Consider the following 72,089-nt stretch of genomic DNA (forward strand, 5'->3'; position numbering starts at 1 on the left):
GTCTGGTTTCAAAATCTAGACAGAAAGTTATTTTATATAGAATATCAGAGGCATGAGTCCTTTTTCTTTCAGCTTCAAAGTTGCTGTTCAGAAGTCTGATATCATTATGATTGCCTGTTTCCTCTGAATCTCACTTTCCTGAAGTTTTACTGTATTGTGCTTCGCCATGAAAAGCTTTCTCCATTTTGGTAGATACTGATTTCTCCTTTTAATCTATCAATCCAGACACTTAAGCCCTAGGTGTTTTCTTAATTCTTCTTGTATAATTGTCTTTATTTCAACTTCTTTGTGCTTTACTGGGACTCTATTATTTGCCTGTCTGAACTTTAGAGTTCTACTTATAAATTATACTTAAAAGTTATACTTATTCTTATCTTTTTCCCATTTTGCTTTTTGGTTATACCTTTTGGAAGATTCCCTCATCTTATATTTCTATCTTTTTATTTTATTTTGTCTCTGCTACTGTATTTTTAATTTCTAAGAGTTCTATTATTTGAATGCCTTAGGAGAGGATAAGATTGTTGGATGGCATCACTGATTCAATGGACATGAACTTTGGGTGAATTCTGAGTCAGTGAGGGACAGGGAAGCCTGGTGTGCTGCACTCTGCAAAGTCGGTTTCTTTGCTTTGCAAAGAGTTGGACACAACCAAGGGACTGAACAACAACAATTCCCTTTTTAATATAACATTTTCAGTGTTCTCATTTTATGGATATCTTGCATACTTTTATCACTTTAAGGCTGTTTCTTATAGGGTGTCTCTCATCCCTTGCACTGCTCTGGTTCTTCTGTATTGCTTTTCTCTTTGTCCTAGGAATTTCTAGTTAGTGGCACCAATTTCCTGATCCTTGTGATTCAGTTCAGTTCAGTTCAGTTCAGTCGCTCAGTCGTGTCTGACTCTTTGCAACCCCATGAATTGCAGCATGCCAGGCCTCCCTGTCCATCACCAACTCCTGGAGTTTACTCAAACTCATGCCCATCGAGTCGGTGATGCCATCCAGCCATCTCATCCTCTGTCGTCCCCCTCTCCTCCTGCCCCCAATCCCTCCCAGCATCAGGGTCTTTTCCAATGAGTCAGCTCTTCCCATGAGGTGGCCAAAGTATCAGAGTTTCAGCTTCAGCATCAGTCCTTCCAATGAACACCCAGGACTGATCTCCATTAGGATGGACTGGTTGGATCTCCTTGGCAGTCCAAGGGACTCTCAAGAGTCTTCTCCAACACCACAGTTCAAAAGCACCAATTTTTCGGCGCTCAGCTTTCTTCACAGTCCAACTCTCACATCCATACATGACCACTGGAAAAACCACAGCCTTGACCAGATGGACCTTTGTTGGCAAAGTAATGTCTCTGCTTTTTAATATGCTGTCTAGGTTGGTCATAAGTTTTCTTCCAAGGAGTAAGCGTCTTTTAATTTCATGGCTGCAGTCACCATCTGCAGTGATTTTGGAGCCCCCAAAAATAAAGACAGCCACTGTTTCCACTGTCTTCCCATTTATTTCCTGTGAAGTGATGGGACCAGATGCCTTGTGACTAGAGTCCTAGAAATAGATTAGAAGCTTTGCATGCAATTTCATGTCTTACTGACTGGTGGAATTTCCTGTAATATCTTTAGGAATCTTATTGCTTTTATTGTCACTACTTCTGCTGAATTTTTTTTTTTCTTTCTTGAACCATGAAATTCCAAAGAGATGAACCCCTTAGTGAGGGAGGGCCATTGGCTAAAGTTGCGGAAAAAGTATTTTATGGGTTCTCACTGCTCACTCTGTAGGCTTTCCAGGAATTCCGATTTCCGTATGGTCTCCCACCCTTGACTGTATCTGGTATCTCTGGTTCCAAGTCTCTCTAGAGAATAAATTTCAGTTTTCTGTTGGGTCAGGACAATGTTAGGACCCAGCTTTTCTCATTTAATTTTAGAGGAAATGTAAAGGTTTAAATGGTTCTTATGAAAATTTTCAACTCAACTTGGTACCATTTGTCTGTTCTCTAATTCAGCCTTCAGAAAAGCATGGTGCCTCTACCTCACAGGTTTTCCCTGGACTCCAGAGTGTGAAGTCATGAGCATCTTGACTCCACACCCTTGTATCTTGCAGACATTATCTTTTTTCCTCTTCTAGTCTTCGTTTTCTGCTTCATATCTTTCTTTTTTTTTTCTTTTGCATCTCAATTCTGTTGTCCCCATTTTTAATTTTTCTTTTGTAGAGTTATACATTTAAAGATCCCTACACTGAATTTTTGTGGAATTGTATGAAGAAATGAGAGTTAATTCTGTATGATTCACCTAAATTCAGCTCCTTTCTTTTTATCCCAGTGCCATAATCTTAGATCACACAGTAATCACTTCTTGCTGGAATAATAAAATTGAGTCCTGACTAACTGGTTTTCTTCCTTAAAGTTCTTTTTTTCGACTAGCATGTCTGAATAACTGTAACCAAAGACAGTTCTGAGATAGCACTCTGATTGTATCACTTGTCTGCTCAGAAAACTAGATTTTTCAAATGTCAAAAAAAGTGATTTTCCAACTGATAGTTTACAGTGACCTCCGAAGAAGTTTTAGCTTCAGGACCAGGGACCAATCTTGATCACTCAAGAGCTTCTGTGTAGCAGAGTTTTATTAAAGGTATAAAAAGGGACAGAGAACGATTCTGACATAGACATGAGAAGGGGGACAGAGAGTGTCCCCCTCACTAGTCTAAGCAAGGGAGTTATATACTTTTTAAATTGGTTATTACAATAAATCAAAAGAATGTCTCAAGGTTGTAAAGATCTTACTAGACCCACTCCTACAATTTACATTTTAAGATAACAGGATTAGTCAAAAGGTTTTTAAGAAGGAGAAACAGTCCTTAAGCAGGATACATTGTTGTTATATAATCCTTCAGTTCAGTTCAGTCACTTAATCATGTCCAACTCTTTGTGATCTCATGGACTGCAGTAGGCCAGGCCTCTGTGTCCATCACCAACTCCCAGAGTTTACTCAAACTCATCTCCATTGAGTCAGTGATGCCATCCAATCATCTCATCCTCTGTCATCCCCTTCTCCTCCTGCCCCCAGTCCCTCCTAGTATCAGGGTCTTTTCCAATGAGTCAGCTCTTTGCATCAGTTGGCCAAAGTATTGGAGTTTCAGCTTCAGCATCAGTCCTTCCAATGAACACCCAGGACTGATCTCCTTTAGGATGGACTGGTTGGATCTCCTTGGAGTCCAAGGGACTCTCAAGAGTCTTCTCCAACACCACAGTTCAAAAGCATCAATTCTTCGGTGCTCAGCTTTTCTTTCTATATAATCCTTAGTACAGAGTTTAAACTGAGTTGCTTGTTGTGTAACCATCAGTTCCCGGCTTAAAGAAAAAAACGTTTCATGTGACTAAGACTAAGGAATGTAGAAAAAAAAAAGAGAGACAGTTGTCATTTCCTCTTCCTTGAGAATTCCAGATGCCTATCTCCTCCTCGAGAAGCCCAAACCCATCTCTCTTCCTTGGGGACCTTGGACATCTTATCAAATTGCCTAGGAGCTGACTCTCTCACAACACATACATGAAAGTGCAATTGTTAAAGGCTCAGCTGTGTCCAACTCTTTGTGATCCCATAGACTGCATCGTGCCAGGCTTCTCTGTCCATGGGATTTCCCAGGTAAGACTTCTAGAGTGGATTGCCATTTCCTTCTCCAGGGGATCTTCTAGGTCTCTTGCACTGCAGGCAGATTCTTTACAATCTGAATCATCAGGGAGGCTTATCTTCTACCATGCTTCTATATAAACATTTTCCACATGTAAATAACTTTACTTTTTGTCTTTGAAAAATGTACATCTCTTGCCCCACTGTTTCAAGAAAAACCTATCTTTCCTCTTCCTTTAATGTCACTTATGCTTCTCATTTCCTCCAAGAAGTCTTCTCTGATTCTACCAGCAGAAAAAAATCTTTATGCCAGTTTTATGCTCTATTCCTTTTAGTACAGCATATGTTAACAGTTTTCATAATTTTATCTTTCTCTATTAGACTCTAAATTGCCTCAACAACAAAGATCAGAACATATTTATTATGTATATCCCTTTAAGTAAATATTGAGCACCTACTGTGTGACACATCCTATACTGAATGTCCTTCAGTCTTTCTTTTAGCAAAGACAGACAAAGGTATGTAGGCAGTAGTTTCAGAAAGAGGGGAGGCTGAGAATGGGATCCCCATGGCCAGCTGGATTTCAGAAGTTAGACTTGAGTTTCTAGAGGGTGAATGAAGATGTCTCATTAGAAGTCTTACAGAAAGGGAAAATGAGATAAGGATCCAATTCTATGTGTGGTATCCGCAAGAAGGTTATGAATAAGGACATGTTCTTCTTGTTAATCAAGTAATGAGGGGTCAGAGCTGCACCACAGCCAGAATGGCTTGAGAGAGTTAGTGATGTTGAATATCTTTTCATGTGCCTATTTGTTATCTATTTGGAGAATGGTCTATTTAGACCTAGTCATTTTTTATTGTTTTTATCATTATTATTTTTTAATATTGAGCTGTATGAGCCCTTTTATACTTTGGTTGCATTCTTTGCAAATATTTTCTCCTATTCTGCAAAATGTATTTTTGTTTTGTTTATGGTTTCCTTTGCTGTGCAAAATATTTTAAGTTTAATTAGGTCCCATTTGTTTATTTTTGTTTTTATTTCCATTATGAGATGGATCCAAAAATATTTTGCTGTGATTTATACCAAAGAGTGCTCTGCTCATGTCTTCCTTTAGGAATTTTATAGTGTCTCGTCTTACATTTAGGTCTTTAATCCATTTTGAATTTATTTTTGTGTATGGCATTAGATAATATTCTAATTTCAATGAGATATCACTTCACACACTGTTCAGAATAACCATCATCAAAAAGTCTACAAATAATAAATGCTAGAGAGAGTCTGGAGCAAAGGGAACCCTCCTACTCTATTGGAGGGAATGTAAATTGTTGCAATCACTATGGAGAACAGTATGAAGAGTACTTGAAAAACTAAAAATAGAGCTACCATACAATCTTGCAATCATATTCCTGGGCATATATCTGAAGAAAACCACAAATCTGTAAAGATACACAAATCCTAATGTTCATAGGGTCTCTCTGGTGGCTCAGACATAAAGAATCAGCATGCAGTGCAAGAGACCCAGATTCCAATTCTGGGTCAGGAAGTTCCCCTGGATAAGGAAATGGCTACCCACTCCAGTATTCTTGACTGGAAAATCCCATGGACAAAGACAGACAGGCTACAGTCCATGGGGTCTCAAAGAGTCAGACATGACTGAGCAACTAAGCATGCATGCATACACATCTTAATGTTCATAGAAGCACTATTTAAAATAGCCAGAGAATGGAAGCAACTGAAGTGTCCATTGACAGAGGAATAAAGAAGATGTCATACACATATAGAATGAAATATTATTCATTAACTATGTGAAAGAATGAAATACTGCCACTTGCAGCAACATGGGTGGGCCTGGAGAATATCATATGAAGTGAAGTAAGTCAGACAGAGAAGGACAAATATCACATGATATCATTTATAAGTGGAATCTTTTACAAATGATACAAATGAACTTATTCACAAACAGAAACAGACTCACAGGCATAGAAAACAAATTTATGGTTACCAAAGGGAAAAAGAGAGGAGGGATAAATTAGGAGTTTAGGATTAACATATATACACTGCTATATATAAAACAGATAAGCTACAAAATCCTACTGTAGAGTGTAGGAACTATACTCAGTATTTTGCAAACTATAAAGGAAAAGAATCTGAAAAAGAATAGATATATCTAAATCCCTTTGCTGTTCACCTGAAAAAAACACAACATTGTAAATCAATTATACTTCAGTACAAAAAGAATGACTTGATATAGAATTGAGTTTCTGAATGGAATTTTATATTCTTTGTCTCAGGTGGGGTGGGTCCCCACGTGCTCTAGCATTTGCAGCATGGAGCTGCTGTGAATTAATGAAACACTTGGAGCTGTGAAAGACGAGAGTCCTCTAAATTTCACAGAAAATTTTTGACTCCAGGATGTGAATATCACCGTCATGCCAAGGAAGAGTTCTTTCTAAATTCTTCCCCTAATGATTTTCAAGGGAAAATTTCACATGACTCAGAAGGTTATTTTTCTTCTTGTTACCTTTTAAATTAAATATAAATCTTCCAGCCTTTGTTCCTTTTTCCTAATCATAATAGTCTTGCTTTATTTATTTTAATTATGAAGAGCTTTAGATTTTTCTTATTAGACCTCATGCTGTCTATGATTTTGTAAGGTTGTAGCCTTTTATGATGGAGAAGGCAATGGCACCCCACTCCAGTACTCTTGCCTAGAAAATCCCATGGACCGAGGAGCCTGGTGGGCTGCAGTCCACGGGGTCACGAAGAGTCAGACATGACTGAGCGACTTCACTTTCACTTTTCACTTTCATGTATTGGAGAAGGAAATGGCAACCCACTCCAATGTTCTTGCCTGGAGAATTCTAGGGACGGGGAAGCCTGGTGGGCTTTTGTCTATTGGGTCACACAGAGTCGGGCACAACTGAAGCGACTTAGCAGCAGCAGCAGCCTTTTATGAAAAACTCTACCCATCTAGAAATTTTTGGAGTGTACGGACCATATTTAGTCATACTTAATATTGCAATTAGCATATTGGAAATGCTAAACTGAAGAACAGTGGGGAAATAGTACTTTTAGCATCTAAATATATGGGTTTGTGTATCAACAATTCTATATGACTTTGGCCAACTCCTTAAATTCTTATGGTCTCGATCTCAGTTTTCTCCTTTGTTAATGCAACGTAGTTTTTTTTGTTTTTTTTTTTGGCAAATAGATGATTGTGAGAATTAAATAAGATGTATGTGAAAATACTTTGTGACCACTAAAGCACTTTAACTACAGAGATCTTAGGTATTAATGAAAATGAATAAATGTAAGAAGGCCCTCTGGCTGACTCCTGTAAGCTATTTTCCTTCTCTAACTGTACAGAAGACATTTTCCTGCTTTATTAATGATGATGTCATATGAGACAATGATTAAGAAGGTTTAAAGACTATCCTTTCCACAGAATTTCCTATTATCTCCCTGACAATATGCCTAAATACTCTTATTTTCAATTTTGCCTAAGTTTTGAGTCTTCAGTAGGCACCTGTTACCATAAAAGAGCATCACGGAGGAGGTGAGTTAATAATGCATGAACAGCCATTTATATACTTCTATAGAATAATACAGCAGCAGAGAGTATCACTTAAGGAAAAAAGTCCTAAGAAAGATAGGAGAATAAAAAGATCTTTGCATCTCCAGAGTAAAAATGCATTGTGACTCTGGCAATAAAGAAAAAGTGGTATTTTAAACACATACATTGCTTTTACTCACCGCTTTGCTTACTTTCCTTCCCAACTTCAATTTAATGGGTAACTAGGCATTCTCCCTCTCATGATAGTTTTATTGCATTGATTGCCCTAGATTTATACACGTTAAAGTCCCTTTGAACACGTGGGAAGAATGGCTACATGCTGCCTGTGAATCCTTGGCAAGCCTCGGAAGGACTATTTGTGTTAATAGTAGATCTTTTCCTAGTTTTGTCCTGTAATAATGTGCAGTAATGGTTAAACCATTTCTTAATGACTTAAACAAAGAAAAGTTTACCAAAATTGACCAAGTCGAAATAAACATGGATGAATTTCATGCTTCTATTTAATTCACTATTTATGCTACGTAATTTACTACTTTTGAAAGATATGGAAAAGTCCCCAGCTTTCAATACTTTCTGAGAGGTGCAAGGAACAAAATCGTAGTCATTCTTAGATTCTGACCTGCTCCCTTGCTCACTCTGTTAATAAGCACTCCCTGAAGGAATCATGTAGTATATATTCTCTTTAGCATGTAGTTAACTTTAATACACAAGTCAATTCTCATTTATTAAACACTGGTTAAATGCAAAACACTCTGCTTGGAACAATCTGTTTGGACAAATGTGTGGATGTGTATGGGAAGTGGGTATGGGTAGGAGAATGTGTAGATTTCTTTTTAAAAAATTTTTTGAGTGCATACCATGTGCTTGACATTTTACTCAGTACCTAGGCTATAAAGTGAAAAAGAAAATCTCTTCTCTCACGCAGCTCGCATTATAGTGGAGAGACAGACAATAATCAAGAAAGTAAGTACAGTAGGATGGGTGGTGTGAATGCTATCAGTATAAAGAAAGCAGGCAAGGATTGCTCAGAGAGAGGTTTGCAACCCCTAATACAGTGGACAAGGAATGCTGCTCTGAGAAGGTGACATAGGATTAAGATCCTAAGAGGTGAAGGAACATGAGGACATGTGAAGGAAGACCATTGCAGGCAGAGTGGACAACAGGGCAAAGGCCCTGAGGTCAGAGCATGTCCTCGATTCATAGTTTAGCAAAAGGGCCAATGCAGCTGAAGGAGAGCTGGAGAGAAGAAGAATAACAGAAATGACATCAAAAAGAAAAGAAGAGAGCATATGTTGTACCTCCTTTAGACCAGCAGCCCCCAGCATTTTGGGCACCAGTGATGGGTTTCCTGGAAGGCTAATTTTCCAAGGGCAGGGTCGGTGGGGTGATGGTTCAGGCAGTGATGAGAGTGATGGAGAGTGGTAGATGAAGTCTACCACATCAGTCTCTGCTTACCTCCTGCTGTGGGGTCCAGCGCTTAACAGGCAGCAGACAAGTACCAATCCGCAACTTGGGGGTTGAGGACCCTTGCCTTAGATGACAGCAACTATAACTTTCATTCACCCGATAAGGAAATTCATTGGAAGTTTTAAGCAGAAGAGTTACATAATATGATTAATTTTTCATAAGAGAAATAAAACGAGAGCTTGTGGATGCTTTTTTTCCCATTGATTCACTGAAATGTTTTTTCAAGGCTCAAGAAGAAAAAGGTATAGAAGGATAGGATTACTTAAGCAGCTCTAAAAAATTCAGTCAAGACTTGATTTGGCTCTCAAGGTGAAGGTGGTGAGGCATGGTTAAATTTTGTAATAGGTAAGGACACATCTTACTGGATTTCTGGAGGAAATAGATGTAGAGTGTGAAAGAGGGATATTAAGAGTAACTCCAGGCTTTGGGTTCTGAGCAACTGTAAGAAAGGTGTTTCCATCAACAGCGAGGAAGAAGAAATGGGTGTCTCAAGCTTTAGGAGGAAGATCCAAGGAACAGTTTGAGGGTGATGGAATGGTGATTGGACTTCCCAGTGCCTGTAGGGTAGGAGGTTGGAGGAGTGAAGCTGGGGTCGAGGAGAGAGGTCTGAGCTAGAATTCTATTAGAAATACAGTATTTGGGGATTGTATATTTATGTGATATTTAAGAGTGGATGATATAACCAAAGGAAGGGGCATACTTTTGTCTATTTCTTTCATTTAAGGCTTTCCAACGTCAAGAGTTTGGGGAAGTAGAGAAAGTAGGAGGAGAGACTGTGATAGAGAAATCAGTGTGGGGGAGGAAGAGGCCTGTGGTATCCAGGGAGAGAGGTGGGGTCATCAGGGAAAATGCAGACTGAGTATGGAGCCTGGGTTGAGCAATGAAGAGCACTTGGTAGCATTTTCAAGAGCAATATTGATGGATAGGATAAAAGTCTTATTGTCATGAGTTCAGGAGAGGACAAGAGATGAATGAAGAAGGTAGAAGAAGTAAAAGCATGTTTTTATGCTGATGAAAATCATCCAAAAGAAGGGAAACATCATGAAGCAAGGAGAGGAGAATGGTGGGAGCCACATCCTTGAGTTAGTTTGGGATCCAGGATCTCACACACAAGTAGGATTTAGCATTCACAAGGAGTGTGTAAATCTCAGCTGTCAAAATAGGGTAGGGGGGATGGAGGGTTAGACACACCCAGGTGAAATTAGTTGGGAAAATATGGAGGTGAGAGCTTAGGGGAATTGTCTTCTGTTTGCTTCTGTTTTCCTAGCATCATGGAATTTAAAATTACAGTAAGTCCCCTACATGTGAACCTTCAAGCTGCAAACTTTCAAAGACGTGAATGTGCATTCCGTCAAAGTCAGGCATGAGTGAAACTGCAGCTTGTCCTCTATCTCTTATTGCTGATGATGTGTCTGTTCTAGCATCTCCCACCTCCTCTCCCTCCTCCAGTCAGTAACTTTTCTCATCTGTTTACTCAGTGCCAGCCCCATATGCTAGCTCTTGTACTGTGCGTGCATGCATGCTAAGTTGCTTCAGCTGTTTCTAACTCTTTGCAGCCCACCAGGTTCCTGTCTCCATGGGGATTCTCCAGACAAGAATACTCGAGTGGATTGCCATGACCTCCTCCCAGGGATCTTCCAGACCCAGGGATTGAACCTGCATCTCTTACATCTCCTGCATTGGCAGCTGGGTTCGTTACCCCTCGCGCCACCTGGGAAGCTCCTGTTGTTCTGTGTTGTTGTTGTTCAGTCACCCAGTTTTGTCCAGATCTTTGTGACCCCATGGACCACAGGGCTTCCCATCTCTCACCGTCTCCTGGAGTTTGTCCAAGTTCATGATCATTCCATCACTGATGCCATTCAGTTCTCTCATCCTCTGAGACCCTCTTCTCCTTCTGCCCTCGATCTTTCCCATCATCATGAGTCATCTGTTTGCATCAGATGACCAAAATACTGGAGTTTTAACCTCACATTACAGTATGACAAAGATCTGTTTAGCCAAGGTTATCGTCTCCCCATCATAGTGGTCACACATGGTTGTGAGAGCTGTATTGTAAAGGAGGCAGAACACAAAGAATCGATGTCTTCAAACTGTGGTGCTGGAGAAGACTATTGAAAGTCCCTTGGACGGGACCAATGAAGTTGTCTTGCACGCGTTCTCAGTCCAATACCGATTCTTTATATGGGATTCTGACTATCACCCATCAAACTCACATTCAGAGAACTGAAACAAGAGGATTTTTGAAATGAGTCAATAGACCATGTGGTGAGAGGAAATGGGACAGAAAAGTATTGAGCAGAAGCCACGGGACAAAATAAACCATAGACGGCCAGGTATCCTAAAACAGCAGGAGAGCAGAGATGTTGGAAGTAGCTTGTTGAAAGAAATGTAAGAGCAGTGGATTTGGAGCTGCTGAATCACCAAAATGGTGAAACACTAGACTCTCCAGCCATATCTGCAACATGACTGTGGGTTCATAGCTGCGCAGACACCTCACTGGTGGCTCCAAGCAGCTCAAGGTAGACACCCAACAGCTCAGGATAATTTCAGAGACACTGAGGAGGGTCTCACTCCCCACCTGACTCTGGGCGTCTGCCTCACTCTGTCTCCCAAGTGCAGGCGCCACCAACCACCAGCTTCCTGCATCTAAACCCATGGACTTACTCCTCCTTCCTCTTTCTCCATCCCATCCACCCACCAGTGCTCACTGGACAGAAGAGTGAAACAGACCCCTTCTCCTCTTCTCCACTGATGGTCCTTTAAGCCACATGAATTCCCCACCAGACCCAACAATGGGGTTCTCTGCTTCTATTGTTACCCCACACCATTCTGATTCTTTCTCCCTTTGGCAGCCATGTGATCTTAATGAAAAAGTAAGTTTCATTTTTTTTTTTTTACTCATTAAAAATAGCTCCAAGCTTTTTTTAATCACATAGAGTAAAACCAATCACATAGAATAAAATCCTGACTCTTTGCTGTCACAGCAGAGTCCCACCCGGCTCACTCTGTGACCTCTTCCTAGTCTCTCTGACTTGCCAAGAATATTTCTGCCCCCAGGCCTTTACATGCTCTGTCCTTTTATATGGATGATTCTTCCTGCTCATTTTATACCTTTAATTTTTAATTTAAGATTAAAAGGAGATTCCTTCACTTACACTGAATTTCAAGTGACTATCCGTTGGCACATCATCCACTTTAAATCTCCGGTACAGCCCTGATATTCTTTGTGGATGGTTCTTTTGTGACTTTCTCTTTTTTCAAATTGTGTTTATTTTTGGCTGCTCATTGACAGAAAGCCAGTTCCAGGGAGGTGGCATCCTTGTGTGTCTTCGTCATCCTTATGCTTCTAGCACCCAGAGCAGAAATGCAGAAACTATGCAGCTAAACTGCTAAGCAATCTTTCTTGTTCTAACACATTCCATTCCCTGCAACACTTCCCTCTAAACCATCTTACATATTTTTTTCATGAGACCTGGTCCTGTGACATGAGAATATTTCTTCACTTTTCCATTTTCCCTTTATACATATAATAAATTTCCTGTAACTGAGGGAAGCTGGGTTGCCCCTGTGTCTTGCATCTTTAAGTTCCCTAAATACGCTGTACTTTCTCTGACCCAGGAGTTCTTGCATGAACAGATTTGTCCACCTGACTCACTGTCCCCAAATGCTTTTTGCATGTGTCTTCACTCAGCTGAGATGTTCCTTTCTGTGACTTAATGCTGGAGCCCTCCTCAGATGCGGTTTAGGGGCTACAGCTGTGATCCCTCATGACGCACTATTTGTTGTTCATTGTTCAGCTGTGTCCAACTCTTCGTGACCCCATGGACTGCAGCATGCCAGGCTTCTCTGTCCTTCCCCATCTCCCGGAGCTTGCTCAAACTCACGTTCATTGAGTCGGTGATGCCATCCAACCATCTCATCCTCTGTCTAGGTTGGTCATAGCTTTACTTCCAAGGAGCAAGTGTCTTTTAACTTCATGGCTGCAGTCACCACCTGCACAAGAAAATAGTCTGTCACTGTTTCCATTGTTTTCCCATCTATTTGCCATGAAATGATGGGACCAGATGCCATGATCTTAGTTTTTTGAACATTGAGTTTTAAGCCAATTTTTAAAACTCTCGTCTTTAATCTTCATCAACAGGCTCTTTAGTTCCTCTTCACTTTCTGCCATAAGGATAGGGTCATCTGAATATCTGAGGTTATTGATGTTTCTCCCGGCAATCTGGATTCCAGTTTGTGCTTCATCCAGCCCGGCATTTCATATGACATACTCTGCATATAAGTTAAAAAAGCAGAATGACAATATACAGCCTTGATGTACTCCTTTCCCGATTTGAAACCAGTCTGTTGTTCCATGTCCAGTTCTAACTGTTGCTTCTTGACCACATAAAGATTTTTCAGGAGGCAGGTAAGGTGGTCTGGTTTTCCCATCTCTTTCAGAATTTTCCACAGTTTTTTGTGATTCACACAGTCAAAAGCTTTAACATAGTCAATGAAGCAGGAATATATGTTTATCTGGAATTCTCTTGCTTTTTCAATGATCCAACAGATATTGGCAATTTGATCTCTAGTTCCTCTGCCTTTTCTAAATGCAGCTTGGATATCTGGAAGTTCACATGGTTCACATACTGTTGAAGCCTAGCTTGGAGAATTTTGAGCATTACTTTACTAGCATGTGAGATGAGTGCAATTGTGCCATAGTCTGAACATTCTTTGACATTGCCTTTCTTTGGGATTGGAATGAGAATTCACCTTTACCAGTCTTGTGGCCACTGCTGAGCTTTCCAAATATGTTGGCATACTGAGTGCAGCACTTTCACAGGATCACCTTTCAGTTTTTGAAATAACTCACCTGGAATTTTATCACTTCTACTAACTTTGTTCGTAGTGATGCTTCCTAAGGCCCACTTGACTTCAGACTCCAGAATGTCTGTGGTCACACCATAGTGATTTTCTGGGTCATTAAGATCTCTTTTGTATATTTCTTTTGTGTATTCTTGACTCCTCTTAATATCTTCTGCTTCTGTTAGGTCCATACCGTTTCTGTTGTTTATTAAGCCTATCTTTGCATGAAAAAGTTCCCTTGGTATCTCTAATTTTCTTGAAGAGATCTCTCATCTTTCCCATTCTACTTTTTTCCTCCATTTCTTTGCACTGATCACCGAGGAAAGCTTCCTTATCTTTCCTTGCTATTCTTTGGAACTCTGCATTCACATGGATCTATCTTTCCTTTTCTACTTTGCCTTTCACTTGTCTTCTTTTCTCAGATATTTGTAAGTCCTCTTCAAGCAATCATTTTGCCTTTCTGTATTTCTTTTTCTTGGGGATGGTTTTGATGCACTATGGGACCCTACACTGGACACTTCATGTTGCCATTGCATCGTGTTGCTACCTGTCTTGTTTGTTTCATTTTCTGCCAGGTAGGCAAAAAAAGGGTACATTGCTTTATAGACTTTGCACTGCAATTTCCATTTTCATCCCTCTGAAGAAAACACGCCTGTTGTCTCTAGAGCTTTGCTATCTGTCAGGTTGAAGGAGACCCAAGAGAAGTGGCTTCTTCCTGAAGACTTGAGAAGAGCAATGGGAATCCCACGTGGAAAAGCAAGAGTGCCCTCAGGAGACTGGCCAGAGCCATTCTCCACTGATCATGTTTCCCATCATATACTGTGCATGCGTGCTCAGCTTCTCAGTTGTGTCTGGCTCTTTGAGACCCATGGACTGTAGCCCACCGGGCTCCTCTGTCCATGGGATTTCCCAGGCAAGAATGCTGAAGTGGATTGCCATTTCCTCCTGCAGAGGATCTTCCTGACCCAGGGATGGAATCAGTGTCTCCTTTGGCTCTTGGACTGGCTGGTGGATTCTTTACCACTGTGTCACCTGGGAAGCCCTGGGGTGCATTAAAGCACTCAGAGCCTGAGCAGGCCAAAGTCTGTCTCCAGATGGAAAGCACTGAAGTTGATGGAAGGCAGGGTGGAAACCAAGCTACAGGAAAGCACCACTGTAGAAAGAGTGTGTGACAGCGTCATACGGCAGCTCCAAGTCTCCCACCCACCCCACACATGATACAAACAACAACATTCACTATGATGACTCTTATCTAGCAGACAAAATGCAGGGTTGATCATTGATACAACTACCAGATAATCTTAACCAAGTTAACACCAACACCACCAATACTACTTGTTTGCACCTCTAAGGAGTAGGGTTCATGCTTCATATTACTGATTATTTCCAAAGTATATAAAATGACCCAGAGTTCCTAGCTCCCATGGTTTACTTCTCATCCTCTGGTCCTGGAAGGCTTTGAGGAGCTTCTGTGGCCAAGCACATGAGGCAATCTTTCTCCTGGAGGAAACCTGACCTTTGGTTCAGATCTAATAATGAGTTACTTTTTTATTTTCTTTAAGTGCCCAGCTCTTTCATCTTTGGTCCTATTTTCTCCAGTTTCTATGGAGGATGTGAAGCTGCGCTGATCAACCCCAAAGCTTCTGCCCACGGAATTCTCTGGGATCCAACTACTGCCTCCATTGGGCTTCTGATTATAGTCAATACCTGAATTTCCGGTTCTCATTCTTACCTCTGCTGCATGGGAATTCCATTTTACCTTGTTTTACTGCCCTGAAGGCTTCCCTCGTGGCTCAGCTGGTAAAGAATCTGTCCACAATGCGGGAGACCTGGGTTCAATCCCTGGGTTAGGAAGATCCCCTGGAGAAGGGAAAGGCTACCCACTCCAGTATTCTGGCCTGGAGAATTCCATGGACTGTGAGTCCATGGGGTCACAAAGAGTCAGACACAACTTTCACTTTCAACTTTCAAACTGCCCTGAAGCTGAAAAACAGTAAAAGAGCTAGTCACTCAGTCGTGTCCGACTCTTTGCGACCCCATGGACTATATAGCCTGCCAGGCTCCTCTGTCCATGGGATTCTCCAGGCAAGAATACTGGAGTGGGATCCCCTCTTCAGAGGATCTTCCATATTCGGGGATTGAACCCAGGTCCCCTGCATTGCAGACAGATTCTTTGCCATCTGAGCCACCAGGAAAGCCCACCCTGAAGCTGAATGTCATTTAAAAAACAGACTCACAGACATAGAGAACAGACAAGGGGGAGGGGGATAGGGGAGGATGGACTAGGAATCTGGGATTAGCAGATGAAAACTATTATATATAGAATGGATAAACAAGAAGCTCCTACTGTATATCAGAGAGAACTATATTCAATATCCTGTGATAAACCATAATGAAATAAAGACTGTGAGAAGGAATATATACACATATATAACTTGAATCACTGTGCTGTCCATGGAGGCTACAGAATGTTGTAAATCAACTATACGTCAATCAAAATAAGTTTCATAAATAAAAGATGGCTTGGTTGTAAGTCAATGAGAAGTCTCCTCAGAACAACTTAAATAGAAATCATTTTAAGTTTTTCCCCAAATAGTAAGAATCCTGGAGATTTTAAGTGCCTAAGCCTGTGGCAGGGCTCAGGGGATGAGGACCAGTGTTTCTGGACCTTTCCATTAGAGCTGCAGGATGACTGCCTCAGCTCTGAAACCAAGGCAAGAAAGACTAAGGTGTTTAAAAATAGTCATTGCTTGACTTGGTTGCTCCATGTTATCTGTATGGTTACTTTTCAGTTTGGAAGTTAACTGCATAAAACATTAATGCAAAGTGAATATGTAGTTTTTAAAAGAAGTTTTATTAGATAGCTGCTTGCATATGGACTCATTGTTTCTTTAATATAATTATGTACAGCAAACTCTCATTTATAGGTTAGATAGGTAAATTATTGCTTTCATTTAGTCTCTAAGTTTTGATTTTTTCAGCCCTGCAATGTGTCATAAAAATTCCTTTCTAAGGGTAAGAGTATAATTAGTGTAAGAACAATTTGTCTTAATGACAAACTGACATCAGTTCAGATGAAAAATCTGAGAGACATCTCAGAAAAATTTATGTCTCTTTTGGTTAAAAACATCAATCCTGACACAAACTCAATCTTGGCTCACTCACCATTCTTCCCGCTAATTAATTTACTGGATTTATGAAGAGCTTTCCCTTCTGCTAGCTTGATTTCCTTTCCTAGCTTTGTGGTTGTCATAGTTCATATTCGTCCACCTGAAGGTATCAAGCCTGGTCAGGTTTGATTTGGTTAGAACATCATTTCCTGTTTTTCTCTACTTACACAAATATTGATAACTGGAAATTAATGAAGGGTTAATGTACTTCCATGCAGCTCTGAACTCATAGTCAAAGACCCCTACATTCTAACTGATTGATTGTTCCCCAAGGCAAAGCGGATTTGGATCATAGACTTAGTTTTTAGACTTCTGGTTTGCATTTTCTTCTTTTCTTTCCTATTAAATCTGCTTATAATAGCAAACGTCACAGCTGCACATACATGTTAATAAAAATCTTGCAAGGCAGAATGCAGGGCGTGCTAAATGGGGATTGAGTTCCTCTGTAGGTAAAAGCAATTATGCTTTATATTCTTTAAAGGGAAGGAATGCTATTTGATTTAGTGACCTACTTAGATGAACCGGAGGACCGATTCCTGGCATTTCACGACTGACTTGAAGAGGGCAGGGATTCTAGAAGTTTCCGATAAACAGAGTGAGGCTAAGGAGTGTTGAGTCAGTGAGAACAGGCAGAGCCCAAGTGGGAATGAGTAGGCAGGGACATACTAGACTTTCTAAATCAGAAACAAAAGGCTGGGCTCTAACTGCAGACGCCAACGCATCACGCTTGAAGGCCAGACAGCCCAGAGCATCAGATGTTAGGGGTTAAGTTCACATAGGCCACCCTGCAGTGGAGCCCACATGCGATCCTGCCCATCATCTTGGATTCTGGCTTCCACAGAATGGGATGCTTGTGAACATCTCAGAGTTTATACAGACGTGGCTTCGTCCATCAGTGAATGATGGCTGTGCTGTTCAGGGGATGTCCCAACACACAGGCATCTCTAAGAGGCAGAATATTTGGCTCCTCTTTTTACAGTGTTGCTCTAAACTTTTATCTCCTGGGAGCATTCAGTTCTTAGGAGCAGATAACATGGTCCTAATGAGAAAAGCTCCTGCTGTCCTAGAAGTGCCAAATCTGTGGAATTTAGAAAGATGAGTATAACTACAGAGTTGTGGACAACCTACAAATTTCGACTGGCTCTAGCCCCTGCTTACTCTCATCTTTTCAAACACGGCTGCCACCAAGAAGGGTGTGAAGACAGATATCTACATTGTCTATTTATATAGATGAAAGTTTATAATGCTTATAATAGGCTTATAATGCTTATAATAGGCTAAAGATTTAGTTTACAAATTATGCACATGTCAATTCTAGAGTCCTTTAAACATTCCTCACCATGAAGAATGTTTGAGCATTTGAAATATAGAATATTTCACTATAAAATAATAAAAATTGAATGCAATGGTCATGGTGAGTGACACCTTGCTCACCTGCTTTCCCCTTTGTCTTTAGTGTTTTTGGCTACTTGTTAATAATGCCCGAGGGAGGAGGGGAAAGGAAACCACTATGTTTGCTCCTAGGGTATGTATGTAGTAAAATTTATCAGTTGCTACTTAGGTGAACATAAAGCTTGTCACAGAAACCAATTTGCTTTTAGAACGAAAGGGGATCCTACAGCAAGGACTGTATCCTATACAAGATACAATTGTATACTATACAAGTTACAGTTTTTAATATTTTAATATTCATACCCAGAAAAGGCTTAAACTGGTTGTGTTCCTGCCCTTTGGTCCTCCAATGACCTCTTTGGAAATAATCAGCATATACAAATGAATTTCTTATAGAGGATTAGTTCATGGTCTTTAAAATTTTCTCAGGGTACTGAATCCTAGGACTTCATCCAATCTAAGTTCAGTTCAGTTCAGTCGCTCAGTTGTGTCTGACTCTGAGACCCCATGAACCGCAGCATGCCAGGCCTCCCTGTCCATCACAAACTCTCAGAGTTTACCCAAACTCATGTCCATCGAGTCGGTGATGCCATCCAACCATCTCATCCTCTATTGTCCTCTTCTCCTCTTGCCCTCAATCTTTCCCAGCATCAGGGTCTTTTCAAATGAGTCAGCTCTTTGCATCAGGTGGCCAAAGTATTGGAGTTTCAGCTTCAACATCAGTCCTTCCAATGAACACCCAGGACTGATCTCCTTTAGGATGGATTGGTTGGATCTCCTTGCAGTTCAAGGGACTCTCAAGAATCTTCTCCAACATCACAGTTCAAAAGCATCAATGCTTCAGCGTTCAGCTTTCTTTATAATCCAACTCTCACATCCATGACCACTGGAAAAACCATAGCCTTGACTAGATGGACCTTTGTTGGCAAAGTAATGTCTCTGCTTTTTAATATGCTGTCTAGGTTGGTCATAACTTTCCTTCCAAGGAGTAAGCACCTTTTAATTTCATGGCTGCAATCACCATCTGCAGTGATTTTGGAGCCCTGAAAAATAAAGTCTCACTGTTTCCACTGTTTCCCCGTCCATTTGCCAGGAAGTGATGGGACTGGATGCCATGGTCTTAGTTTTCTGAATATTGAGCTTTAAGCCAACTTTTTCACTTTTCTCTTTCACTTTCATCAAGAGGCTTTTTAGTTCTTCTTCACTTTCTGCCATAAGGGTGGTGTCATCTGCATATCTGAGGTTATTGATATTTCTCCCGGCAGTCTTGATTCCAGCCTGTGCTTCATGCAGTCCAGCGTTTCTCATGATGTACTCTGCATATAAGTTAAATAAGCAGGGTGACAATATACAGCCTTGACGTACACTTTTCCTATTTGGAACCAGTCTGTTATTCCATGTCCAGTAATAACTGTTGTTTCCTGACCTGCATACAGGTTTCTCAAGAGGCAAGTCAGGTGGTCTGGTATTCCCATCTCTTTCAGAATTTTCCACAGTTTATTGTGATCCACACAGTCAAAGGCTTTGGCATAGTCAATAAAGCAGAAATAGTCAACTACAAATTGGCACTTCCCATCTACCTCTACAGGCTTCCCAGGTGGTGCTAGTGGTAAAGAAGTCACTTGCCAATGCAGGAGATGTAAGAGACCTGGATTTGATCCCTGGGTTGTGAAGATCCCCTGGAGAAGGAAATGGTTACCCACTCCAGTATTCTTGCTGGAGAATCCCATGGTGAGAGGAGCCTGGAGGGCTACAGTCCATAGGGCTGCACAGAGATGGACACGTTTGAAGCAGCTTAGCAAGCATGCACACATCTACCTTTACAAGAATTAAATCATGTGCTACTGCAGCTGCTGACCTTCAATACCTCCTGAAAGGAGCTCAGGATGGAGAGCAGAAATGAAGCACTCTTTCTTCCCGGTAGGGTAAAAACCGTCAGGACAAGTCTTCAGATAGTTAGATATTTCAGGAGTCAATTTTATGAGCCCAATTCTTGTATCTCCTCATATCTAGAAAAGCAGTAAAATCCTTCATGGTGACAACTATTTCTGGTAACTAGCAGAAGCTTCCGGAAAAATATGTGCTTGATTGCCTGTATGCCCCCTTTGCCAAGATCACATATATACTATCTTTACACTCTGCCTCTTTGGAGCAGTTTCTCAGAGCTGTCTGAGATGCTGTCTCACAGGCTGCAATTCTCATTTTGTCCCAAATAAAATTCAACTGGCAATTCTCATGTTGTCCAATTTTTTTTAAGTCAACACCAATGATTAGGATTAATACACCAACTGAAATTTTTTGTGGGGGAGATTTTGAAATGACTCCAGGAAGTTTTGTAACTCATTATGGATTTTAACTATCCACAGTACACAAATCCCTTCACTAAATCATCTGTTGAAGGAAAGAAGAAAGGGACAGAAAGAAGGTGGGGGGAGGGAGGAAAGAAAGGAAGAGAAACGGAAAGTAGTCAAGAATCACTCGCGTCGTAAAAGAATCCAAGTACTTTTAAATTTTTAGGGCAGAAAGCATAAAAAATCTGGCTAAATACAGAGATTATGTCTTACCTGGGTGAGACAAAATTGCGGTGATAACTAAGCACTAATATTCCTAAAATGGTGCCTTTTTTGTTTCCAGATGGTGGAAGCCTCCAAATATTTGCTTCTGAGCCACTAGAGGGCAGTCGAGCACCGGGGAGAAAACCGCCTTTAACAAAGACCATTGCCCCCCACTCCCCCTCCCGACACACACCCACTTCCCATCCCCAGATAAATCACACACCATTCAAAGGCCAGGAAAGACAGAAGCCATAGGGAGGATCAGGATGCAAGAAAATTCATTATAGGGGAAAGACGCTTCCCCTTTAAGCATGGAAGTGAGGGATAAAAGGAAGGATTGTTTCAACGTATATTCAAAGAACTGAGATGGAAATTCTCACATTTTATAGGATTGTAGGGACTGCAACATTTACTTGAGAATTATAAGAAACCATGCCCCACCCCCCAATTTGGGAGTGCAAATGACCAACTGCACAAAATGAATATTTGAAAGTCTAAGAAAATGAAAAATAAATTTCTCATTTGTAATCAAAGATTTGCAACCTCCTAGCTCTTATATTCTGAACTCTTTCCTCTGGTATTTTCTGTTATAATAATAAGAACCTAGGTATGAGACTTAGATAATTGGAACTTTCTCTTCATCATACCTTTTGTCTTTTCCTCCTGATGAAGAGTTCAAAGACCGGTTGGTGACTGAGTTCCTACTATTCTATGTTTTTTGTTTTTTTTTTTTTTAATTCACTACATAGAACAAGATGAGATTATATATCCTAACAAAAATGCTTTATTTTCCTTTTTGCTCCCTTCCCCTGACAAGAAATAAGTCATTTTGTTGACTGATATGTTCTACTGTATCATCCTTTAAATTCAGAAATTTCTCAGTTTCTAAACGTATTCTTAGCATCAAAGCATCTGGTTTTTTGGTACAGCATATGCTTATGAGGACTGAGATGGTATTTTGTTCAGGTTTAGAAAGGAATTTGGTAAAAAGACTTGCACTGTTAGGGAGAAATACCAGTTTCTATCATTAATACTTAGACTGTTTATATGTTTGCACGTTTTATTCACCCATTACTTAAAAATTAAGGTGCTGCTGGACACTATTGAAAAAAATGTGTTGCTAGATTTTTCCAGAATATGTTTCAAATTTATGAAAAAACTAGAGTAGGAAGGAATTTGTCTATACTCATCGTTGCTTTAAGTAATAGCTGTATTCTACAAAATATGTCTGTCAATTGATTTTTTGCTAAATGGAATCATATTTTTTATTTGACTTATATGAAAATTTCAGAGATGCTTTAGCTATATTATTTGTCAGTGATTTCTAACATTTAGCTTTGAGGTTTTTCTGTCTGGAAATCAAACGATCTGAAAACACTCCTACACACCAAACAGTTATTATTTAATAAAAAAAGAACTCTGGAAATTTACTTTCAAAGTGAAAAACCACTTGACAAAAGGAAAAATAATCCCAGTAATCCTAGTTTATCCCTTTTGTAAACTGTAAACTTCCATTCCAAGTTTTCTGGAAACTGTTTCTACTTCTGTATCATACTAACTGAACACATCTTCAGTATTGCTATATATAGCCTTAGTTACATCAGCGTAGCAGCATTCTCATTTCTCCTTTAAAGAATACTTAAGAGCTATATTTTCCAAGAGTTGTGAATAATTTTATGGTTCAATTTCTATTTAAATGGGGGAAATTTCTGAGGGAAACATATTTTCTGGACTGTTTGTTCAATGACTTTTGACAGATCTCCATTATTTTTCCTTAGTAAGCAGAAACTTACTGTTCAAATAATTTTACAAGCAAAGCAAAGCTGTTGTTCAATACTACCTTTTCTGGGACTAAGACTTTTGGGCTTTGGAACAGTCTTCAAAGTTAATGTATTAGTTTTAGTTTTCTAAAATAAAAACTAGTTGCCTGAGAAAAGGAAGGCAGAATATCAAATCTGTTGGGAAAAATAGAAATGTTTGAGGTCTAGTTATGCAGTGTTGCTTGTCCTCCCCAATAGAAGTTGGAATATGTGAACAATGGACATGACAAAGTAATTGAAATATACCAAAGAAATTTAGCAGTCAAATCACATCTTTATTTAGATAAAATTGCTTTCAGTATACAGCTTCTATAGTTTTCAAATGCCATTTATTTTTTTAATGAAACTTATGATTTTATGGACTTAAAATTGTAGTGCAATAGTTCATGTATTGGAGAAGGAAATGACAGCCCACTCCAGTATTCTTGCCTGGAGAATCCCATGGACAGAGGAGCCTGGTGGGCTATGGTTCATGCGGTCGCAAGAGTCGGACACGACTTAGTGACTAAACCACCACCAGCAGCTCATGCATATACTATATTCAGATCAAAGGTATTAAATATTGAATAGAATCATGATAGTATTAGAACCAAACCAACTATAACCTAAAGTGTCCTTTCTGCCTTTACCTAGGTGGCCTCAAAGATGCTATGAATGTGTGTGTGTATGTGTTGGAGGTGAGATTCCCTAGAAAATTAACTTAGAGAAAGGTGAGTAATAATATATTTATTCATGTCATCAGTCATTATTTAGAAATTATTTTTACACTGTGCTGTTATTGGGCTTCCCTGGTGGCTCAGCACTAAAGAATCTGCCTGCAATTGCAGGGGAAGCAAGAAACGCAGGTTCGATCCCTGGGTCAGGAAGATCCCTGAGGAAGGCATGGTAATCCACTCCAGTATTCTTGCCTGGAGAATCCTATGGACAGAGGAGCCTGGGGGCTACAGTCCATGGGGTCACAAAGAGTCAGATACAACTGAAGTGACTGAGTATGGACACGTGCACTTATTATCTCCACAATTAAAAATTCTATTGACATATACAATATTGTATTTATGCAATTCAGGGAGTTTTTATTATGCTGACGTGGTACAAACTTTTTGAAATGTATTCATATTATACAAGGAAGAGTTTCTGCTTTTTAAAAATTTACTTTTAATTGGGGAGAAATTGCTTTACAATGTTGTGTTGATTTCTGCCATACAGCAATGCAAATCGTCTATAACTGTACATGTACCACCTGTCTCTTGAGCCTCCCTCTTCCCCCTCCCCATCCCCACACCTCACTAGGTCATCACAGAGTGTCAGGCTGTGTTCCCTGTGTTATGTAGCAACTTCTGACCAGCTCTCTATTTAACTCACGGTAGTGTATATATGTTGATGCTACTTACTCCATTCATCCTGTTCTCTCCTTCCCCCACTGTGTCCATGAGAGTTTCAATTTTGTTGGGAATAGGCAATATATACAACCTGAGAGAAAAGACAAGTTAACAGAAATAATCATTATGACTATAGAACTAGGCATTGTCCTCAGGTGCTTGAAAAGTACTGACCTTCTTTAACAACTTCCTAAAGAACTGACATTATCCTCATTGTACAGATGAGTAAACTGAGGAGCTGAGAGATGGATTAAATTATCCAAGATAACACAGCTACCTAGTGGAGAAGCCATAGGTCAAACTTAGACACTGTGTCTCCAGACCTTACCCTCTCCATCACAGGTCACACTCCCCCTCCTTATGTGAATAAATGCCAGGAGGAGTTGTTTTGACCCCTAAGTTCATGGGTTTACATCAAAGTCATAGTAGCAACATTCATATTGGAGTGGTTAAACAGTTGATTCAATATTTGGGTGAATGATTCATCCTGCCTTCATTCATGCCCACCCTTTGCCCATACTTTAATTGGCATTCAATTAAATTAATTGCTCAGTGTTTATGTTTTTAAAAAAATTGAATCTATATTCTCATTTTGTTTAAATTATATATGGAATCTAGAAGAATGGTACAGATGAACCCGTTTGCAAGGCAGAAGCAGAGACACAGACAAGAGAGCAAACATAAGGGAAGAAAGGGGTAGAATGAGTTGGGAGATTGGGATTCATGTATATGCACTACCATGTATAAAATAGATAATTGATGAGAACTTATTGTATATCATCAGGAACTCTATTTGGTGCTCTGTGGTGACCTAAATCAGAAGGAAATACAAAAAAGAGATGATATATGTACATATAACTGACTCACTTTTCTGTAGAGCAGAAACAAACACAATATTGTAAAGCAACTATACCCCAGTTTTAAAAAATAAATAAATTGAATCTAATTTAAAATAATCTCAAACTTCTCACATCTACCATTTTGAAGGACCTAATATAGTCTGGTATTTTAACTAGATAGATTACAAACCCTATTTTTATTGTAGTTATAAAAAGGGGGCAAATTTATTTATTTATTTATTTTTGCTTTCACTGATTGTTAGATCATCGAAAAAGCATGACAGTTCCAGAAAAACACCTACTTCTGCTTTATTGACTATGTTGAACCTTTGACTGTGTGGATCACAATAAACTGTGGAAAATTCTTAAAGAGATGGGAATACCAGACCACCTCACTTACCTCCTGAGAAACCCACGTTTAGGTCAAGAAGCAACAGTTAGAACTGGACATGGAACAACAGACTGGTTCCAAATCGGGAAAGGAGTATGTCAAGGCTGTATATTGTCACCCTGCTTATTTAACTTATATGCAGAGTACATCATGAGAAATGCTGGGCTGGATGAAGCACAAGCTGGAATCAAGATGCCGGGAAAGATATCAATAACCTCAGATATGCAGATGACACCTCCCTTAGGGCAGAAAGTGAAGAAGACCTAAAGAGCCTCTTGATGAAAATGAAAGAGGAGAGTGAAAAAGTTGGCTTAAAGCTCAACATTCAGAAAACTAAGATCATGGCATCTGGTCCCATCACTTCATGGCAAATAGATGGGGAAACAATGGAATCAGTGAGAGACTTTATTTTGTGGGGCTCCAAAATCACTGCGGGGGGCTGCAGATGGAGACTGCAGCCATGAAATTAAAAGACGCTTGCTCCTTGGACGAAAAGCTATGACCAACCTAGATAACTTATTAAAAAGCAGAGACATTACTTTTCCAACAAAGTTTCGTCTAGCCAAGCTATGGTTTTTAGTCATGTATGGATGTGACAGTTGGACTATGAAGAAAGCTGAGTGCCGAAGAATTGATGTTTTTGAACTGTGGTGTTGGAAAATGCTCTTGAGTCCTTTGGACAAGGGAGATCCAACTAGTCAATCCTAAAGGAAATCAGTCCTGAATATTCTTTGGAAGGACTGATGCTGAAGCTGAAACTCCAATACTTTGACCACCTGTTGTGAAAAGCTGACTCATTTGAAAAGACCCTGATGCTGGGAAAGATTGAAGGCGGGAGAAGGGGACGACAGAGGATGAGATGGTTGGATGGCATCACCAACTCAATGGACATGAGTTTGAGTAAACTCTGGGAGTTGGTGATGGACAGGCAGGTCTGGCTAAACTGAACTGAATTGACTGAAAAACCCAGAAGAAAAAGTCTTTATTTCTGCAGACCTATTAATCAAAAAGAAAGGTGATAATCCAATTATTTAAATCCCTGACTGTCTAAGGACAGCATGATAGTGGACTTTTTGCTTAATTGAATTTTGGGGATCTCAAAGATCACCACGATGAAATCATTCATTCAAAAACTTCCATCAAAGTATTATTTGGTACAGGTATATAAAGGAAAGTTGGTATAGTTGTTTGTTAGCATATATTGCTTTTATGTAAGTCAAATTTGTGCAGTAATAGCCAATTTACGTTGGTTTTATATTGAATAGTGGGATGAGAAATAGGATTAGTACAATCAGATCAGTTCAGTTCAGATCAGTCGCTCAGTCATGTCTGAATCTTTGTGACCCCGTGGACTGCAGCATGCCCGGCCTCCCTACCCATCACCAACTCCCGGAGCTTAATCAAACTCAGGTCCATTGAGTCAGTGATGCCATCCAACAATCTCATCCTCCGTCATCCCTTTCTCCTCCCACCTTCAATCTTTCCCAGCATCAGGGTCTCTTCCGTCACTTCTTCACATCAGGTGGCTAAAGAATTGGAGTTTCAGCTTCAGCATCAGTCTTTCCAACGAATACCCAGGACTGATCTCCTTTAGGATGGACTTGTTGGATCTCCTTGCAGTCCAAGGACTCTCATCAGTCTTTTCCAACACCACAGTTCAAAAGCATCAATACTTTGGTGCTCAGCTTTCTTTATAGTCCAACTCTAACATCCATACATGACTACTGGAAAATGGAAAATATTGACCATCTGGTGATGTCCATGTGTAGTCTTCTCTTGTGTTGTTGGAAGAGGGTGTTTGCTATGACCAGTGCATTCTCTTGGCAAAACTCTATTAGCCTTTGCCCTGCTTCATTCTGTACTCCAAGGCCAAATTTGCCAGTTACTCCAGGTACTTCTTGACTTCCTACTTTCGCATTCCAGTCCCCTATAATGAAAAGGACATCTTTTTTGGGTGTAGTTTTAGAAGGCCTTGTAGGTCTTCATAGAACTGTTCAACTTCAGCTTCTTCAGCATTACAGGTTGGACTTGGTATAGACTTGGATTACTGTAATATTGAATGGTTTGCCTTGGAAACGAAAAGAGATCATTCTGTCATTTTTGAGATTGCATCCAAGTACTGCATTTTGAACTCTTTTGTTGTTTATGATGGCTACTTCATTCCTTCTAAGGGATTCTTGCCCTTAGATATAATGGTCATCTGAGTTAAATTCAACCATTCCAGTCCATTTTAGTTTGTTGATTCCTAAAAGGTCGACTTTCACTCTTGCCATCTCCTGTTTGACCACTTCCAATTTGCCCTGATTCATGGACCTAACATTCCAGATTCCTATACAATATAGCTCTTTACAGCACTGGGCGTTTCTTCTATCACCAGACACAGGTACAACTGGCTGTTTTTCTTTGTTGTTGTTTTGCCTCCATCTCTTCGTTCTTTCTGAAGTTATTTCTCTACTGATCTCCAGTAGCATACTGGGCACCTACTGACCTGGGGAGTTCATCTGTCAGTGTCCTATCTTTTTGCCTTTTAATACTGTTCTTGTGGTTCTCAAACCAAAAATACTGAAGTGGCTTGCCATTCCCTTCTCCAGTGGACCACATTTTGTCAGAACTCTCCACTATGACCCATCCGTCTTGGGTGGCCCTACACGGCATAGCTTATAGTTTCATTGAGTTAGACAAGGCTATTTTCATGTGATCAGTTGGTTAGTTTTCTGTGATTGTGATTTTCATTGTCTGCCCTCTGATTTAGAAGGATACTAGGCTTATGGAAGCTTCCTGATGGGAGAGACTGACTGAGGGGGAAGCTGGGTTTTGTTCTGATGGGCGGGGCCATGCTCAGTAAATCTTTAATCCAGTTTTCTGTTGATGGGTGGAGATGTGTTCCCTCCTTGTTATTTACCCAGGCCCAAACTATGATGGAGGTAATGAAGAAAATGGCGACCTTCTTCAAAAGGCCCCATGCATGTACTGCTACACTCAGTTCCCTCAGCCCTGCAGCCGGCCACCATGGACCCACACCTCCGCTGGAGACTTCTGGACACTCATGGGCAAGTCTGGGTTAGTCTCTTGTGGGGTCACTGCTCCTTTATCCTGGGTCCTGGTGCACACAGATTCTATTTGTGTCCTTTAAGAATCTATTTTCCAGTCCTGTGTATAGTCCTGTGGCAGCTCTATGGTGGGGTTAATGGCTACTTCCTCCACGAGGACTTATGCCATACCCAGGTCTGCTGCACCCAGAGCCCCTGCCCCTGCCGCAGTCCACTGCTGACCCGCACCTCCACAGGAGACTCTCAGACACAGTTCTGTCTCAGTCTCTGTGGGGTCTCTGGGTCCTGGTGTGCACAAGGTTTGTTTGAGCCCTCTGAGTGTCTCTGTCGGAAATGGGGTTTGATTCTAAATGCGAATTCGCCCCTCCTACCATCTTGCTGGTGCTACTCTGCCCTTGGACGTGGGGTATCTCCTCACGGCTGCTCCAGAGCAGCATAGCTGCCACTCCAATGCCTTGTAGCTGCCGCTCCAGCCAGTACAATCAGATGAAGGTCAGTAAATCACGCCATGGGTAAGGTTTATTTTTTCTTATTCTGTGCCATGAATATTTTACATAAAATTGAATCATTGGAAGGCATTTTTCCTTATCAATTATTTTTATTTATCAAAAATCTATTATTTTTAGCTGATAGGAAGATTAGAAACATATTTTCATTTCAACCATAGAAAGGATATAGCATTATAATTTGCTTTCATCTGCTGTTTGTCCTGACTTTCTGTTATTTTATTTAGCATGTCTGTTGATCTAATTCTTCTGACCTCTAACAGGTATATTTTCCAGGCTTCAGCATATGGATACACAGATGATAAGTACAACACTTAGCCCTGCTCACTGATTTTTTTTCCTTCTCTGTAACTTGAAGTTCTAATTCAAGCTCTCATTGGGGCTGAAAGAGAAGGGAAAACATAACCTCAGTATGATGCAAAAAGCATAAATGGTTCATTTTCTTTATCCTTGAAAGCATCTTGACTTCATAAACAATGGAGGAGTTGCTGCCATGAGGCCTGATTCCTCCCTAAGTATATTAGTCATCAAGGTTTGAAGTGGGAGGAGGAGAACAGAAGGGTCTGAAAGTCTCTCCTTGTACAGGGAAAATAAAGGCTTATCTTCCATATGATGCCTCACCTTCCACTCCTCACCCTGAAGACTACCGATGTGACTTCATGAGGGTTTGTTATGGTCTCTCATCCATTTCCATGGACTGTGGGTACCAGGCATTCTTGGTCCTGATATTCCAGTGATGGTGCTTGCAGGCTCTACAATGTTGTCTACTGAAGCACCTCCACTCCCATCGGGTCCTGTTTCCTTGACTTTTTCTCCAGATGCTAAGAACAAGAATTTGAAAAGTGTGATTGAGTGGAAGGTCCTCCACAAGAATCAGTTGCCAGGGGTCATCACTATGGCTGGCATGACATTCACCTCGGTGACAGACTTCTCTCCTGTTTCCCATTTCCAGATAACTTACACATTTAACAACATATGCAGCGAGCTTCTACTGATATTATTTCTCTACACCAGCCATTCTGCCATATTCATGTTATTGCATTCTGTTATAATCTTGAATCTCACACACACACAGAATCTCTTTCCATATGCAGCTTGTGTGGAAGGGAGAAGATAGAAAATTAAGCCAAGTTACTAAGGTAATTATCAGTTTTTGAAAGTTCTGTGAAAGACCCAGTTGCTGTAATAGAGAAAAGCTGGTGGTTGGGGCTGGGTGGATCTCCAGGGACGGTCTTTTTTACTGTCTGAGCCTACATCATGAGGATTTAGTGAGTATATGCAATCTATCCAATGTGTACATTTCTATTTTATTATCATTTGGTTGCCTTATAGCTTTCAAGTAAATTCAAACCTTTTGTAAAAGTAGCAGGATAGAAATAATATCTAGCAGAAGTTGCTAGCTGCCAAACTAGTGATGTAGATATAAATGCATCTATAAAATGAAACTTAATTTGTAAATTAGTTTCTACTTCAGTGTAGATAATCTCAATTACATGACCAGCAGGTGCCTGTATCAAAACCCTGCAAGTCCTATATCTAGAGTATTTACGCCTAGGAAAATCCTCTAGGGTTTCCCTGATCTACAGAAAGACAAAGGAAGAGAAGTAAACTCTGAAATGGAGTGCAGGGGATTTGTGCAAGCTCATTCCAAACACTGACAAATATGCCTTTAACAATGGTAAGATTTCAGATGAAGAGCATGTATTGAATGTGCTTTGGGGTCATTAGGTGGAGTCCACGCTGGATAACTTACGGCAGTGCAGTGATTTACCAGCCCTTTTCACTGTCAATTAGAAGATTCCAGAGCACACAAGTTACCACATCTCCCACAGAGGCTGAGAAGTAGAGCAAAGAACACAGACTCAAGCTCCTACCATGTTTGGCTAAGTCATTAATTTCAACTGTATTGCAATCTGAGGTCTGTTATCAAAGGACCAGAGAACCAGGGGAGCAGTAAAAAAAAAAAAAAAAAAAAAAGTAAGAACTAGTTAAAAAGTAGGATTCCTGTGACATGCAGGGGCCTGACTGGATTGAATAGTGCTTGAGAAGTCTTGGCTACTTCTGGGGGAAAAATGACAGAAACATTTTTGGCAGTATGTTATATATAATAAATAGTATTGGATAATAAAATAGCTAACCTTCCAGGAATTTAACAACACATATGCTTCATTTATGCTGCAATGTAAAAGAAAATTTCCAGTGATAGGATTAGGACTCAAATATTTTATTAATCATTAAGAAAATATTATTTATATGGAAGAGTATCTTCATATTAAAGAAACTGGCTGTAAAGGCTTTCTTATTTGTTTTATGGAAATATGTGAAGGTAGAGGATAAAAAACATGTCTTCAGTATGTCTCCTATTCATTTACAGCTTTTCCTTCAAGTCTCTGACTACTGAGTAATGGTTATTATCTCCTTTTTACCCAGGTGATTGAAGATTCTGTTGACATCTGGAAAATAGCATATTTACAAACATCATTTTATTTATTTATTACAATTTTTTTTTTGATGTGGACCATATTTAAAGTATATCGAATTTGTTACAATATTACTTTTGTTTTATATTTTGTTTTTTTGTTTTTGGTCATGAGGCATGTGGGATCTTAGCTACCCAACCAGGAATGGAAAACCTGCACCCTCTACATTGGAAGGTGAAGTCTTAACTACTGGATCACCAGGCAAGTTCCCAAACATGGTTTTTAAAATATATGATGGTTTATACAAATGGTTCTAAAAGGAGTAGTCTTACTATTACTTACATAATGAAATGGATAAGATAATGATTTATAATACCTGTGTAATTGATTTGTTGTTATTCAGTCACCAAGGCATGTTCGACTCTTTGTGATTCCATGGACTGTAGCATGACAGGTTCCCCTCTTCTTCACTATCTCCCAGAGTTTGTGCAAATTCATGTCCAGTGCGCTGGTGATGCTATCCAACCAACTCATCCTCTACTGCCCCTTTTCTTCCTGCTCTCAGCCTTTCTTCAGCATCAGGGTCTTTTCCAATGAGTCAGCTCTTTGTATTAGGTGACCAAAGGATTGGAGCTTCAGCTTCAGATCAGTTCCTCCAGTGACTATTCATTGTTGACTTCTTTAGGATTGCCTGGTTTGATCTCCTTGCAGTCCAAGGGACTCAAAAGAAAAGAATAAAGACAAAGGTAAGTTCATTCACTTGAACACATTTCCTAATGTGTTCAAAATAATCACAAGGAAAGAAGGGTTCTTGATTAAATTACAAAATAAGTAAACTGTGAGTGTTTCTCTGTCATTTATTGCAGCATAACAAAATCATAAACTTATTGGCTCAAAGCAACACATTCCTATCTCATGGTTACTGTGGGTTAGGAACCTGGGGATGGGGAGCTGGGGGTCTCAGGAGGCCAGGATCAAGGTGTCGTGTCAACCAACGTTAAGGTCTCACCTGCAGCCTGAACTGAGGAAGAACCTGCTGCCAAGCTCACTTTTATGAATGTTGATAGGATCCAGTTTCCTGATGATTGTGAGACTGAGGTCTTGAACTCCTGATTGCTCTCATCTGGAGACATCTTTCAGTTCCTTGCAGATTGGGTGTCTTCAACATGCCAAACTTGTCTCATCTCACCAGTGAGAGGTTCTGCTAGCCAGGCAGAAGCCACTATCTATGTAACTTAACCATATACATGGTACCCTGCTATCTGTGACATATACTGTTAGCAAGAAGCAAATTATCTGACCCAGGGTGCTTAACCAGAGGCTATTACATAGGGTTTTATGCCAGGAGGTGAGCAACATCCTGTGGGGCCTTCTTGACAGCTATTTTCTCCAAGTCTAGTATTAACCACTTCTCTTCTTCCTGATTTCTTCAGATGTTGAATCCTTATGAGAAAAACCTTAACCACATAATTCCTATTAAGAAATGAGTAATTCTATGTCTTCTGTTTTTAAAATGCATAATACCTCTTTCACAGTGCATATGAAGTGACTGATAACACATTGAGTGGAAAAGAACCTCAGAGATAATAAAGTAGAAGAGATTGTCAAGATGGCCTGAAAGAAAAATGGAATGCATTTTTATTTTCTACATAAGGCTCAAAAAAAGTATGATTAGTGCCCTGAAAATTGGGTTTTGATTACCCAAGAAGTTTTAAAGTAAGAAAAAAATGACTTTTTTTTTTTTTTCATGCCTTTGAAAGCCCTCATGTGTTTGAGGGCTTCCTTGGTGGCTCAGTTGGTAAAGAATCTGCCTACAATGCAGGAGACTGCCTGCAGTGCAGGAGACCTGAGTTCGATCCCTGGGTCAGGAAGATCCTCTGCAGAAGGAAATGGCAACCTACTCCATTATTCTTGCCTGGAGAAGTCTATGGACAGGGGAGCCTGGTGGGCTATAGTTCATGGAATCACAGAGTCAGACCAACTGAGTGACTAAACTACCACCAAACCATGTCTTTGAATAAAATGTGAACTTATCCTAAAATAATGTGGTTTTGTTTGGTTTGGATTATAATGGAACTTTATGTGAAGGAAACCTAAATAAGTCATCAAAAATTTTTCAACAAATGAAGGTATCAGTTCTGATAGGCCCCGTTTGGTATTTTTTCCTGATGAAATCCAGTGCCTATTTTAAACACATAACTTAAGGGATAGTAATTCTGTGGAGCCCAATATAATAGGGTCAAGTTAAGTAAGTTTCTCATGACTCAGCTTGAGCCCTGAAAATAATTGTTTCTGTGTGGGTTCTGAGTCTTGTGAGGAACTCTAATATGAATTTCTATTTCTAAGCTGAGTTTTGATAATGTTCCATCAGTGGACAATTGGATGTAGTCTTCTAAAAGAGCTATAGGTCATGGGATGATGGGTCTTTTAATTTTTAATTAAGCAGAAAATAAAATTGGTAACAATTTTCAGGGAGGCTGAAATGAGCAGAAAGTATGTTTACACTGATTCTAAATTTATATAGAAAATGGATGGACTGGATTAGTTTGTCTGTTGGTTTTATTAAATTAGTATATTTCTTTTTGTTGTAAAACATTGTCAGCATCATGATTTACTGACAAATATTTGCTGAGAATCACTTATGTGAAGGTAACTGCTATGGGTCCCAGAATCTATTTTTACTTAAACAGAATCTAGTTGGCAAATTAGGCTATGAATAATATACACTAGATCTTTATTACATTTTGCATTAAATATACATGCATAATATGTAATAGTAAATCATAAATGCCAAATGAGACGATGTGGTGAGTGACCTTGAACGTGATGATGAGAATGCAAGTAAAGTCACTGTGGACCAAAGAGGCCAAAATCTCATTAATTCCCTGAAAAGCTGTCTGGACACAATCTATATCAAAATAGTCCATTAGAATCACATGGAAAAATAGGAATAGAATTAGCAAGAAGCAGAATCCATCTGTCCTATTTTCCCTGACTGTTCTATAGTCATAGCCTAGAGTTATGGAATATTATTGGAGTGAGTGTTCATTACACAAATGGCATTATAATATGTTGGCTTAAAAACTATCCATCATGAAGAGCCATTTTTAAAACTTAAAGAGTGTCTTTTTGTATGGGGAAGCATTTATTGCTCTAGAAACAACACACATTCTCTTTTGCTGTGAATCAAAGCTGCACAAATAGAAACCAATAATACATCACCAGCTGAATAAGAGGGAGACCATTTGCAGCTTGGTTATATTTTTGCTACACTGTTTAGAGTTTAGAATAAAGATACATGATTAAAGAAGTCTGTGGTGCAGCAGCTTTTACTGACAGAATGTGAATTGATTTTGTGTATACTCTGTGGTCAAATGATATAGGAATCAATGTTTCTTGATTTTGAGAAGCTTTCATATGGCCTGGGAACCCAAATACAAACAGAGGAAACAGTACAATCATGCGTAAGGGATAGCCATGTGAGAATATTTCTAGCTTGTTATGACAAATATCACAAGGACATGGGTGATCTTCCAAAAGCAAGAAACAGGAAGCCTTTCAGGAAAGCATCCAAATTGGGTCCTTTTGCCACCAAATCATTTAAAATTACATCAACTGCTTACTATGTTCTTTATGCTTGCAAAAAAGTTCCTACTATCCTATTCTATTTTAATGACATTAATTCAACATTTGCACAGCAACTTTATCATAAATAACATTTAAATTTTATCTGAATCTCATAAGAATAATTTGAAGTAGGTATGTATTTTTGATCATCATCAATTTAAAAAACAATAAATAATTAAAGCAAAAGTTGAGTAAGTTATTTTTAACTTCCTTTTTTCAAAAGAAAAATTCTGTTTGGTTTTATCTTTCTTTTTTCATTTCTGGAAGGAAATCTGCTTACATTTATTTCAAAGTGGTTGTGCTGGTTAGAAATTATTGTTTGCAAGGTTGTTCCCCAAGGTTGTCTTTTCTTTCCCACTCAACTTTTGGCTCATCAGAGCATGTTGGATGGGCTTACTTGACTGGAAGGTGTTGATGGAGTGAACCTTAATCACCTCATTAGCTTCTAGTCAAGTGTGGTTTGCTTGGGAGGTAAGTAGCCACTGTCAGCTCCCTGTCAGAATAAGAGAGAAGAAATTACAGCTGTTTACCTAGTGCTATTCTGGACCCAATGGGGAGAGTAAAAATAAATGTTCTCATTTTAAATTGCCTCAGGAGAAAGCCCAAAGCATTACCAACCTGACATTTTATTTTCATGAAGTCACGGCTATTAAAATCACAGGTCCCCGCCAAGGGTGATTCAGTAGTTTTATATGGGTTTTTCATAAAAATAATGTCAAAAATTATTATTATGAAACTTCAAGAGTGACTCAATATACTTTGATACACTTAATAATGCTATTGATATTATAAAAAGATGAAAAGCATTGTTTTTATATGAAAATAGCAAAATAATGTGTAAAACCTGGTCAAGCAACAATTAAAAGGGAAATACAGTTTATTCTTATGCCTTTTGAGTTTCATAGGTAAAGAAAGAATTGATGCATATTTGTGATTATTATAAAAATATGTCTATGATAATGAGATGAAAATGAAGAAACAGAAGGTTAAGTTCACGCTCAGCATCAGGGCTCATGCTGAAATACTTTGAATGCTCCTGAAATAATTCAATAGAATCATGACATGGATATTATGTATGACTAAATGAAAATAAATATTTCATCTGAGGAGAAGTAAAATATACACAAGTAGTGAATTTTATCTTTTTTTTTTTTTTACAACAAATGTGTGCCTTCTTGACATCAACTGTTTTGTTAGTGGAAGCGAAACCATATGTTTGATTTCAGGAATTTTGAGTACCATTTCTATTGCATGTTTCTTGTTTTATGGGAGTATTTTTTTTTCCTACATCTCAAATTTATGTTTTGTTTCTGAGTAGGTAACACTCTTCCACTTTGCCAATTAATCTACTGAGCCATAAAAAGGATGAAATAATGCCATTTGCAGCAACATAGTTAGACCTAGAGATTGTCATACTAAGTGAAGTCAGGCAGAGAAAGACAAATATGATATGACTTATATGCAGAATCTTAATAAAAATACATATGAACTTTTATACAAGGCAAAAGTAGACTCACAGACATAGAAAACAAACTTACGGTTACTTAAAGGGAAGGGGAGGCAGAGGGATGAATCAGGAGTTTGGGATTAACATATATATATTGAACGTGAATTGAAGTTGCTCAGTCATGTGTGACTCTTTGCAACCCCATGGACTGTAGCCTACCAGGTTCCTCTGTCCATGGGATCTTCCAGGCAAGAGTACTGGAGTGGGTTGCCATTTCCTTCTCCAGGGGATCTTCCCAACCCAGGGATCAAACCCGGGTCTCCTGCATCGCAGACAGACGCTTTACCATCTGAGCCACCAGGGAAGCCCATATATATATATATTACTACATGTGAAATAGATAACCAACAAGCATCTGCTATACTGTATAAGTAACTGTGCTTAATATTTTTTGATAGCCTATAGGGAAAATAATCTGAAAAAAAAATGTATGTGTATAACTGAATCATTTTGCTATACACCTGAAACTAACACAACGCTGTATATCAACTATACATTAATCAAAAAAAAAAAAACAACCCAAAACTGATTAGTTGCTTAGCTGAAGTTGTCTGCTCCTTAAGCCATAACTTTGTATCTGTAAGAGATTCCCAAGATTTGAGCCCTTGGGGTCCCCACGTTTGAAAATTGTCTTTCCACTGTGCACCCTGACCTCAGTGCTCTTCTTCAGAAGGATAATGTCCACCGATGGGAGGAATCTGGCAGATAGAATAATGGAATGTGGTTTCAGAGCTTGTTATAAACTACCAAACTGTGCCCAGAGCGAAAGCCAAGTTTTCCACAGATGAAAGGTAATTCATTCTTGGCTCTCATCCCACTTCCCCTCAGGAAAAAACTGCCAATTGAGCTGTTTTGGTTTAAAACAGGATGTCAGGCTAATTTTATCTTTTTTTTCTCATGCAACTTCTTTGCCCAGCTCAGCAATCTGATGTTCCTATTCAGGTGGAAGACTGCAGTTCAGAGTGAGGAGATGATGGGCTTATCAAAAGGACAGAACATTCACTTGGGAACGTGGGAAAAGTCATTCTAATCTAGTTCTTCAACACTTCTTGTTTTCTCCCATAGGAATAAAACATTCTATCACAGCATATGGCCTTCAAGAATAAAGAATACATTTTTCATCCTCTCATGCTTCTTAAGTGTAGACTGATGACTGGGTTCTAGTCATTGAGGTTTAAAAGGAAGTGGCCCATGGCAGCTTTTTGGAGCATTTTCTCAGAAACACGGGAGGGGACTTTTTGCCCTGTGTCTCCCTTTTTCCATCCTGTGGTTCAAAATGAGGGGTTCAGGGCAGGCTACCCAAGAATGTGTCACTAGGGTGTGTGGCTATTTCAAGCTGACTACAATTGGAGCCCTGGAGTCTCAGGAAGAGTTTTTTGCCTCCTTCTTAACTGCCTGAAAGAATTTAGACAAGGGGTCTCTACCAGGAAAAGAGCTATTACCAGAGACAACTTCTTATATTAGAAAGATCTACCTGCATGGCAGGGCAAACATCTGTTTACCAAATATCTGCTGTTTTCATCTTCCTGTAAATTGTTTTCCTCCCCTTTGAAGTCCTAGACTCCTACTCCCTTCTCCTCATCTTGGTGGTGGTTTAGTTATTAAATTGTGTCCAACTCTTGCAACGCCATGGACTGTAGCCCACCAAGCTCCTCTGTCCATGCATTCTCCAGAGAAGAATACTGGAGTGTTTAGCCATTTCCTTCTCCAGGGGATCTTCCAGGCCTGGGGATTGAACCCAGGTCTCCTACACTGCAGGCAGATTCTTTACCAACTAAGACACCAGGGAAACCCCTCAACTTAGGATGGTGTATAAACCTCTGTTTTCTGAGTGGCTTGGAATTTCCAATCTTTGTGGGACTTCAGTTTTTACATAATTAAATTTGTCTTTGTCCTCTTCATACACCTTATGTCAATTTACTTGTTAGGCCAGCAAATAACCTAAAGGGAAGAGGAGAAATTTCTCCTTTCCCAACAGGGACATGGACGTGTGTGCTGGTGCTCCATCTTGACTGTGGTCCTGAGGGCCACAGTCAGAATTAAAGGAAGATAGAGTGTAAGAACTGTGTGTCTGAGGTCCTTGTGAAGCTGTTTTGTTGGCTTTGTGGGACAACCAAGAACTTTGTAGGCTGCTTTGCCTGCCCTGAAGCGGAAAATTCCACAAGAGGGATAATTAAACTTCTGACTTGTTAGAGTTCGTGTAGTTTGAATTTTCTGTTATTCACAGGTGAAACTAATACTTTAGAATTATATTGCTTTAAAAATTGGGTTTAAAGCTTTTGCTTTAAAGTAATTAATACTTTAAAACAGTTTGCTTTCTATTTGTGTGTTCCAGTTGGGTCAGGGATAATTAAATTAAGCATATCATAAATGCTCATTGACTTTTTAGAATTGCCGTTTGAAAGCCTACTATAAAGACATTATGGATCTTTAAGAAATGTTCCTGTAATACATGTATTTTTAATGGCAGATATTTATTCAAATATGACATAAATCTAGCTTCTGTGTAGTAGTTTAATATAATCATACCTGCCTGACAATGGTCCCCACAAAATTTCTATCAATAGGAATTTAAATAATGCTATTTAATTCAATCAAACTTTTTTTTTACTTACAGTAGGGATTTTTATTTGGAATCCTTAAATTCTCTAATGTGGATATCAACATTTATACTAGCAGTGGGAAAATAAAAGTTTTAAATAGTTTGCATGAATTATAAACCAGAAAGAATTGCATTTTAGTATGTTAGATTCAGTAATTTAGTTTTAACTAACAAGTACTATGTTCAAGAAACAGAAGTGTGTGTATGGAATGAATATTTGTGTCCTAAAATTCATGTGTTGATGCTTATCATTACTCCAACATGGTGGGTTTTGGAAATGAGAACTTTGGGAAGAATTTAGCCATATTAGATCTTGATGGTGGGGCCTTCTGGGTGGGATTAGTGGCATTATACAAACAGGAAGGGAGGAAAGGCCATATGAGGTCTCTGCAAGCAGGTGGCCATTGGAAAGCAGGAAGAAGGTCCTCACCAGAACTCAACCATGCTGGACCCTGATCTCAGACTTCTAGCCTCCAGAACTGTGTGAGAGAAAATTCTGTTGCTTAAGTCAACCAGTTAATGTCATTTGTTACAGCAATCTGAGCAGACTAAGGCAGGGGTTATTTGATAATAACCTATGAAATTATTACAGGATTTTGGGAATGGTGAGTCATCTCAGCAGAACCTCTGTCTTTGCTCTGGCATTTTTTGTTAGCAACTGGTAGTCTACACTACTTGCTGAATTTTTCTCTTGCCAGGATTTTGCAGGCAGTCATTAGATTGTATATAGTTCCATTACTGCCAAATACTCCTGTTTAGAAGACCTTCTCAGGTATTGACTTTTCTGTGATACCTGGATGACTGTGTGCTGAATTTCATTTCTCTAAACATTTTTCAAAGTTCTTTTGTCTGTAACTTTAGGCATTAAGGATGACTGCTTCTTCAGCCAGCCCCTTCCAGCCCTCCTGGGATGTCTTTGACCTATATTCCTCTTTCCCCAGACTTTCTCCTAACTTTGCAGAATCCCCTGGAAATCAGTAGAAAGGAATCCATGTTGCTCCCACATCCTTAACAATGTTCTTTATTTAAAAACTCAGTAGAGGGTACTTCCCTGGTGGTCCAGTGGCTAAGACTTGGCATTCCCAATGCAGGGGGCCCAGGTTCGATCTCTGATGGGGGAATTAAATGCCATGTGCTACAACCAAGAGTTCGCATGCCACAACTAAAAGATCTACCCTTCACAACTAAGCTCCAGTGCAGCCAAATAAATTGAAAAATAATAAAAGTAAGTACTGAAAAAAACAAAAGTTCCGTAGAAATGCATGAGAATGATTGAGTTTTTAATAAGCATTTATGCTACAAACTCCAGTTGATTGTATAATAGGAAAGAAATGTGATGATACCATAAGTGACCATGTTCCTAATACTGCTTCATTATAATATTTTATTCATTGGATCATTTTACCTGGAGTATCTTTAAACTTTAATACATAGATAATATTAGAAAATAAGCTGATCGTACCAATCTTATTTTCTCAAAATTACAGGTCATTGTTACAATTTGATGACACTTGTATTTTGCAGACTTTTTCTTCTAAATGGTAGCAAACCACCAAAGATTTATATTATATGAATGGATAATGACAAAGAGAATTCAGTTGGTCTCTCGATAGTATTCTTATTTGACCACAATATCAAGATGCCATTAACAAGAAGCACTATTCAAACTTGCACATGCTTGACTGATGGTATTAATTTAGGCACAGATTCACTTTTTAAAAGATAGCCTGTTATAGGAGCTCTGTTACCCTACTGTGATTTTTGACAACTCTTAAGCTAAAGAAACCAACCAAATATGATTGTGTTACATTTATATAAGTATATTTACAGGAGGCCAGCTGGAACATCAGTTTCCTTATCTGTTTTTCTTTTGGTGAAATGCTTTCTGACAAACTCTTACATGGGCTCCTACGTAAGGACTTTTACAATATTCTGCAGCTCTTGGACATGGATCTCTCAATATGAGAATGGTCTGACTTGTGTATTTATATGTCTTGAAAGCAAACAGAACTAGACTAATGTTTTATGAGTATTTTACACAGGAAAGTTTGAGTTCTTTGCAGATTCAGATTAATCATTTTTATATTAAAACAGTTTCATGTGAAACAGTGTTTTATTTATTTATTTATTTTTAAATTAATTAATTAATTTATTTTTTCAGTGGGTTTTGTCATACATTGACACGAGCCAGCAATAGATTTACACGTATTCCCCATTCCGACCCCCCCTCCTGCCTCCCTCTCCACCCGATTCCTCTGGGTCTTCCCAGTGCACCAGGCCCGAGCACTTGTCTCATGCATCCCACCTGGGCTGGTGACCTGTTTAACCATAGATAATATACATGCTGTTCTTTCACAACATCCCACCCTCATCTTCTCCCACAGAGTTCAAAAGCCTGTTCTGTACTTCTGTGTCTCTTTTTCTGTTTTGCATATAGGGTTATCATTACCATCTTTCTAAATTCCATATATATGTGTTAGTATGCTGTAATGTTCTTTATCTTTCTGGCTTACTTCACTCTGTATAATGGGCTCCAGTTTCATCCATCTCATTAGAACTGGTTCATGAATTCTTTTTAATGGCTGAGTAATATTCCATGGTGTATATGTACCACAGCTTCCTTATCCATTCATCTGCTGATGGGCATCTAGGTTGCTTCCATGTCCTGGCTATTATAAACAGTGCTGCGATGAACATTGGGGTGCACGTGTCTCTTTCAGATCTGGTTTCCTCAGTGTGTATGCCCAGAAGTGGGATTGCTGGGTCATATGGCAGTTCCATTTCCAGTTTTTTAAGAAATCTCCACACTGTTTTCCATAGCGGCTGTACTAGTTTGCATTCCCACCAACAGTGTAAGAGGGTTCCCTTTTCTCCACACCCTCTCCAGCATTTATTGCTTGTAGACTTTTGGATAGCAGCCATCCTGACTGGCGTGTAATGGTACCTCGTTGTGGTTTTGATTTGCATTTCTCTGATAATGAGTGATGTTGAGCATCTTTTCATGTGTTTGTTAGCCATCTGTACGTCTTCTTTGGAGAAATGTCTGTTTAGTTCTTTGGCCTGTTTTTTGATTGGGTCATTTATTTTTCTGGAATTGAGCTTCAAGAGTTGCTTGTATATTTTTGAGATTAATCCTTTGTCTGTTTCTTCATTTGCTATTATTTTCTCCCAATCTGAGGGCTGTCTTTTCACCTTACTTATAGTTTCCTTTGTTGTGCAAAAGCTTTTAAGTTTCATTAGGTCCCATTTGTTTAGTTTTGCTTTTATTTCCAATATTCTGAAACAGTGTTTTAAATAAAGCTTTTGTGCTTATGACTTTTATCCGTCAGCACAAGACAACTGGACTTGAAATAGTATGAGACAAAGATTTCTGAATCAATTCTGGACACTTCTGCAAATCTGACCTTAAAGAAAAAAAAAAAGGTACATGGTAAGAAGTAGGACAAAATCCTTTTATAGACAGAACGACAGAACTACGTTTAATAGCTCAGTGTCTACATGTCTTTGTGTTTATGAAGTAAAAATCGAGAAAAGTGTATTCCACTGAACTTTCAGTTGCTTATAAAAATAAGTTCCTACAAATATCTGAGTTTAGTATTATTTCTAAAAGTTATGGTTATCTGATAACACATCAGTTCAGTTCAGTCGGTCAGTCATGTCCAACTCTTTGTAACCCCATGGACTGCAGCACACCAGGCCTCCCTGTCCATCACCAACTCATGGAGTTTACTAAAACTCATGTCCATTGAGTTGGTGATGCCATCCAACTATCTCATCCTCTGTCGTCCCCTTCTCCTCCTGCCTTCAGTCTTTCCCAGCAGCAGGGTCTTTTCAAATGGGTCAGCCTTTCGCATCAGGCGGCCAAAGTATTGGAGTTTCAGCTTCACCATCATTCCTTCCAAAGAATACTAAGAACTGATCTCCTTTAGGATGGACTGATTGGATCTCCTTGCAGTCCAAGGGACACTAAAGAGTCTTCTCCAACACCACAGTTCAAAAGCATCAATTCTTTGGCACTCAGATTTCTTTGTAGTACAACTCTCAGATCCATACATGATTACTGGAAAAACCATAGCCTTGACTAGATGGATCTTAGTTGGCAAAGTAATGTCTCTGCTTTTTAATATGCTGTCTAGATTGGTCATAACTTTCCCTCTAAGGAGCAAGTATCTTTTAATTTCATGGCTGCAATCACCAGCTGCAGGGATTTTGGAGACCCCAAAAATAAAGTCTGACACTGTTTCCACTATATCCCCACCTATATGTCATGAAGTGATGGGACCAGATGCCATTACCTTAGTTTTCTGAATGTTGAGCTTTAAGCCAACTTTTTCACTCCCCTCTTTCACTTTCATCGAGAGGCTCTTTAGTCCTTCTTCACTTTCTGCCATAAGGGTGGGGTCATCTGCATATTTGAGGTTATTGATATTTCTCCTTGCAATCTTGATTCCAGCTTGTGCTTCTTCCAGCCCAGCATTTCTCATGATGTACTCTGCATATAAGTTAAATAAGAAGGGTGACAATATACAGCCTTGATGCACTCCTTTTCCTATTTGGAACCAGTCTGTTCTATGTCCAGTTCTAACTGTTGCTTCCTGACCTGCATACAGGTTTCTCAAAAAGTAGGTCAGGTGGTCAGGTATTTCCATCTCTTTCAGAATTTTCCACAATTTATTGTGATCTACACAGTCAAAAGCTTTGGTATTGCCAATAAAGCAGAAATATATGTTTTTCTGGAACTCTCTTGCTTTTTCGATGATCCAGCAGATGTTGGCAATTTGATCTCTGGTTCCTCTGCCTTTTCTAAAACCAGCTTGAACATCTGAAATTCACCGTTCACGTATTGCTGAAGCCTGGCTTGGAGAATTTTGGACATTACTTTACTAGCGTGTGAGATGAGTGCAATTGTAAGGTAGTTCAAGCATTCTTTGGCATTGCCTTTCTTTGGGATTGGAATGAAAACTGACCTTTTCCAGTCCTGTGGCCACTGCTGAGTTTTCCGTATTTGCTGACATATTGAGTGCAGCACTTTCACAGCCTCATCTTTCAGGATTTGAAATAGCTCAACTGGAATTCCATCACCTCCACTAGCTTTGTTTGTAGTGATGCTTTCTAAGGCCCACTTGACTTCACATTCCAGGATGTCTGGCTCTCGGTGAGTGATCAAACCATCGTGATTATCTGGGTCGTGAAGATCTTTTTTGTGCAGTTCTTCTGTGTATTCTTGGCACCTCTTCTTAATATCTTCTGCTTCTGTTAGGTCCATACCATTTCTGTCCTTTATTGAGTCTATTTTTGCATGAAATATTCCCGTGGTATCTTTAATTTTCTTGAAGAAATCTCCGGTCTTTCCCATTCTGTTGTTTTCCTCTATTTCTTTGAACTGATCTCTGAGGAAGGCTTTCTTATCTCTCCTTGCTACTCTTTGGAACTCTGCATTCAAATGGGTTTATCTTTCCTTTTCTCCTTTGCTTTTGGCTTCCCTTCTTTTCACAGCTATTTATAAGGCCTCCTCAGACAGCCTTTTTGCTTTTTTGCATTTCTTTTCCATGGGGATGGTCTTGATCCCTGTCTCCTGTACAGTGTCACGAACCTCTGTCCATAGTTCATCAAGCACTCTGTCTATCAGATCTAGTCCCTTAAATCTGTTTCTCACTTCCACTGTATAATCATAAGGGATTTTATTTAGGTCATACCTGAATGGTCTAGTGGTTTTTTCCACTTTCTTCAATTTCAGTCTGAATTTGCCAATAAGGAGTTCATGATCTGAGCCACAGTCAGCTCCTGGTCTTGTTTTTGCTGACTGTATAGAGCTTCTCCATCTTTGGCTGCAAGGATCTTCTCTTGTGTTGTTGGAAGAGGATGTTTGCTATGACCAGTGCGTTCTCTTGGCAAAACTCTATTAGCCTTTGCCCTGCTTCATTCTGTACTCCAAGGCCAAATCTTTCTGTTACTCCAGGTGTTTCTTGACTTCCTACTTTTGAATTCCAGTCCCCTATATTGAAAAGGACATCTTTTTGGGGTGTTATATCTAAAAGGTCTTGTAGGTCTTCATAGGACCATTCAGCATCAGCTTCTTCAGCATTACTGGTCAGGATTGTCAGCATTACTGACAAAATGTGGTCCCCTGGAAAAGGGAATGGCAAACCACCTCAGTATTCTTGCCTTGAGAACCCCATGAGCCCTATGAAAAGGTAAAAATATAGGACACTGGAAGATGATCTCCCAGGTCGGTAGGTGCCCAACATGCTACTAGAGATTAGCAGAGAAATAACTCCAGAAATAATGAAGAGATGAAGGAAGTGTAAAAACAACACCTAGTTGTGGATGTGACTGGTGATAGAAGCAAGGCCTGATGCTGTAACTAGCAATATTGCTAGGAACTTGGAATGCTAAGTTCATGAATCAAGGGAAATTGGAAGTGGTCAAACAGGAGATGGCAAGAGTGAACGTTGACATTTTAGGAATCATTGAATTAAAATAGACTGGAATGGGTGAATTTGACTCAGATGACCATTGTATCTACTACTGTTGGCAAGAATCCCTTAGAAGAAATGGAATAGCCATCATGGTCAACAATAGAGTCCGAGATGCAGTACTTAGATGCAATCTCAAAAACGAAAGAATCTCTGTTTGTTTCCAAGGCAAACCATTCAATATCATGGTAATCCAAGTGTATGAAACCATATGGACATAATTTATAATAATAACTTAAAATAATACAGCTTTTGTATTATGGAAAATATTTTGAATTGAAACAGAGGTCAAATTGCCAACATTACTGGATCACTGAAAAAGCAAGAGAGTTTCAGAAAAACATCTACTTCTGCTTTATTGACTATGCCAAAGCCTTTGACTGTGTGGATAACAACAAACTGTGGAAAATTCATAAAGAGATGGGAATACCAGACCACCTTACCTTCCTCCTGAGAAATCTGTATGCAGGTCAGGAAGCACCAATTCGAACTGAACATGGAACAACAGACTGGTTCCAAATCAGGGAAGGAGTACGTCAAGGCTGTATATTGTCACCCTCCTTATTTAACTTATATGCAGACTACATCATGTGAAATGCCAGGCTGGATGAAGCACAAGCTGGAATCAAGGTTTCTGATAAAAATATTAATAACCTCAGTTATGCAGATGACACCACCCTTAAGTCAGAAAGTGAAGAAGAACTAAAGAGCCTTTTTATGAAAGTGAAAGAGGAGACTGAAAAAATTGGTTTAAAGCTCAACATTCAGAAAGCTAAGATCATGGCATCTGGTCCCATCATTCATGGCAAATAGATGGGATAACAACTGAAACTGAGAGACTTTATTTTGGGGGGCTCCAAAATCACTGCAGATGGTGACTGCAGCCAAGAAATTAAAAGACACTTACTCTTTGGAAGAAAAGCTATGTTCAACCTAGACAACATATTAAAAAGCAGAGACATTACTTTGCCAACAAAGGTCCGTCTAGTCAAAGCTATGGTTATTTCAGTAGTCAAGTATGGATGTGAGATTTGGACTATGAAGAAAGCTGAGCACCAAAGAATTTATGCTTTTCAACCGTGATGCTGGAGAAGACTCTTGAGAGTCCCTTGGACTGCAAGGAGATCCAATCAGTCCATCCTAAAGGAAATCAGACCTGAATATTCATTGGAAGGACTGATGCTGAAGCTGAAACTCAGTTCTCTGGACACCTGTGAAGAACTGACTCATTGGAAAAGATGCAGATGTTGGGAAAGATTGAAGGCAGGAGGAGAAGGGGACGACAGGATGAGGCGTTTGGATGGCATCACTGACTCGATGGTCATGAGTTTGATCAAGCTCTGGGAGTTGGTGATGGATAGGAAAGTCTGGCATGCTGCAGTCCATGGGGGGTCTCAAAGAGTCGCACATGACTGAGTGACTGAACTGAACTGAGTCTTACAATTTGTCAGGAAAAATAAACTGAAAAAATAGTGAGCTCTTCCTTTGAAGATGTCTTTCTGCATTTGCAAATAAAGCCATGGCCATTTTTCTATTTAAGGTCCAGATAATTCATCTCCTTTTGCTTCTAGTCATGAACATGTCATGAGTCAGACAGTAACTTGCACTGGTCACGATGACACAGCCAGACCATTAGTCTGTTTTGCTCAGTAAGAGAAAAGCTGAAGCACAAATAGTGAGTTACCGCTCCATCCCCTACAACCACATGCATCCCACCATCCTGCCTCTGCTGGGCTCTAGGGAGGCTCCAGACTAGAAAGTAACATCTTTCTGGAGGAGAGACCAAGTGGGGAGAAGGTAGCTTTAGTCTGGACAGGAGACTCATGCTATTAGATTTGAGCTATAGGGTCAGGTAGAGGTTGGCCTTGTTGATAAGCAACTCATATCCTTTTAGGATGATGGCAGGAGGCAAGGTTGTCTAGTCATCTCAGAACAAGACCGATGAGGACCAGAGTAGGTGTAGGTTGTCCTGTAGGAACTGAAATGCTGTCTTTTTTAGTGGTATCTATTTCAAGGAGAAGGATGCCTAGACATTTGAAAACTTTGTACCCTGGCTGACTCCTTATTTTCAGTTTTTCTTTATGTCTGTACATCCAGTGAATAGATCATTTTATTTTTCTGAGCCATGTGTTACAGTTCAAATCTACTAAACCATGTGTGTGTCTACAGTGAGATTGGGACTCAATTGTACATCATAATCTACATATTAATATACATGATTAATTATATTAAAGCTCCTTTTTTATTATTTCTATATAAACAAAGTAGGGAGTGTTTTAATAAAATATCCTAGATGATATTTCTTTTTAGAAAAATTGAAAAAAAAATGAGGGGTGAATGAGACAGCTTGGATGATTTTTTTCTGTCTCTCCACCATTTTCTTGTTAACTGTGGCATGTCAGTCCAGTTAGAATATTTGCAAATGTGACCAAGTTTTCACAGCTCATAATACAATTTTTGGTAGTACATAGTTGAAAATATTTTTCCAGTTCTTAAAGATACAATTAGCAATCCCTCTTAATAGTCTAATTTTGTTAATATATAATATAGAATCCTTTCATTTTTCAAGCAAATAATATCGATCAGAATGTTCTGATGGCTTAAAATATAATTTGCTGTAATTAAATAAGCTAGAGTCATAGAAAAGCAAAAGGGAGCATTTTCCAGTCACCATTTTCATACTTTAAGAAAGTCAAACAAATTGGTGATCCATATATAAGATTTTATTTAGTCTACATTTCCCTTTCACAAATCCATGTTAAATAATTTTAAAGGAACATTGATTTTGTAATGGTTGATTGCTGTTTACTTAAATGGCCAATTTGAGTAAGTAAATGGTTTATTCAATGTGCTGTGACATCACCCTCAATACAAGGTTCTAAATACTTTTCTCCATAGTTAGTCTGGTTGGATCCACTGACAATAATGTTAATTGATAGTTTGGCAGATATCCAGGAAAATAATCATGATTAACTAGAAAGAAAAATGCTTATGGAGTATTACAAAGCTTGAGTATTTTGTTCATATTCAAGCAAAAGTATTTTTCTAAATGTAGGAACAAATATGTTTCTAAATATAGGAATATTAGACCTCACAACATAAAATAATATTATGCAATCATATTTTTAGAAAAAAAAAGAAACTCTTTGTACCATAATCTTTAACTCAGAGATAACCAATGTTTTTTCTTAAGAATCCTATAGTAAAAATGTTAGACTGTAGGGCATATTCAGACTCTGTCATGACTACCCAGATCTGTCCTTGTAACCCAAACACAGCCATAGGCAACATGTACATGAATTAATGCACTGAAACTTGAATTTTGTGTATTTGTCACAAAATAATATTTTGATTATTTAACCATTTAAAAAGGCAAAATCCATTTTTAGCTTATGAGCTATAAAACAGGTAGTAGGTAGATTTGGTCTATGAGCCAAAGTTTGCTGACTCCTGATGTAAATTATATGCTAGTTTTTATCATTTTTTCTTACAATGATTACTCTCTGGAAATTTGTCATTTTTCTTTTAATTTTTTTCCAAAGCCACATGATTGATTCCATATCATATTCAAAAGCAGTTTTATGTTATATACTATAAGACCCATGCCATATGCATGTTTTATGAAGTATCTTACTGGATTTTTCAACATAAATGATTATATTTCCTATGGCATTCATTTTTCATTGTATTGTTTTAAAAATTAGATGAGGCCCTGATTGATTTGGTGTACTGTAATGTACAGAAGTTTTATTTTTGAAGACACTGATGAGACACAAATCAGTAAACAGACATTAAAAGGTCCGTATTACACTGTAATTTAAGGAAAACGAAGTTGTTTGACCCTGATAAAGAAACCATGGTCTTAATAACTTAAAAGGGTCTTACAAAAGTAACATAATTAAACTATTTGAAAATTTGTTTGTACATACACCAACTTTTATGATAAGAAATGATACCAAGAGTTTCTCATAATAAAATTTAGTTCTCTATGTATGGCTAAAATCAAGGAGAAAATAAGTCCATTTACTGAAAATGAAAATGAAAACTTTCAAGTGCCAACTGCTCAAAACAGTTTCCCAGTTATGTAGGGAAATTTAATATCCCAATAGAAGTTTCTGTGGGAAAATTCTGGTGTTTACTTGGTTTCTTTCCTTCTTTTTTTCATCCATGCAGCTCAGCATGGGAGAACAGCTCTGCAAGCAAGATGAATATGATTCAGATGGAATTCAGTCTTGGAAAAGTTACAAAGCTGGGGCTCCAGTGGTTTCTGCTGATTCTCACCCGGTGAGAAATCTATTCAGGAATCTGTTCTGCACAAGGTTGTAAACCACAAACAAATTTCTCTACACATTGCTCTAGCTTTTTAGGGTAATTCTAGAAATTAGAATCTAATAAATCTTAGTGCTAAATGACTACAACAGATTAAGTACTCTGTGTGAACAGTTGATTGTAGGAGGCACTGTACTCTTTAATCTAGGGAAGCAGTTGTTGATCCAGATTATCACATCATTAAAAGAGATTTGAATATAGACACTAACATACATGAGAGCCTGTTTATAGAACAAATGAGTCAAACCACACCAGATTCAGCTTGCTGTGGTCATCTGCTGTGGACTGAATTATGTCCCTTATAAATTCATGTGCTGAAGACCTAACTCCCAATGTGGTATCATTTGATGATGAGACAAAGTGATGAGACACAGACTTTGGGGGATAATTCAGTTCAGTTTGGTCACTCAGTAGAGTCTGACTCTTTGTGACCCCATGGACTACAGTGTACCAGGCTTCTCTGTCCATCACCAACTCTCAGAACTTGCTCAAATTCATGTCCATAGAGTCGGTGATACCATCCAACCATCTCATCCTGTGTCGTCCCCTTCTCCCTCCTTCAATCTTTCCTAGCATCAGCGTCTTTTCCAATGAGTCAGTTCTTCATATCAGGTGGCCATTAGGTTTGATGATACCATGAGGTTGAGGTCCTTGTGATGGAATCAGTGCCCTTATGAAGAGAAACACCCTGTCCCTTTCTCCACCATGCCAGGACATGGCAAGAAGATTGCTATGTGGTATTCAGGAAAAGGGGCTTATGAATCTGGCTGCAGTGCAGGAGACCTAGGTTCCATCTCTCGGTCAGTAAGTCAGGAAGAGAGTCCTCATTGGTCTCTGAGTCTGTCAGAGACCAAACTCAACAGTATCCTAATCTTGGGGTCCCTAGCCTCCAGAACTATGAGAAAATAAATGTCTGTGGTCTAAACTGCCCAGCCTATGGTATTTATTATAATGGCCAGCACTAAGACATCGTCTCGTTCAGATCATACAGGTAAGAAACAGGTTTAGTTATACATTTCAACATAACTCAAGAAAAGGATCATAGAGCTCAGATTTATTTATTCCAACTCTGACGTTTGTCTATAGTTTAGGCCAACGGGAGTGACTGACTCAGAACATGACCTTCTGCTCAGTATGACCTATTCACCTAGGTATAGGATACATAGGAGATGCCTAAATAATTATACATTTGAAGCTTCTTTCACTGAAGTTTTCTGTACATTATAAATAACATGATTTGTTTTCATTTTTTTCTCAAATGATATTGATACCTGCTTTAATTTTTTACTCTTTTTTCATCGTGTTCTACAGTGTAAGAAGTAGAAAAATGAATACAGTCATCCCTTAGTATTTGAGGAGTAGAGGGTGCTGGTTCCAGGATCTACTTTGGATACCAAAAATCCATGGATGTTCCAGCCCCATAGTTGGCCTTACCTATCTGTGTTTCTGTATTCTTGGATTCAACCAACAGCATATCCTGTGGTACTGAAATCATTCATTGAAAAAAAATCAATGTATCAGTGGATGCACACAGTTCAAGCACATGTTGTTCAAAGATCTACAGTAATTTATGCTACTCTGTAACACTAAGAATTAGATGTATTCCTAAATGTTTTAGGAAGCTTATGCTTTTTGAAGAGAATGTACACAAAAACTAAAAATGACTTCTTTTGTCATAAGTGAGAACAGATAATTAGGTACTAAGTACCTGGCTTTACAAAAAAATGAATTACTTCTGGTTCTATGAAAATGATATTTGAAATGCAAGGATTAGTTTAGTTTAGCAGAAGTGTATTGGATAGCTACTATTTGCTGTGCACTGGATAAATATTCTTTTTGACTGTTTTATTGTCTCTATGAATTTCATACAAAAGTTGACTTTTTGGAAATATTGATATGTTATATATATATGGTTTTTATTTCTTCTTTAGAAGTTTAGAAGCAGGTTGGAAGGAAATGGAAATGATCAAAATTTGACCTGACTTTCCCAGAATGAAAATAATGTGAAGCTATTTTTCATGATTAATTTAGATAATCTAAGCTAATCGATGATGTTGATCTTAAAAATTGTTACTAATATTTAATGGAATGATAAAATAATTTTACTTTCTTAAATAAAAAGTGGTGCAAAACTCATGCAATCATTTTTATATTCAGATTTTCTAAATCAAGTGTATATTACTATTCTATTTGGAAATCCCACCAAAACATACTATTAAAAATGGATCATCTGGGCAATCTTCAAGTCAAGCACAAAATATGTGGTGGCTGGAGTACATTTTCCCACTGAAATAGTATTATTTGTGGTTTTTGGTTTCCAGGTCTTTCATGAAAGCCCAAATAACTTGTAATTTATGTATTTTTCACACTCCAGATCAACATTGTCTAAAATAATTTTCTGCAATGATGAAAATATTCTTCTATCTATGCTATCTGGTGAAATGGGGCTGGTTCAACTGAAAAATTGAATTATTATCTTAATTAATTTAAGTTTAAATGTAACAGCAGCAGTATATTGAAATATTATTCCGTTAAAACAAAACTAAATTGTTTTGCAGGACTACATTCCATGGTTATTTTGCATTGTGTGAGATATTGTTTTACTGGAGTATGCAAATGTTAGGTGTGTGTATTGTTTCCATTATTCATAAACACATCTCCCATCTAATTGTAGCTTTTGGATTGAATCACTTCAAAAGATGTTTTACTGATGAAACAATATTATGTGATTTTTGGATATTTTATGCAGACAGTGTGAATTTTAAGAACAGCTTTGTAAATTAGAATTGGCATTTTAATTGAAATACTTGAAATTTTTACTGTAGTGTAATTAAATTGTTTTACTAATTAAAAAGAATAAATGGGGATAAAATTTTGAATAAAAAGTAAAGGCTACTGTTGGTGCAAAATTGAGTAGAGATACGAAAGTCAGTACACAATACACAAGTTACAGAAGTCAATACACAAATCAATACACAAGAAAATACACAAGGTCTTCCCTGATAGCTCAGTTGGTAAAGAATCCGCCTGCAATGTAGGAGACCCCGGTTGAATTCCTGGATTGGGAAGGTCCCCTGGAGAAGGGATAGGTTACCCCGTATTCCTGGGCTTCCCTTGTGGCTCAGCTGGTAAAGAATCCCACTGCAATGAGGGAGGCCTGGCTTCTATCTCTGGGTTGGGAAGATCCCCTGGAGAAGGGAAAGGCTACCCACTCCAGTATTCTGACCTGGAGAATTCCATAGACTGTATATATAGTCCATGGGATTGCAAAGAGTCAGACAGGACTGAGTGACTTTCGCTTTCACCTTCACAGAAGTCAATACTATTGCCAGAGAGTATAGAAAAAAAGAGACTGAAAAAAGTTATGTTCAAATTTCACAGTGAATACCATCAGCAATTTGTTGCGTCACAGCAAAATTTAAAAGGTGATTGCTGCAAAAAGTTTATTAAAATAAAGTGTGCAATATATTTCAGCAGATACATAATGAATTTTGTGAGACATTTTCTTTCAATGGACAGAAAGAAATAACACAATTAGTCTCTTGAAATCAGAATTGCAAAACACTTAGAATTATTTTTAACAAGGTACAAGCTTAATTTTGCTAAGTTGTAAAATGGTTTGAATACTTACTTTAAAAATAAAAATTAACTTTTAGATAGAGAGATGTAAAGAATATATTTCTTCTATGGAAATTCTATTAAAAAATTATGAGAAAAAAAGCTAAAAAAAATTTAGAAAAAAATAAATCTTTAAGCCACCAAACAGTTGCCTTTAGAATACAAAAACTTTCTATCAATATCAAATATCAATCCTTTCAACATTTAGAAAATTTTAAGTCTTTTGATTAGCTGTCTGACATGAGACATTTTATATTGATACTTTTAGCACATCTTTGTCTCAAAGGACTTCCAAATTTTTTGTAAAGAAATGTTTTCAATTTGTGGTCCTGAATATTAAACAGTGGAATATATATTTTAAAATATATATTTGTTAAAGAAGAATTTTCTATTAGTATAAGAAATGGTTCCACTCATAGTAGATGATGCTGTAGCTATATTAGGTAGAAAACACAAATTTTGAAGTAAAAGTTTGATATTCCCCCTTATTGTTTTGGTCAACTATATGAGAGATACTGAAAATATTTTTGAAAAAAAGTGTTCATGGTGTCCTGAAGTAGATTCTATAAAATATATCCCAGATAGACTGGTTAGTATCATTTATTATATATAAAATGTGGAGGAAATAGAAGACCAAGAGAATGGTTGTCTTGTGTTGTTGCTAATATTTATTGGTTTGGTCATGGGAGAGCTTTACAAAGATGTATTATACTGTTACTTAGGTTCAGGAGTCTTCTAAGCAATGTTATATGTTCCTTCTAAGCAAGGAATGTTACCAAACATTCAATAATCAAAGACAAAATGACAATGATTTTCCTTTTTTCAGCAGTACGCACTGCACATGAATGAGATCAGTTTGCCATGGAATAATACTCAGCCGTTAAAAAGAATTAATTTGAACCAGTTCTAATGAGATGGATGAAACTGGAGCCCATTATACAGAGTGAAGTAAGCCAGAAAGATAAAGAGCATTACAGCATACTCACACATATATATGGAATTTAGAAAGATGGTAATGATAACCCTATATGCAAAACAGAAAAAGAGACACAGAAGTACAGAACAGACTTTTGAACTCTGTGGGAGAAGGCGAGGGTGGGATGTTTCGAAAGAACAGCATGTCTATTATCTATAGTGAAACAGATCACCAGCCCAGGTGGGATGCATGAGACAAGTGCTCGGGCCTGGTGCACTGAGAAGACCCAGAGGAATCGGGTGGAGAGGGAGGTGGGAGGGGGGATCGGGATGGGGAATACGTGTAACTCTATGGCTGATTCATATCAGTGTATGACAAAACCCACTGCAATGTTGTGAAGTAATTAGCCTCCAACTAATAAAAATAAATGAAAAAAAAAAAAACTTCAAAGGAAAAGAAAAGCTTATTTGTGACGTTGCCTAACAAATTATGAAACTTCAGTTGAAATCAAAACTTTCCATAATGCAAATCAATAATAATCTTACACATCTTTCCAGTATGAATGCAGAAGATTTTAATTGCAAGTAATAGTGTTATATAAATATGCAAACAGTACAAGAAAAGCTTGAAGAAAATTTTATTGACATTAATAAACTTAAGATTGTCCTTCAATTGATGGAATATCCTTTTGTGTTCTAGATTAATAGCAAAAGTTGACTCAAGAATTATTTACTTCGACAGATTTATTTCATCTCGATGTGCTTTTGTTTCAGTTGAATTGGTTCTAAAAAAGAGAAACCAACTTTGTCAATATAGAAAATTATATTAAATGAAATAATTTGTGCTTAATTCAGCACAAGAGTAACTATTAAAGCTATTAGAATTACCAAAAATATTAGAAGCTATTAAAAGCATTATTTATTTCTATATATGTTTGAAATGTGTTAGTTTTCTGAATCTATTAATATATTAATAGATTATCCACATTTTTTCAAGTGCAAATTTCCATTCTTTTATGTGGTTGTGTTTGGTATAATTCATAATATTCTGCTGTGTATATATACATATGTTAGTATATTTAAAGATCAAATAATTTCAATAAAATTTGAGCACCTGAATCGAGATGACTATCAGTGTAAAATGCATATTAGACTTTGAAGTCTTCATGTGAATTGTAGGATGTAGAGTATCTCATTAATAACTTTTATTTTGATTAAATGCTGAATTGGAAAAGGAAATGGCAACCCAATCTAGTATTCTTGTCTGGAGAATCCCGTGGACAGAGGAGCCTGGTGAGCTAGAGTCCACAGTGTTGCAAAAGAGTTGGACGCGACTGTGCAACTAACACACACACACAAATATTGAAATGCTAATATTCAGATATATGAGTTACAACATATTATTAAAATTTATTTCTCATATCGTTTTCCTTTCTAAATGTGGCTATTCAAAAATGTAAATGTGGTTTACATAGATTTATATTTTACTGCTGTTCTAGACAATCAGCCATCATAAAGAAAATGTGCTTTGGGAAAATGTACCTGGGATTCTAGGTTTCCATGGTAGTAGCTTTTTCTTTTTTCCTTATGTTTTTCAGTTGAAAATTCTTCAAAGGCAAGAAGTCCATTCTTGTTGCTTCAAATAGCAAATTTCCATTCTTTTATGTGGCTGTGTTTGTTATGATTCAATAATATTCCATTGTGTGTGTAAATATATACATATACATGTGTAAATGTATGCATATACATATTCCATTGTGTGTGTAAATATATACATACATATACATACAAATATATGCATGTATACTCAGTCGCTCAATCATATTTGACTCTTTGTGACCCTATGGATTGTAGCCTGCCAGGCTCCTTTCCTCTATCCCTGGGACTCACATCTTTTACATTTCTGGCAGGTGGGTTGTTTACCACTGGCTCCACCTGGGAAACCTATATAATATGTAATATCCCACTGTAGATAGATAGATAACTATATCTTTATCTGTTCATCTGTTGATGGTTATTTAGGTTGCTTCCATGTCTTGGTTATTGTAAATAGTGCTGCTGTGAACATTGGGGTGCATATATCTTTTCAAATTATAATTTCCTCCAGATATATACCCAGTAGTAAAAATGCTGGGTCATATAATAGTTTCATTTTTAGTTTTCTGAGGAACCTTCTTACTGTTTTCCACAGTGGCTGCACCAAATTTCATTTCCACCAATAGTATATGTGGTTTGCTTTACTCCACATCCTCAGCAGTATTTGTTATTTATGTTCTTTTTGATGATGGTCATTCTGCCTGGTGAGAAGTGATATGAAATGCTTTGATTTGCATTTCCTTAATGATTAGCAATGTTGAGCGTTTTTTCATGTGCCTCTTGGCTATCTGCATTTCTTCTTTGGAAAAATATTCAGTTCTTCTGCCCATTTTTCAATCAGTTTTTTTTTTTTTATATTGAGTTGTATGAGCTGTCTTTGTATGTTGGATATTAATCCCTTAGTTATGAGAACATTTGCAAACTCTTTCTCCAATTCAGTACGCTGTCTTCTCATTTTGTTGACAGTTTACACTGCTGTGCAAAAACTTTTGCATTTAATTAGGTTCAGCTTGTTTATTTTTGCTTTTATTTCCTTTACATTAGGAGATGGAGCCCCAAAAATATTGTTGCAATTTACATCAAAGACTGCTTTTCCTGTGTTTTCCTCTAGGAGTTTTATGGTGTCTACTCTTACATTTATGTCTTTAATCCATTCTGAGTTTGTTTTTGTGTTTGGTGTTAGAGAGTGGCCTAACTTCATTCTTTTACCTGTAACTTTCCAGTTTTCCCAGCACCACTTATTAAAGAGACTGTCTTTTCTCTGTTTTATATTCTTGCCTCCTTTGTCAAAGGTTAGAGTTTATTTCTGAGCAAAGATGCAGATTTTGTAGATGGAGTCTAAATAAATACATCTTCTTGTGTGGGGCTGCAGCTTGGAAACTGCCCCAACTTCTCCTTCTTTCGTCTATCAAATAAGATACCAAGGACAAAGGTTCTGACTGGGTTGATCAGGTGTCCCAGTTTGCTCAGGAGCATTCTACTGTATACTTGATTTTTTGTGGTTGTTTCAGAAAGGGGGACCCCTTCCAGGGCCTGAGAGTTGTCTCTTGTCCAACACTTGGATGTGAATTGTCCCAGGAGACACACGTGCTGACCAAGCAAGAGACTTTATTGGACAGGGCAGCTGGGCAGAGAGCAAGAGGGTGACAGAATCCAGAAAGCCTGCTCTGCTATGCGACTCAAAGTCTTGGGCTTTATGGTGATAGGATTAATCTCTGGGTTGTCTCTAGACAGTCATTCTGACTCAGGGTCTTTCCTGGTGGCGCATTCATTGCTCAGCCAAGATGGATGCCACTGAGAAGGTGGTAGGACATGTGGTGTTTCTTTTGGACCATCCCCAAACTCTTCTGGTTGGTGGTTACTTATTAATTCTGTGTTCCTTACCAGGATCTCCTGTCATAAACTCCTGTCGTGGACTTCCTTGCATAACTCACACAAATGGTTACTATGGTGCTGGTCAGGGTGGGAAATTTCAGTCAGTTTCCCCTAACATGGTCATAAGTAACTCTTATTCAACCATAGATGAGAGAAGCATTTCTGCCCTAGGTTTATGGATATGGCCAAACATGTGACCCCTGACCTTGGACAGATGAGATTGACAGCAGTTTATTAGTCACATTGATTAATTAGAAGACACTGCATGCAACACCAGGCTACATAGAGCTTGACTTGGAAACAAAGTGAATGATGAGGTGGGGGGCGGGGTTGTTTGAGAGGCAGGCTTTGTAGGAAGTAGAAGATGGGAGACCTCTGGTTCTGGTGGAAAGAGGGGACTGAATTGTTTGAATAATCCTGCAGCCCAGCATGCGACTGACACCTGCTACTCAGGCACAAGCAGAAACTGACACCCCCCCCCCCCCCAATAAGAAGGATGTTGTTTCTCTGGGGTACCTGATCCCCAGGACAGAGTAAGCAGAGGAACTTAAGGTAAGATTTCTGGAAGCCTTCCATCCGACTGCACGGGTGCCACGGCAGGACACCACATGGACCTTCATTTTGGGCCTCATACCACAGCCCCGCCCCCATCAACAATGTCCTTTTTCAGACTATAAACTATAAGGTGATTCTCGTTTGTTACCGGCATTCATGTATTTCATTGATTTCTTGGCCCAAAGTGGGAAAAAAATGAAATATCCACATTGCTAGTGTTACTTTCCTGGTTTCTGAAGTAAGTGTATATGGATACACAGGTTTTGGAGTATTTACTTTCCAGTTAAAAGTAAATAAATAATGCATTAAACATCTCCTTCCACTTTTCCTGCCTTTTAATATTCATTCTGTCTAATACACACCATTTTTAGCAAAAAGGCACAGATGTACCAAGTTGATAATAACAGTCTTTCTAGAGGTAAGCACCTGGAAAAGACTTTTTTATATTTCAATAGCACAGAGCTTTAAATAATCAGTTGGGCATTCTGTCCTTAGACTTTAAAATGGGGCCACTGAGGATTATCTTCTGGAAAAAGGTGAGGGAGATGAAAAGTTGATGAGCTGGGCGTGGGGGGTGCAATTTAGGCTCACTCTGTCTCTCCTTGTGTCAGCAGGGGCCACACTCCAGACCATCAGTTAGGAAAATAAGACAGCTCAAACTACCCTAAGCTAAATGGGTTGTAAATGTAAAGAAACTGGAAAACATATTATTTCAGGAGAGCCTTAGCCATAGGTGCAAAAATGTAACAAGTCCTCACCTAAAGACCATGGAAGAAAATGGGAGTTTTTGCTTGGGAATCACCAGAATATGAGAGAACATTTGTAGCTGGTTGTACATAAACTGGCAAATCACCAATCTGAAAGGTCTCTTGGGTTCTATGATTGCCTTAGTTACAAAGTTTCTTCTTTAGAATTGTAATTGTTTCCACATTTGTAATACTATTGTGTGCTCAGGCATTCAGTCACTCAGTCATTTCCGACTCTTTGTGGCTGCATGGACTGTAGCCTGCCAGGCTCCTCTGTCCATGGGATTTCACAGGCAAGAATACTGGAGTGGGTTGTCATTTTCCTTCTCCAGGGGATCTTCCCAAGCCAGGGATGGAACCAGTGTCTCCTGTGTCTCCTGCATTGGCAGACAGATTCTTTACTGCTGCGCCACCTGGGAAGCCATAGAAAATTTGGATATGAGGTTACTAAGCACAGCTTTATATTGTATCTTTTTACTAGCATTTTATGTATTTCTATTTTCTATTAAATGATATATAGATTTTACTGTATTTGGAAAACACTTACTTACAGTGGTCTGCTAAATATTTTTAGTAGTATTTTAACCATGGTGAGCAACTAACACTTCCTCTCCCACGGACACACTCAGCTGACAAGTTGCCCAGCGTATATAAGCCTATTTCTCCAGGAAGGCTATGCCTGTACATACCAGGCACATACATAGGGTAGGCAACCATCGTATGGGTTATGGGACAACTGCAGAGACGATAGTTTACTACATCTATAAAGATGTAGGGAGACTTAAGGTTTCTTTTCAACTTAAGAACTACTTGAAAGTTTTCAGCTTAAGTGATTTGGAAGACAAAAGGTGTTTTTTTTTTTGTTTTTTTTTTTTTAAAGCAAATGAAGAGAGCAGTAGAAAAAAATAACTTTGTGCAAGAAAATTAAGATGTATTTCAATCTTTTAATTCATGCTGCTGCTGCTGCTGCTAAGTCGCTTCAGTTGTGTCCAACTCTGTGCGACCCCACAGACGGCAGCCCACGAGGCTCTGCCATCCCTGGGATTCTTCAGGCAAGAACACTGGAGTGGGTTGCCATTTCCTTCTCCATACTAGATATCAAATACCATTATGCACACTATACTTATGAACTCATATAATCTTCATAAAATTCCTAAAGAGTACATAATGTTGGTATGGTTATTTTAGATTTGAGGAGCTACAGTTAAGATGAAGTTGGAGAAGGACTTCCCTGATGGTCCAGTGGTTAAGACTCCATATTCCCAATGTAGGGGTCCTGGGTTCAATTCCTGGTTAGGAACTAGATCCCACATGCTTCAACTAAGATCCAGCACAAATTAAAACAAAAACAGAAAAAGATGAAATTGGAGAACAGAGTTCCATCAGGTTGGGCATTTGTATGATTAGAAACAGTGGGTGACTCAATACATATTAAAAAGGTTGGTTTTAGTTTTCACCTGTAAGCATATTTAAAAATCACTTTTATTTCAGATACCATACCTTTTTCTATTAATTAGGGTACTTTTGAAATGTATGGAACACTTATTATTATGAAATATTTTCTAACGTATAGAACAATGGAAGTGTTAGAGAGACACTAATGTATAGTAATAACTCTGAGCCATCTTCTAAAGTTTCTTGTGAAAATCATGTATTTTGCTGAGAGTGGTTCAAACATCAAGTGGTGAACCAGTGCGAATTTAGGACAGCAAGCTAGGAGAGTCAGGAAATAACATTTTAAAATCTGTGTGGCTAGAGAATGTTTTTAGACTTAAGGGAATGTTTTAGTTTTAAATAGTTTGACTTTATTTATTTATTTATTTTAGTTTGACTTTAAATGTTTTAATATGTATGCATGCATGCTGAGTCACTTTAGTTACGTCCGACTCTTTGCAACTCTATGGAGTGTAGCCTGCTAGGATCCTCTGTCCATGGGATTCTCCAGGGAAAAATACTGGGTTGGGCTGCCATGCTTTCCTCCAGGGAATCTTCCTGACCCAGGGATCAAACCTGTGTCTCCTGTGAATCCTGCATTGTAGGTGGATTCTTTACTGCTGAGTCACCTGGGAAGCCCCAAATGTTTCAATATTGCTATTTACTTATTTCGTTTTTCACCCTCATCACCTCATAAAAGAACTGAGGACATCATCACACATTAACTTATCTCATTTTTCTTTTATTTTAAGCTCAACCCATAACTATTTTTAGAAGATGCATTAGATTGTACATTTCTCAATTAAGAAAGGATGTGCTATTAATATGGCACATGTGACTTTGGCTCTGTTCAGTTCAGTTCAGCCACTCAGTCGTGTCCGACTCTTTGTGACTCCATGGAAGGCAGCATGCCAGGCTTCCCTGTCATCACCAACTGCCAGAGCTTGCTCAAACTCATGTCCACTGAGTTGGTGATGTCATCCAACCAGCTCATTCTCTGTTGTCCTCTTCTCCTGCCTTCAATCTTTCCCAGCACCAGGGTCTTTTCAAATGAGTCAGTTCTTCGCATCAGGTGAAAAAGTTGGCTTCAAGCTCAACATTCAGGAAACTAAGATTATGGCATCTGGTTCCATCACTTCATGGCAAATAGATGGGGAAACAGTGGAAACAGTGACAGACTTTATTTTGGGGGGCTCAAAAATCACTGCAGATTTTGGCTCTGTAATTGATGCAAATACATAGAAATATTTAGTGTGATATATTATATATTATGATAACCATATACTCTGGTGCTTTCTGCTTGAATTGCCATTTGTATTAATTATATTTAAAGAAAATGAATTGATTAGCTTATTTCACAATTTAATTTGAAGATCATTTTATAGGCAAACCTGAGAATTTATAGCACCCACAGCAACCAAATTAGAGGGAGGAAGGAAGGAGGGTAGGAAGGAAGGTAGGGAAAGAGAGAGGAATGAGAAGCTGCTCAGGAAGTGAGCAAAGAGGAGCAAGCAGAGCTGGGAAGGAAACAGGAGGCCCCAAGGCCTCAGTACCAACTGAGTAGGGAGTACATTTCACTAACATTGTGTTTTCCATGGGCATTTATAGTAATTCAGTCTGGCCCTCCAACAGTTTATCTTCAGGGCAAGGTAAAGTAACATGAGATGACGTGAATAAAGAAACAGTTGAGTCAGCATTTCTTTTTTCACCAGCATATTCAAATCTGTGAAAATTCCCTCCAAACCCAATTATGTGTCATCGAGACAAGAAACTAAAGAAGGCTTGATTTATTACCTAATCTCAAAATACATGGTAACTTCCAGACGCAAAGAAAAACCTATTCATCAGCTTCAGAAGGCTAACTCAACGTTTTTAGTAATAGGACTTGGCATAAAATTTTTGTATTATCAGATCTGTGCAATTGTATGAATGGCTTGGAGATGCTATAGAAAAATGTTATTTTTTTGAATTGTCAAATAGAGAGAAACGAAAAACTTTTTTTCTTGATTATTCTATTGAAGCATAGTTGATTTATGAAAGTGAAAATTCTTGAAATCTTTTCAGTATTCTTTAACCTCTACAAGTGTCAATCAACTCATATTTCTGAGAACAGAACAATAAATCAATTTGACCCAAGAAACACAAATAAAATTAAATTCAGTTAGTATACTTTGATCTTCCTGCAATGATTTAGCATTCTTTTCTGTTTTCCATATAGAAATATGTATGAAGCATGGAAAAGAAATTAGACATTTAAAAATATCATATTCAAATCTGTATAGATCTATAATATATATTACAATGTTCACATCTAGTAATTTATTTTATATATATATATATATATATATATATATATATATATTTCTTATTGGTTAACTACTAAACTATTCCACTAACATACTCCCAGCAAAACTTTCATGAAATAGACATTTTAAATATGCTTCTGACTCATTCATTTGTGCTTAAAAAAAACCAAAAATCTTAAACATATTAATTTATGTTTTAATTCATTTATGATGAAATTAATTCATTTCATCATCAAATTGTGTCATCTTTTCTTGAGTAAAACCTGGTGTATACATTCTTCTCTTTTGGTCTTGGCCAATGTCTGCCTGAATTGGTGCTGGGGTTTTTTGATTAGGCTCATGGCCAGTGTCACCACCTCAAAAATCCTGGTGGATGTTGGAATTTTCCTCATAGTCCAGTGGTTGGGAGTCCATCTTCCAGTGCAGGAAACATAGGTTTGATCCCTGGTCCAGGAACTAGGACTGTAGGATCCCATATGCCGCAGGGCAGCTGGCCCATGTTCTACAACTAGAGATCCCAAGTGCTGCAACTAGAGAAACCCTCAGGCTGCAACTACTGAACCTGTTTGCTCTAGAGAAGACCACATGCCACAACTAGAGAAAGCCAGGCTCCTACACAAAGACCAAGCACAGGCAAAAAAAGGAAATTCTAGTATATGTTAAGACCTAAGAGCTTGGTCCAGAGGAGGCAATGCACCCCACTCCAATACTCTTGCCTGGAAAATCCCATGGATGGAGGAGCCAGGTAGGCTGCAGTCCATGGGTTTGCTAAGAGTCAGACATGACTGAGCAACTTCCCTTCCACTTTTCACTTTCATGCATTGGAGAAGGAAATGGCAACCCACTCCAGTGTTCTTGCCTGGAGAATCCCAGGGACGGTGGAGCCTGGTGGGCTGCCATCTATGGGGTCACACAGAGTCGGACACGACTGAAGTGACTTAGCAGCAGCGGCAGCAGCAAGAGCTTGGTCCCAGAAAGCAGTTAAGTCATGTTTTCTAGCTTTCTGGAAAACTGTAATTTTTACTCCATTAAATTCACTCTTTCATTATGTTCCGAGAACCAGAGCTTGATTTTCAGGTATTTTAGATAGAAATTTAGAGAAGACAATTTAAAAATCCCAAGAAGACATGAGTAATAGCTATCGATTGTCATCTGTTTAATTAGGATTTTTCCATGCAGTAAATAACTGACTTTAGAGAATGCAGTATAAGCAATTCTATATCTGTTCATGCAAAAGCTCATGATCTTGGTCTGGTCCCACACCTGTACCTGGTAACTGGCACAATTTTCTTCTCATTCAAAGACCTCTTTAACTAAATGCTGGTGAGTGCTCATACTTTGCCAACTGCCACCCAGGCAAGGGCTTGGTGGTCTGGGAGACCCTCATTTCCTTTGTTCTCCTTCCATCATACGTTTTGCCTATTTTCCTCTTCTTCTTCCCTATTGTTTGGCTTGATTCATTTTCCCTGGTATATAAATCCATGTCTTGAACCTCTTACAGGGAAAAGTCAATTTTGACTCTAAATTGGATCTGTTTCTTTGACTTTAACCTTTGCTTTTCATTGCTTTTATTATTATAATCATACATAATCACCTGCCTTAGGGAACTCTGCCCCTATGCCTAATTGTTAAACTGAAAGTGACTTTGTTCAGCTCACAGGGAGATAATCTGAACTTGCCCACCTGTGAATGGCTGCAGAAAAGAAGAAATTAACATATCCCCTCCACAAGGCTGGTCAGTCCAGGAGATATTTGCAAGATTAATGACCTTTGTTACTTTACCTCCTCTCCTCCTGCCCTCTCTGTTCTAAAAAAGAATGTGTCATCCAGTTATTTTATTTTGAAACATTAGTCTGCTATCTTCTCAGTCAGCTAGCTTTCTGAATAAAGTCATATTTCTTGCCTCAACACCTTGTCTGTAGACTTATTGGCCTATCACGAGGTGAATAGAACAAGCTTGGACTCAGTAACAAACCCACTGCATTACATCTGCCTGTGCTTAATTATTCATTCTCAGTGAGGCTCTTGACATATCCAAAGCTAAGTAATTTTTTCCTACTAATAGAAAATAAAATGATCTTGCTGGTTTCATACAGATATGATTTCTGAACATAAAAATTAAAAATATTACTCTAACGTGTGTTTGGGCTGTACAACTATTTAGTTCTCATTTCCCATTATGATCCCTTGTTAGAATAAGTGAAGATGCACTACCAATTTAAAATGATTCCTCACCAGTGAGAAAAATGAAAATCTCATCTCAGAAACAGTGAACCCAAAGTACAGTAGTTAATTAAAACTCAAGCAAAATAAAGAAACACTGAAAGGATGCATAGGAAACAGAGAGTCATGGTTACAAACTGTAGGGAAGGAGACCAGGCAGAAAGGGAAAAGGCAGACAGAGGGATTTTTTACCATGTACTTGAATATACTAGTTATTCAAGAAATCGAAAAGTAATAAAGGACAGCACAGACTCTCAGGAAAGACATGGCCTTGTCTTTCCTTACCCTGCTGTTCTTTCCACTTAAACTGCAGATTGTGGAAACATTGAGGTGGCAACTTTTGTGTATCCATCAATGGTGGAGCTGCACTAAGTCACAACCTTAGTCATATTAGAAAGGATCACTTTCCCCTACAAGCAGGAAGGGACATTGAATGGTCAGATATAGCAGCCCCAAATTAGGGTATTAAAAATAAGAAGTGAATGGAATGGAGAAAGTTTATTTAATGGCTGCACATTCTAGAGAGAGCAGGAAACCAAGAAATCTTCATCTAATGACATGAACAGAAGTTTCTATGACTTGTATCTTAAACACTGGGTACCCAACCAGCCCCCACAAGGCACTGACGTTCCCACTCTATCTCCAATGCTTTACAACAAGTCTGTGCTTAATGGACCAAACCTGGCTTGCCACCTGTTTTTTTTAAATAAACCTTTATCATAACAAAGCCAAGTTCCCTTATTCACAAATTGTCTGCAGTTACTTTTACATGAAAAAGGCAGAACTGAGTAATTGTAATGAAACCACATGGTCTGAAAAGCCTAAAATATTTGCTACTTGTAAATAGTTTACAGAAAAAATGTTGGCCTACCCCCTGCTCTGAAAGGATAAAAAATTTTTCCATAGTGTGGTATCACAGAACAGTACTCACTGCTGGATGCAAATTAAATTTTTCCCAGTAGGATTTAGACTACTTCTCTTGGTCTAGAGATGTTGTCCTACACACAAGGAAGAAGAAAGAAAGGAAAGAAAAGGGGGAGGGAGAAGTGAGAGATGAAGGAAGAGAGGACAGAAGAGCATCATGTTGGTCCAAGTTACCAAAGGAACAACCATCTCCAACTGAGATGGAGATTCAGTTGCGGAAAGCTCACTGGGGTTGGATCTCAGCAATACCAGTCAGGGAGTGAGAGGACCAAGTCTGAGGACAGGTAGAAGGTGAATTGCAATGCACAGCCTCCAGGAGATGCCCACTGGGCTGGCATTGGAGCTGTCATGATGCCAGCAAGGTGACATCAACGGGCCAGGACATTCCATCTACTTGGCTGTTTCATAGTTCAGGGCTGGATGCCCTCTGGGCAGTGACATAAGGTCTTCACAGGTCAGGATCCTTATGCATCTTCCATACATGTCCTGGGCCTTAACATTCTAATCTGCTTCCAGGCCCCTGTCCAGCTAGCCAAACCATTAACTACCACTTTGGAGTCAATGTATGTTTTCCCTGCAGGCAACTTTTGGTCCACAAAGGGGACAACCAGGTGAAATGATAAGCACCCCTTGGGTGGGTTCTCCTGCAATGTTGTCTTCCAGGACTATTGTTGCAGCTACAGCCCATTTTTGATTTTTACTTACAGACCCAGCCAACTCATTTCCTAATCTAGCTCAGATGTTTTTATTTCATCATTTGGTTGTAAGAATATGTCACGTGAGTGAGCTTCAGGAGAAGTACTAGGGCAGTGAGCAATGGCAAAGGAAAGAGTCTGGGTCACTTGCTCCTGTTGCGTTCATGGGCTTTCTAGCTCTGCCTGGTCCCTCACGTACAAATCCTATCTTGTGATAAGTGCTACTGAGTCTGCCTGGCCTTAGGGTGTTGCAGGTGTGGCAGAGCCCAGTTCCTTAGAGTCACGATGACTACACAGTCTCTTGACGTTTGACAATTCTTTGCCCTATTTCCATCAAGACCCAGAAGTAGGCCAAGAACTGATTTTCAAATGACGCGTAACTCTCTGTTGCAACTTATCAGGCTTGCTAAAGAATCCTATAATAGATATCTGACTGTGATCCTCTTTTCCTCTGACCTCTACATGAATTTGTTCCCTCAAAGGTACCTGAAACTATATTTTCTTCCAGTTTTGATCAAGCTAGACAGCAGCTTGCCCCACAACCAGGATATTGGAAGGACCCCTTCTTGTTCTGAGATCACTAAAGGACAGTTCTGCCCTGTCACACAGTAAATGGATCACAAACTGAAGATGACCGCCAAGTATTGTACTGCATTTTTCAAGGTACAAGTAGGATGTGCAGTAACTGGTCCTTTACTTTGCAGTGAATATCTGGATGTGTCCAGACCGCTAAACACCTAAAACTGTACTGATTTGTAATGATGTACTGTAATGATGCAGGTCCTTGCATCATTATGTGTCTTCCAGCCTCTGGAGTGTACCTGTCTTATCAAGGTCTTTAACATTTGGCTGCTTCTTGCTCATGCATTCTGATTGCCGTGATGGCATTCATATAATGAGTATACATAGACAACTGTACAATGGACCAGTATCATGATTTGAAGAATGACCGGATACATGGCAGAATGTGTTTCTGTATACACTTTTCCACTCAATTTTTTTTTAAATTTGCAAAATAGGTAAGAAATTATAAAAATGGTGTTTTTCTAATATTTAAAATGATGTTGTAGCTGAGTTTAATTTCATTAAATAGAAAAATATCCTGCAGAGAGCCCTCTGAATCCGATAAGAACTATAGCTTAGAGAGACAAACTTTGGCCCTGTAAGAGGACCCCTCCCACATCCTGCTGGCTCAGTGGCCACAGGAGGAGTCTGCATGTCCCTGGGCTCTGCCCACAGAGAAATCCCCTACCCCAGATCCCCACTCCAGGTTCTGAGATGTTGGAATTTCCTACCCAAACAGCCCCAATCACATTCCCAAATTCTGGGTTCCTTCCCTAGATCTGTCTTCTTAGACCTCAGTCTCCTCTGGCCCTTGAAAGGGTTAAATGTTAGGTAGTTTACTTAAAATAGGACTGTTCAAGACAGACAAAAAAACTCTTAAGGGGATTAATATTTGATTTCCAGCTGTGGAGAAGAGATGGTTTATATGAAAATGTGGTACCAAAGTCTATTCCATTCCAATTTTTCAGTTTCAGGAAGAGTTTCCCTTCTCCCTTTTTGGAGGAGAATAACATTCAGTGCTTGACTGAACATTTGGGTTCCAGATGCCCCTGCACACTCCTCAATGTTTTTCCAGAGAAAGTAGATACTTATTCAGACCATGTCTCTATGAAATAGACACAAAAATATGAAATAGAGCCAGTGTGTGTTGATTGGAATGGGTAATTTGCATATAAATTGATAATATGCATTATGTACATATATTTTCTAATTTACATATACATTATGGTCATGCTCATTGTTGACAAATTTAAATATTACTTTTTATAATTGCATGGTATTTTTTAAACACAGAGAACTCCTATTTCAGTTGCTTTGAGTAGTTTCTGTCAAAGAAACATGCACAAAGATTTTAACAAATACACTTCAGTGTTGACCATGACAACGCTGATTGAGGAAGACAAGCTTCCTTATTTTTTTGCAACACTCTTCTAGAAGGTGTAATTATAGCAGACAAAGAGCTCTATTTGAAAGAATGTGATGCATTCCTTATAACTTGCAACAGAACTGTGTAATTATTCTCAGTTATTTAAATTTAAGGATTTGTTCCCTTGAAGCCTGAGAACCCATCTGTGCCTGAGTCTCATTTTCCTGGTGTTAAATGCCTTAGTACTCAGTATCGGCATCTTTTCAACTGCAGGAGCTACATTCAAATTATAGCCGTTTGCATTAGCTGGAAACTTAAAGCCATCTTTATAATCCTAGAGATTTTTGGCTCCCAAACCTCGCATGTGCATCTGACAAACTCACCTTGTCTGTTCTAGGAGATGGCCGGTCCCCTGATTGGTCTCACTTCCTAAGACCTAACTCCTAAAATCACCTGGAGACCAGTTGGTGTGCATCCCAAGCAGAAGGTGAATAGTATCAAGACATGACATGACAGCCACACATTCCTGTTCTTCACATCAGAACAATATTTCATATCTGGACCCCAAACCAAATCAAACCGAACAAACAAAAAAAAAATCCAAAGCCAAGAAACCCTCCTCTCACTCTAAGGCACCTCAGGTTTGATGTTTCACTTGACGGAAACCCAGCTTGCAATGCCTCCTTTCATCTGTTCCTCAAAGATTATCTAATCAGTAAGTCGGAGTTTAGCTCCTGGTCCTAATGTGTGACTACATGCGTGGCCCTAGTGTGGTCAGGAGGACAAATAAGAAAAATCATTAACCTATTCTGTTTTGCTTTTCCCTATTCCCTATTCTCAGTATGCAAAATATATTTTCTACTGTTATTTGGAAAGAAAATAGCAACTACTCCACAGAAGTGTCTGTAATTTCACAAGCAAGATGTCCCATCTCCTCCTTATTTTCTTCCAATTTCATAAAATGAGATTTTTAGAATATGCTGTTTGGGGAAAAAATGCACAGCCTTAAAGTTGAGAATTATGTTTTATTTGATAGACAATGCAGAGGAACTTAAGCCCGGGATGCAGCCTCTTAGGTAGCTATGCGGGACTGTTCCAAAGAGGTAAGGGAGGAACCAGGATACACAGGGGTCTTTGCAACAAAAACCAGGTAATGGTTCTTGTTGGCTCAGCGGCAAAGAATTTGCCTGAGACATAGGAGACCCAGGTTCGATCTCCAGGTCAGGAAGATACCCTGGAAAAGGAAATGGTAACCCACTCCAATATTTTTACATGGAAAGTCTCATGGACAGAGGAGCCTGGCAGGCTACAGTCCATGAGGTTTCAGAGTCATACATGACTAAATGACTGAGAGCACAGATATACAATGTTTGGGAACATGCAAGAGTCTGGACTCACTGAAATCATTCCTTTGATGTGCACCTCAGCTATCTGAGGCCATTATCTTGTCCTTTACCATCCTGAGTCTCCTCCAGGTGCATCTTTGGGGGTTGTCTGAGAGAGGGTAGCCTGTTTCTGTACTGAGTACCCTCAGGGCTCACTGTCTTTGGGGCGACTATAATGTGATGGTTTAATGGCTGCAACATCCTTTGTTTACTGAGAGAGCAGGCAACATTTTTTCATTAACAATGTTCACTTCTTGCATCTCCCCTTCCTGTCTTTTCTTCTAAACAGAACTTTGAAAATTACTACAACCACCTCTATCTAACCCTTTTATTTTCTTAACTGATTCAATATTCCCAGCTGAGTAATATTATTAGGGTTTCTACTGTACTATATTCCACCTGTTTCAAGTATTTTACTTTTATGCTTTATAGTCCAAGGTAGTCTATTTTTTACTTTTAAGATTTAATCATTTTTGTTTATTCACTGTAAGCAAAAACTTTCCAAGATTTTGAAAGTGGTGAGGGCCCTGATAAACTCTTCCATCTGGGTTGTATCTTTCTTGTCTCTGAGTGGGCTGCTTTATAACTCTACAGAAAAAGATAGTAACTTGTAGAAAACCAAGAGTAATGCAATTAATTTCTGTCTATTGGAATGCAAGCTGTGTCAGATGGAATGTAATTAGTTATTGCCCTGAGAATACTGACTAGTTCTGCCCAGTTTCTCTTTCCTTTGTAAATTCATTTCCACTTTCCTTATCTGATTACAAATGTGAGCTACTTTATCAGTTCCCTTTTTATCCATGTGGCAGTTTTCTCTTTTCTGCATTAATTAAGTAGTAAAAATTATTAATTCAATAAAACTTTTGACACATTAATTATTTTTGGTTTTAAGAGAAAAAAAAGACTTACTTTGCATTTCAAACAAATTCAGTTCAGTTCAGTTCAGTTCAGTTGCTCAGTCATGTCCGACTCTTTGTGACCCCATGAATCGCAGCACGCCAGGCCTCCCTGTCCATCACCAACTCCCCAAGTTTACCCAAACTCAAGTCCATTGAGTCGGTGATGCCATCCAAGCATCTCATCCTCTGTCGTGCCCTTCTCCTCCTGCCTTCAATCTTTCCAGCATCAGGGTCTTTTCAAATGAGTCAGCTCCTCGCATCAGGTGGCCAAAGTATTGGAAACAAATTGCACATGCTAAATTGTAAAGCAAAAAAATTTCTCAACAACTTAAGTTTCCTGGCATTTTATTCGTGTAGAAAATTTTACAGTTTTAGAACCACTTTCCTAGATATTTTTACATTAAGTCTCATAGCAACCCTTGGCATAGAGAACTAGGCAGGAGTTACATTGTACTTATTTTACAGAAGAGGAAACAGGCATTTAGAGAGTTTAAGAAAATTGCCCTGGGATGTAGAACTCTTGATTAATCCTGAACTAGAATCCAGAGCAACTTATTTTTTCTCTATAAAATGGAATGTGATACATGTTAATTTTAAATTTATATGAGATTCATGATTTTGCTATTTTTGGAGAATTATTCTTTAGGATCCTTTTCCAAGGCTTCAACTTGGTTCTTAAGAAACTTGCTTAGCTCATTTGGACAAAACTCTCCTCTCTGCTGGAATCCACCAGAGGCCACACCTCTCTCTGAGCTCAGCTGCTCACAGGTCCCAAGGGCAACTTTAATCAGGAGGGCAGACAACTCACAGCTGGAGTGATGAGAGAAGCATTGTCTTCATGCCGCCTATATCCCAAGTCTCTTTCCTCTTATACTAGTTTTAATAGGCTCTCCTGAGTGCTAGACTACTTGTATTTCAAAGGAAGGTGACAAATAATCCCACAGGAAAATTGTATCTGAATCATGTCTTTAAAAACTATTGTCCTGTCCTTATTTTAAAAGGAAATTGCATCAGTTGTGGGGCTGGGGTACTTGTATATAAAACGCAAAGCTGAATGGACTCTTAAGAGATTACAGGGTCAGGTTCTACGCACGGATGTATTTACATGTGTTGGATAGAATACTAAATCATCATATAAACATGTCTTGTTCAGTCTCAGTTTTAAACTTTCTTTGGTAGACTTCTTTTCTCTCTCATTTATTTTCTTTTCATAGAACTATATTTGTCCTTATGCTTTTAGATAGTCATATAGATTTGATTACTGAAGAGAAACCACCCCATGAAGTTACACATTTCCAGAAACTATATGATTTTAAAAATGTATTTTCAGAAATAGTATTTATTATATAACATGTAAGTTATCTAAAAGAAGGTCCTGTATCCATCTAAGGATTATTACTGTATAAATACCCATATGAGATTTC

At 38.6% G+C, this 72,089-nt stretch overlaps 1 long non-coding RNA gene across 1 annotated transcript; it reads left to right on the forward strand.

The window, feature by feature from the left end:
* Positions 1-22,251: 22,251 nt before the first annotated feature.
* LOC122419625 lies at positions 22,252-27,975 on the forward strand. The gene is made up of 3 exons (XR_006262943.1): positions 22,252-22,282; positions 23,072-23,148; positions 27,954-27,975. It is a non-coding gene; the product is annotated as an uncharacterized LOC122419625 (long non-coding RNA).
* The last annotated feature ends 44,114 nt before the right edge of the window (positions 27,976-72,089 follow it).

Source organism: Cervus canadensis, chromosome 1 (assembly GCF_019320065.1).
Source record: "Cervus canadensis isolate Bull #8, Minnesota chromosome 1, ASM1932006v1, whole genome shotgun sequence".
Lineage (NCBI taxonomy): Eukaryota > Metazoa > Chordata > Mammalia > Artiodactyla > Cervidae > Cervus > Cervus canadensis.